Here is a 72089-nt window from a genome sequence, read left to right on the forward strand (position 1 = left end):
TTAACAGCCTTCTGAAATGACCAAAAACCAATGGCAAAGCCATGAATGTCTGCTATTTATGAACAAAGGGGATCCCAGAAAAGCTTTTACAACCATTTGTCTTAGGACTTTTTTTTGTAGAATGTAATGACTCATATTTTAATTTTCTTTGGTAATTGTACAATACATTTTTCTATTCTGTTAATAAATAACTAGCTGAAACTTTCAGCCACTGACAGCTTTTTATGAGAATATATATATAATAAATTGGTAAAAGAACAAACGGAGTGATGGCCAAAGTACTAGAGAATTTCTAGCATTTTTTTTTGCTGTTTTTCTCTGAAATTCCCAGTAGCAAAGGGGTTAACATTAACACTTTACACTAGCTGAATCATAAAATAAAAGGTTTTGGGCTTTATGTCCCTTTTTAATTGGAGAATTGGGAGCAGAATGTCTTGCTTATTCACCTGAGTTTTAATTAATAAAACGCCAGGTCTTAAATTTATGGAGTTAATTGTTTTATATCAATCTTAAAAAATAATCTTAAAAATGTGGAGCCAGGGAAAATGGGCTTTGTGAGTCACTGCGCCAGAGATCACTGCAAATCATTATAGCCAAAGACCAATGTACAAATACTCCACATAAGACCCCAACACAAGGGATAGCTAAACTCAATTTAGCCAAATTCTTGTTCCAGAGCAGTCCGTTGTGGTCTCCAACAGCATTTGAAGCCAATACTTCTTAAATCATGACTACAAATAGTCTACTATCTTGATTAAAGGGATAGGAAAGTAAAAATTAAAGGGACACAACCCAATTTTTTTCTTCCGTGGATTCAGATAGAGCATGCAATTTTAAACAACTTTCTAATTTACTCCTATTATCAATTTTTCTTCGTTCTCTTGCTTTCTTTATTTGAAAAAGAAGGCATCTAAACTATTTTTTGTTTCAGAACCATGGAAAGCACTTTTTTATTCGTAGGTGAATTTACCCACTAATCAGCAAGAACAACACAGTGTGTTCACCAAAAATGGGCCAGCATCTAAACTTACATTCTTGCATTTCAAATAAAAATACCAAGAGAATGAAGAAAATTTGATAATAGGAGTAAATTAGAAAGTTGCTTAAAATTTCATGCTCTATCTGAATCACGATAGAAAAAAATTTGGGTTCAGTGTCCCTTTAAACTTGCATGATTCAGATAGAACATGTCATTTTAAGACACTTTTAAATTCACTTCTATTTTCAAATGTGCTTTGTTCTCTTAGCATCCCTTTTTGAAAAAGAATACATATCCTACACTACTGGGAGTTAGTTGCTGTTGGCACACATTTGTCTCTTTTGATTGGCTAACTAGATGTGTTCAGCTAGCTGACAGTAGTACAATGCTGTGCCTTCAGCAAAAGATAAGATAATGAAGCAAATTTGATAATTGAAGTAAATGGGAAAGTTTTTTTAAAATTGAATGTTCTATCCAAATTATGAAAGAAAATGTTGGGCTTGCCTGTCCCTTTAAAGCCCAGGCCATCAATCTAACACCTGCATCTGTTCCATTACTGGGTAAAATCACATAGAAAATTAATTTTACTCCCAGTATTCTACTTATACATTTGTCTAAGTGCATGTACCTTTTCGCCCCTACGCATTTAAAATTCAATCTTATGTCCCTTTAACCCCTTAACGACCAAGGACGTGCAGGGTACGTCCTCAAAAAAAAGGCAGTTAACGCCTGAGAACGTACCCTGCACGTCCTCGGTGTGGAAAGCAGCTGGAAGCGATCCTGCTCGCTTCCAGCTGCTCTCCGGTTATTGCAGTGATGCCTCGATATGGAGGCATCCTGCAATAACCATTTTAAGCCATCCGGTGCAGAGAGAGCCACTCTGTGGCCCTCTGTGCACCGGAGATCGGTAGCTTACAGCGTTGGTGGGTGGGAGCCGGACCGGGAGGCGGCCATCGATGGCCCTAGTGGTGTGGAGGGGGGTGGGATCGTGGGCGGGGATGCCAGGGGGCGCGCACTGACGCGCGCACGTGCACGGGAGGGTGGGGGCGGGCGCGTGCACGGGGAGGGAGCGGGTGGGAACCGCTACACACAGAAAAAAAAAGTGTAGCAAAAAGGAAAAAATTGTATTAAAAAAATAAACAAATCGGATAAAAAAGAAATCAGTTAGGTGGTGGGGGTTGGTCTGTGGGGAGGGGGAAGCTACACTACAGAAAAACGGGCAAAAAGTAAAAAAAAAACATTTTTTGGCAAACTGGGTACTGGCAGACAGCTGCCAGTACCCAAGATGGCCCCCAATAAGGCAGAGGGGAGGGTTAGAGATCGGTTTTGGGGGGGGGGGGGGATCCTAGACAGTAGCATACGTAAATATGCTAAAAAAAAGTTTATTAATTTTTAAAAACCCTTTTATTTTAGTACTGGCAGACTTTCTGCCAGTACTTAAGATGGCGGGGACAATTGTGGGGTGGGGTAGGGAAGGGAGCCGTTTGGGAGGGATCAGGGGGTGGGATGTGTCAGGTGGGAGGCTGATCTCTACACTAAAGCTAAAATTAACCCTGCAAGCTCCCTACAAACTCCCTAATTAACCCCTTCACTGCTAGCCATAATACACGTGTGAGGCGCAGCAGCATTTAGCGGCCTTCTAATTACCAGAAAGCAACGCCAAAGTCATATATGTCTGCTATTTCTGAACAAAGGGGATCCCAGAGAAGCATTTACAACCATTTGTGCCATAATTGCACAAGCTGTTTGTAAATGATTTCATTGAGAAACCTAAAATTGTGAAACATTTTACGTTTTTTTTAATTTGATCGCATTTGGCGGTGAAATGGCGGCATGAAATATACCAAAATGGGCCTAGATCAATACTTGGGGTTGTCTACTACACTACACTAAAGCTAAAATTAACCCTAAAAGCTCCCTAATTAACCCCTTAACTGCTGGGCATAATACACGTGTGGTGCGCAGTGGCATTTAGTGGCCTTCTAATTACCAAAAAGCAACGCCAAAGCCATGTATTCCTGCTATTTCTGAACAAAGGGGATCCCAGAGAAGAATTTACAAAGATTTATGCCATAATTGCACAAGCTGTTTGTAAATAATTTCAGTGAGAAACTGAAAGTTTGTGAAAAAGTGAACGATTTTTTGTATTTGATCGCATTTGGCGGTGAAATGGTGGTATGAAATATACCAAAATTGACGTAGATCAATACTTTGGGATGTCTACTAAAAACAAATATATACATGTCAAGGGATATTCAGGGATTCCTGAAAGATATTAGTGTTCTAACGTAACTAGCGCAAATTTTGAAAAAAATGGTTTGGAAATAGCAAAGTGCTACTTGTATTTATGGCCCTATAACTTGCAAAAAAAGCAAAGAACATGTAAACATTGGGTATTTCTAAACTCAGGACAAGATTTAGAAACTATTTAGCATGGGTGTTTTTTGGTGGTTGTAGATATGTAACAGATTTTGGGGGTCAAAGTTAGAAAAAGTGTGTTTTTTTTAAATTTTTCCTCATATTTTATAATTTTTTTATAGTAAATTATAAGATATGATGAAAATAATGGTATCTTTAGAAAGTGCATTTAATGGCGAGAAAAACGGTATATAATATGTGTGGGTACAGTAAATGAGCAAGAGGAAAATTACAGCTAAACACAAACACCGCAAAAATGTAAAAATAGCCTTGGTCCCAAACGGACAGAAAATGGAAAAGTGCTGTGGTCATTAAGGGGTTAAAGGAATAGTAATGTCAAGATGAAACTTTCATAATTCAGATAGAGCATGCCATTTTAAACAACTTTACAATTTGCTTCTGTTATCTAAATTTGCTTCTTTTTCTCTTAGTATCCTTTGTTGAAAAGCATACCTAGGTCGATTTAAGAACAGCAATGCACTACTGGGAGGTAGCTGGTGATTGGTTGCTGCACATGTATGCCTCTTGCTATTGGCTCACCCGATGTTCAGCTAGCTCCCAGTAATGCATTGCAGCTCAGTCAACAAAGAATAGACAATGAAGCAAATTTGATAATAGAAGTAAACTGAAAACTTATTTGCTTTATCTCACAGAGAGAAAATGGGTTTCATGTTACTTTAAGTAGTTTACATAGATATATAGCCAATACCACAGTTGAGCTGTTTAAAACCATGTTAATACACAGCAGGTAAAATGGACACATTAATCCCTTGCGCCATATGAAGTACCATGTCACACAGTACTTTGCCCTGCGTACTGTTGACGTAGTACACGTGTCCAATAGAGGCGCATGTTGCGATCCTCACCGTCAGATTAGCTGGGAGTTGCAACCAGGGGGCATGAGGCATGTGCCTTCATATTGTAAGGGAGCAGGATCCATATTGAATCCAGACCGCCGATTGTTACAGACAGGGACACTGTGTCACTCTCTGTAATGATTCTCCGTTGGTGCAGAGTTGGAGCGGTGGAAGGAAAGGAGGGGGGGGGGCGGCCTAGCAGAAGACGAAGGTAATATGGAAAAATATTGGCTGCAGGGGGGACCCTACTCTATAATAAAGAAAATTAAATAAATAATAATATAGAAAAGTGATTTTGGATGGGGGAGGGTGATTGTGACACATACACTAAAATAAAAAACAACAATTTTCTTACTAGCAAACTGGCCGACATTAACAAATATGGCAAGGAGCAGTGGGAGGGTTACAGAGCTATTTCAGGAGGGATCATGGAGGGTAAGGAGGGATCTACCCTACATAAATATTAAAAAAATTATATAAACTGCATACTCACTGACTGCCAGTACCCAAGATGGTGATGACTAATTGGGGGGAAATTGGCAGGTAGGAATTTCAGAAGTGTGGCACCCAGCTGCAATTAGCAGCCTTCTAATTGCCAAAAACCATTGGCCTTCCATGTCTGCAATTTCTGAACAAAGGGGACCCCAGCTTTTACAGCCATTTATAACGAGTGCATGTGAGTAAATTTCAGTGAGAAACCCAAAGTTTGCCAAAAAAAGTTATTTTTATATGATTGTATTTAGCAGCTAAATAGTGGCATTAAATATACCAAAATGGGCCTAGATCAATACTAGACTTGAGCATTCGGCATTTTTGTTCAACCCCAAATACAGAACTTCCAAAGTAGGCAGACTTTGTGATGTTCGGATCTTTTCAGAGCCAAATATCTTCTTGTGAAGAACATAACAAAGTCCACCTACTTCCTCATTGAACAAAAATGCGGAATGCGCAAGTCTAATTAAAGGGACAGTAAACTTACAAAATAATGTTATATAACTCTGCACATAGTGCAGAATTATATAACATCTTAGGGGCAGCTTTATAAATCAAAAGCATTTCTATTTTTTTTTTTTATTCCGAAGTTGGACTCTGCTTCAGGCTCTACTGACCAGGTCTTGTTTTTCAAAAGCGCTTCACAGGCACACGATGTAGTCACAGCGCGCCTGATCGCGCCATTGTACTAAATGTAGCTCGCTCCCGCTGTGGGCATTTAGTTCAATGACGCTTGCTGTGTCTCAAGAGTTTTACCAGTTTCTGCTAAATTATAGATTAACAGTCCCAAATTAGTTTCCACTGTGAACTCCATAACGAAATGTTTATACACACACACTTATCTGTCACAATTTTATCCTTACAGACAAACCATATATATTTGTTGCCTTACCTCTGATCATATGATATCTGTCAAAGTACCCTAAATGTGCACAACCTACCTACCTGGTATACTTACTTTTATTATTATAATAAATAAAAAAAACAATGATTCTGCCTTAATGAGGACAGGAGCATTAGAAGACTGTAGAAGCGACAGGATGTTATTTTAAGCTCAATGCTATTGCATGTGAAAGGCATCAACACACAATCTCACTGTGAGCCTAGCCAGCGCAGATGTTTCACAAAATAAAAAAGTTCCAAAAATGCATTTAGTTACAATTCCTAGCATTCATATCCATTAATGTTTTGTACTGTTTACAAGCTTGCTGGAGTGCTGTGTTTTCTAAGGATTTATATTTGCAGTTTAATATGCCTTTAAGGACCATACATACATATACAAATCCAGATGGTGAAAAGGCCTGTGTGCTTCTCAGAGAAAATATGTAGGAGATTTATGCTTGTAATAGCGAAAATACAGACATCCAATCGTCCCTTTGCCTTGCTGCGTACCATCCCATAACAGTATTTTAAATGACAAAGAATACTTTTAGTTGATTATGTTAAAACCCTGTCCTTCAAAGGGATGAAGCACTAGGAGGAGGAAAGTAACTGGTCTACTTTAAAAAAATAAAAAACAGGAAGAGTTCAGTCTATTTGTAAAAAAGACAACCTTCATATTTACAGGATAGTTTTTCTCCCCAGATCCATTTTCAGTGCTACACCGAGTTACCATAAACCAGTGTTTTCTCAGCTCTCGTCTTCAACCAACACTAACTAAACAGAATGTTCCCCTTTTTACTTTATACCAAATAGGAAGTAGTTATAATGCAGTGTGTGGAAAGATAAGAGCAGATAGCAATATTTAAAGCCCCTGTGATAGTTGAGCAAAAAAAATGCCTCTGGCTAATGAGGCACCCTCATGTTTTTAAAAAGGATTTTCTACATGTTGCTGTGTGCTTTAAAAAGGGACATTAAACACTTTGAGATGGTTATATATATATATATATATATATATATATATATATATATATATATATATATATATATATACACACATACACTCTGCAATCTACTTTATTTTGTCCCCTTTTCCTGTAATTCCATTCTGAAATTGAGAGATTTTTAGTTCCTGTGAGAAATGGAAGTGCAGAACACAGATATATTCCACACGGTCATTGGCTGCACACTCTAGTGATCCATTTATAACTGTCCCTAATTGGCCATGGCAGAGAAAGTAACCTAAGTTACAACATGGCAGCTCCCATTGTTCTATAGACACTAAAACTTTACACTTATTTTGTTAATATTTAAACAGCTAATGAAACTTAAAAAAAAAAAAAAAAATCATCTACATGTTATTCTTTGAATGCATCAGTCCATCTAGCATGTATTTAGTGTTTAATGTCCCCTTAAGGTCTCATTGCAAAATATAGTGTTCTATATAAAGCAAAGAGGTGATCATTTAGTTCTCTTTTAATTACCTGCCTATGGAAATTAGGGACTTAAAGGGCCATGATACCCAAATATTGAAACACTTGAAAGTAATGCAGCATAGCTGTAAAAAGCAGACTAGAAAATATCACCTGAACATCTCTATGTAAAAAAGAAAGATATTTTACCTCAAAAATTCCTCAGTAGCCATATCCCATTGTAAAGGGCTTCTAAGCAGCAAATCAGTATGTTTGTCCCGGGACAGCTAAGGGAGTGAGCTTATGTGCACACTCCTCTTATTTCCCTATCCAGTTTAAGGAAGTTTACTATGAAATCTCATGAGATTACAGTAAGAGAGTTCATGACCTCAGCACTGCTGATGGCCTGCTGTTAATTTCTTCATTTTTTTACCTGCAGCTGGGCAGCAGCTGAGTATAACTTTTACACAGAACTTACTCTGCTGAGGAGGTAAAATCTCTTCCTTTTTTACATAGAGATGCTTAAAGGGACAGTCTACACCAGAATTTTTATTGTTTTAAAAGATAGATAATCCCTTTAGTACCCATTTCCCAGTTTTGCATAACTAACAGTTATAATAATATACTTTTAACCTCTGTGATTATCTTGTATTTAAGCCTCTGCAAACTGCCCCTTTTTTCAGTTCTTTTGACAGACTTGCAGTCTAGCCAATCAGTGCCTGCTCCCAGATAACTTCTCGTGCACGAGCACAGTGTTATCTATATGAAATACGTGAACTAACACCCTCTAGTGGTGAAAAACTGTTAAAATGCAATCTGAAAGAGGTGGGCTTCAAGGTCTAAGAAATTAGCATATGAACCTCCTAGGTTAAGCTTTCAACTAAGAATACCAAGAGAACAAAGCAAAATTGGTGCTAAAAGTAAATTGGAAAATTGTTTAAAATGACATGCTCTATCTGAATCATGAAAGTTTATTTTGGCCTAGACTGTCCCTTTAAGTGATATTTTCCTGTCATCTTTTTACAGTTATACTGCATCCGTTTCAAGAGATTTAGCATGAGTATTCCCTTTAATGGGACACTAAACACATTTCATGAACCTCCCTCTAATGATGGGTACTATTTTATAGAACCTAGGTTACACTGAAGGAATGTGAAGCAGTGTTGCTGCATATGTGCAAACAGGTCAGTTCTAGAATTAAGTGAAATATTTCAACACCCATGACTAGAGGGAGTCTGGTAATAACCTCAATACTATGCTTATAAAATGTAATTAGTGTTCAATGCCCCTTTAAGTCACTGTAATAATTAACCTGTGCAAAGGTAAGGAAACCTGCAGACCAGAAATGAGACACTTATAAAGAGTCCTTAAAAGGACATGAAACCCAAAATTATTATTTCATGATTCAGATAGAGAATACCATTTTAAACATTCCAATTTACTTCTATTTAATTTGCTTCATTCTTCAGATATCCTTTGTTGAATAAATAGCAATACACATGGGTGAGCCACACGAGACATCTATGTGCAGCCACCAATCAGCAGCTACTGAGCCTATTTAGATATGCTTTTCAAAAAAGAAAATCAAAGAATTAAGCAAATTAGATAATAGAAGCAAAGTTGTTCAAAATAGCATGCTCTTTTTAAATCATAAAAGAAAAAAATTTGGGTTTCATGTCCGTTTAAAAGTTGGCTACAATAGTCTAAAGATAGGTTTAGGGGCAATGATGAAGGTCGCAGTCTAATATAATAGAACATGGGTCTAGGTAAGTAAATGTTGCAAAGTGGAGGACACTAAGTAGTGCTGCTTTAGCAGTGGTGAGGAAGTTGGGCACGTGGAGGGATCCTATGGATGTGAGATCTTCTTGTTGGCGCATTCAAACGAGGATGATGCAACTTGTAGAGTTGCAAGGTAACTATAGCTCTTTACAGGTATGTGTAAATTGCCAGTGTGAAAATAATGACTAGCAGCAGTTTGTGGTGTACACTATGTACAGTGCATAGTGTATTAAAGTGAATGTAAATGTTGATAAATGTGTGCCCGATTTTTAAAAATCCTATTAAAAACAGGGGCACTGTCATTCATAAAAGTTTACATTTTAGCCGTTTTGTTAAAATACTTACCTTTTCTTCTTGCAATGCCGGAGCAGCGCTTCCCCTGCCCGTCACTCGTCTCTTCTTACGTCAGCAACTACGTATCCGGCTTCCTCTAATCCCGGCTTCCCCCCCAGAGCAAACATGCTGTGATTGGAGGAAGCCGAAGTCTTCATTTCTGACCTATGAAGAGACGAGCGGCGGGGGAGGTGCTGCTCCGGCTTTGCAAGAAGAAAAGGTAACTATTTTAACAAAACGACTAAAATGTAAACTTTGATGAATGTAAGTGCCCCTGTTTTTAATCGGATTTTTAAAAACCGGGCACACATTCAAAGTTTACATTCACTTTAAAGACAACGTGCTTTATTAAGAAAGAAAAAAAATCATGTAAATAAAAAAAAAGGCCAATATTCTATTCTCTAGAAAGTATGGCGAGATTTAAAGTGAATGTAAAAGTTTAATGAACAAGTGCCCGGTTTTTAAAAATACTCACAGGGGCACTTTCATTCATAAACATTACATTGAAGTGTATTTTTTTAGAATACTGTTTATTTATAAAAACAGACAGGCGATCTTCCGCCCGCAGCTCCTGCTGTAGTTAGCACAGCAATGATGAACCCGACTTCCTCCAATCATTGTGTCCCCCCCCCCCCCAAGGCATCCAACGATTGGAGGAAGCCGTATTTGTCATCGATATACTAAGTACAGCAGAGACACGCTTCAATGTAAAGTTTAATGAATTAAGTTTTTAAGAGTATTTTTAAAAACAGGGCACTTATTCATTAAACTTTACATTCACTTTAACACACTGTATTGTCTAAACTTTAGAGAACACTCTAATTTTAAGGATATTTGCTTCTTTTGTTTCTTCAGATGAGAACATCAGTAATTTTTCCTAATATTCAATGTAAACTAGCAGATATAGGAAAAGTTACCTTGTCATTTAGTGGTCTGGACTGACAATCTAAGATTATGAAAAGAATTCTGTGGTAACCAAACAAAAATGGCAACTTTTTTCTATATGGGTACAATCCAGCTTGTATTCAAAATATCTTTTGTCAGCCCTAATGGGGGCTAATTTCACCATTTAACTATATTTTGTAGCTATTTAATGTAGTTTCTTAATTGTTCTATATTTACTCCTGTAAAGGTAAAGAAAATATGAAAGTGCTTTTACACTCTGAAAGTTCTGTTTTAGTAAGACATTTAGTGTTTTCCTCTGTTTGGGTAACCAAATACTTTTCATTTAAAATTCTGGATGGAAACAGGCGATAGAAAGACCAATTTAGAGTGAAAAAACAAACAAAAAAACAACCACCTTTCCAATTATTTCTGTTCTATTTTCAGATTTACTTAAAGGGACACTGAACCCAATTTTTTTTCTTTCGTGATTCAGACAGAGCATGCAATTTTAAGCAACTTTATAATTTACTCCTATTATCAAATTTTCTTCATTCTCTTGGTATCTTTATTTGAAAAGCAAGAATGTGAGTTTAGATGCCGGCCCATTTTTGGTGAACAACCTGGGTTGTTCTTGCTGATTGGTGGATTAATTTAACTGATCAATAAACAAGCGCTGTCCATCGTACTGAACCAAAAAAATAACTTAGATGCAAATAAAGATAGCAAGAGAACGAAGAAAAATTAATAGGAGTAAATTAGAAAGTTGCTTAAAATTGCATGCTCTATCATAATCACAAAAGAAAAAATTTGGGTTTAGTGTCCCTTTAACCCCTTGAGTACTAACGACGGCTCTGAGCCATCGCAGAGTTTCCCACTCTGGTGCTAACAACGGCTCAGAGCCGTCGCTAGCACTCTCCCACCTTGAGGGAGATCTGGGGGCTCCCACCCGCTCCTACCCCGGCGATCGTGCCTGTATAGTGGCAGGCATCGCCAGGGCTTCCCGTTTTGCGTGATGACGTCACCATGCAACTTTAGTTATACTTAATGTTAAGTATAGGAGCAGGGGGTATGCTGCTTAGAAGCCTGTATCTCAGACATCTACGTAGCTACAGACCCCCAAGACCCACCATTGGAAAGGTTTTTCTAACAGTGTAAGTCTTGGGGGTCTGAAAAACATTAAAAAAAAAAATTACAAAAAAAATTGTTCAAAAAATAAATTAAAAAAAATCTTAGCACCCAGGTGGGAAAGTGCTTAGCACTCAAAGGGTTAAAGGGACAAAATAATCATATGCTAAATCACTTGAAACTGATGCAGTATAACTGTAAAAAGCTGACAGGAAAATGTCACCTGAGCATCTCTATGTAAAAAAAGAGAGATATTTTACCTCACAATTTCCTCAGCTCAGCAGAGTAAGTTCTGTGTAAAAAGTTATACTCAGCTGTTGCTCAGCTGCAGGTAAAAATAAATAAATGAAGAAATGAGCAGCAGCCAATCAGCAGTGCTGAGGTCATGAACTCTTTTACTGTGATCTCATGAGATTTCATAGTAAACTTCCTTACACTGAATAGGGAAATAAGATGAGTTTTCACGAAAGCTCGCTCCTTCCGCTGTCCCGGAACAGACATACTGATTAGAAGTCCTTTACAATGGGATGTGGCTACTGAGAAACTTTTGAGGTAAAATATATCTCTTTTTTACATAGAGATGTTCAGGTGATATTTTCTAGTCAGCTTTTTACAGCTATACTGCATCACTATCAAGTGTTTAAACAATTGGGTATTATGGTTCTTTAAAGGGACAGTCTAGTCCAAAACAAACTTTCATGATTCAGATAGGGCATGTAATTTTAAGCAATTTTCCAATTTACTTCTGTCACCAATTTTGCTTTGCTCTCTTGGTATTCTTAGTTGAAAGATAAAGCTAGGAGGTTCATATGCTAATTTCTTAGACCTTGAAGGCCGCCTCTGCATTTGACAGTTTTTCAGCACTAGAGGGTGTTAGTTCATGTGTTTCATATAGATAACACTGTGCTCAGGCACGTGGAGTTCCTAGGAGCCAGCACTGATTGGCTAAAATGCAAGTCTGTCAAAAGAACTGAAATAAGGGGTAGTTTACAAAGCCTTAGATACAGGATAATCACAGGAGGTAAAATTGTATTATAACTGTTGGTTATGCAAAACTAGGGAATGAGTAATAAAGGAATTATCTTTTGAAACAATAACAATTCTGGTGTAGACTGTCACTTTAAAAGCAAAAGGGTAGGGTTTAGCAGAGTGCATGTGTCTGGAGCACTATATTGCAATAGTTATTAATGTTATACATTTGCACTACGTGACAGCTAGGTATGTGCATAATTATGTTTTTTGCATTAATTATCGTAATTTGCATAGCGCCGCAAGTTAGTGAGACAAATGCTGAAAATGGCTGCAGCATGTGTATTTTGGGTGCTGGATTTATAAGAGAAAACAAATATATCAGTGCAAATCCAGATATTTGTAGGTTGCACTTTTTCTCTAATAAATCCAGCACCAAAAATAGACAAATGCTTCTATTTCCAGAATTTGTTTCACTAAATGAATGTCAAAAACAAAAAATTTTGCACAGACCTAGTGGTAGCAGGTTTTGCTGCCATACCGGGTACCCTACCTACCTAGGCATTCTATTCAACAAATAATGTCATGAGAACAAAGCAAATTGTTTAAAATGTTATGCTTTAAAGGGCCACTAAACCCCAAATCTTTCTTTCATGATTCAGATAGAGAATACAAATTTAAACAACATTACAATTTACTTCTATTATTTATTTTGCTTCATTTTTTAGATATCCTTAGTTGAAGAAAAAGCAATGCACATGGGTGAACCAATCACACGAGGCTTCTATGTGCAGAAACCAATCAGCAGCTACTGAGCATATCTAGATATGCTTTTCAGCAAAGAATATCAAGATAATAAAAAACAAGTTAGATAAATAGAAGTAAATTAGAAAGATGTTTAAATTGATTTCTCTTTCTAAACCATGAAAGAAAAAATGTGGTTTTCATGTCCCTTTAACTGAATCATGAAATACAAAATGTTGGGTCAAAATTAAATTTTTCATAATTCAGATAGTGTACAAAAAAAAGGTCACTTTTAAATTGACTTCTTTCACTTGGCATTTGTTGAAACTTAGCTCTTATCCATGAGAGTATTAAAAGTAGGCTTAGGAGTGTGCATGTGTCTAGAAAATCATGGAAAAGAGTTATGTTTTAACCAAGGATACATATTTATTTATAATATATATATATATATATATTTATAAAATAATATTTATAGCACTAAATTGGAAAGTTTTTACTTCCATGTTTTTAGGGAGATTAAAGGGACAGTCTAGTCAAAACTAAACTTTCATCATTCAGATAGGTTATGCAATTTTAGACAACTTTCCAATTTACTTTCATCAAATTTGTTTTGTTCTCTAGGTATTTTGTTAAAAGTTAAACCTAGGAGGCTCATGTGTTAATTTTTAAGCCCTTGAAGGCCGCCTTTAATCTCAGTGCATTTTGAGCGTTTTCACAGCTAGACGGTGCTAGTTCATGTGTGTCATATAGATAGAATTGTGCTCACTCCCCTGGAGTTACCTAGGAATCAGCATCGATTGGCTAAAATGCAAGTCTGTCAAAAGAACTGAAATAAAGGGGCAGCTTGCTGAGGCTTAGATACAAGATAATCAGAGGAAACAAATAATATAACTGTGTTGGTTATGCAAAACTGGGAAATGGGTAATAAAGGGATTATCTATATTTTTAAACAATAACAATTCTGGAGTAGACTGTCCCATTAAAGACACAAAGAATCCGAAAATGTTTCTTTTATGATTCAGAGCGACCAATTTACTTCTATTATCAAAATTAGCTTTTTTCTCTTGGTATCCTGTGTTGTACACTAACACATTGTGTGAACGAATGACGAGGCATATATGTACAGCCAATCAGCTAGCTCCCAGTAGTGCATTATGGCTTGAGTCTACCTAGCTATGCTTTTCAGCAAAGGATACCAAAAGAACAAAGTCAGTGTTTAATGTCCCTTTAAGCTCAAACTATTGATTGTTATATCCCTTAAGTCGCTTGCATGCCAAACTAGTATCTCTTATGGCTGCTATATATTAATCTCTCCTTAGTTCATAAATTAGATTTTGTAATAGTGCTCCATACTCGCACATTTTTCCCCCCAAGCATAAAAGCTTAGCCTCTGAAGAGAATACAGTGCAAGAAAATTAGGACAAAAGATCAGTAGTTCAGAACTTTTGAGGACTGCTTTTCTGTGCAGTGTTACTGCTTATTTTAAGATATGTATTGGAGTTTAGCAAAAGGCTGCAGCGTCAAATATAGAAGTTAAAAGCAATGTGTGCTCCTAAACAAACTGGTGTATCCTTTGGCTGCAGCGTTCTTCAATTATGTCAATGCTGATTCGAAATAGTTAAGAACTAAAAAGAAGTTTGGTGTGTAGGGACATAGCTATGACATTTCCCTTGATGTGTAGTTCACCTTTTTAAACACCACCTTACCTGTTAAGCAAGAGATTGAAGGGTTTACGGCTTGAAGACAACATATCAGGACAACTTTTGCTGCCAATCACCTCCCTAGCGGCAGCCGTCTCTCATCTGGATGCAGCACAAGCCACAATCTTGCATCGGTTGGAAACAAAATGCAGCAGGCGATTGGCTCATGCATGCTGTTATTGATTCTGACACTGTCACATCCTGACCAAGTACCAGATTAGATTTCAGTAGATAGATGTTGCTTTGAACTTTACTCCTCTTCCCAAGCTGCTCACTGTGCCATGCAATCTCCTGCTGCAACACACTGTGCTCTTGAAACAGCAACTGACTTCCCACATACAGCAACAAAAGAGCACAACCTGGCACAGAAGGATGCTGCAGCAAAATCTGGAAATCATGGCTCCCACAGTATTCATGCTTTGCCTTACAAATGTGGGACAAATACTGCTTTGCGGATGCTACTATAAAAGAGCAGTATGAATGCACATCCAGTGTATCACTGAGCCCCTCTCACATGGTCTCACGGCTGACCAATGAAAGGGAGACTGCACAAGGATAACTCACATAAATGCTTCTCTTGAGATCTAACACCCATCACTGCAAAAAGATCCCCGTAGTAGATGGCTCCTCAAGCTTTTACCAAAGGCCTGCATTTATTTAATATTTTAAAATAAATCACTAAAAGGTGATTTTTTTCATTTTAGATGAAAATCTGTTGCAAACGATAGGTGAAAGATACAAAATGAAACTTCAACTTAAAATCAAATTAGGACCAATCTGGATGAACAAAAACTGTGTGTGGAAACTTTGCTCTTCAAAAGCAGTGGTAAGCCAGCCCTGGATTTAAGATGAGACACTCAGGCTTTTTTTCCTGCTTCTTGTAGCAATTTATACAGATCCCTCCTAAGGTGAATGATCAGCCAGACAATCCGTTCAATGCAATTTAAACGGATTCAGCAGCCAGAACTAGACTCTCCTCAGCTTGCACAAACAAAAACAATTAAAACAAATAAATGTTAAAATTAAATAAAATTAGAAAGTAAACCCATTATAAAAAAGGGAGGTCAATGTTGCACAAGTTGATAACGAATCACGGCTTTTTTTTTTTGTCTACAAACCAAGTTATCTGGGTACACACTCAGCTGAAAACCAAAAAAGGTCAGGTTGTGTTGTCAATTTACTTCCAGGCAGAAAGACAATTTCCTCAAAAAGAAACAATTTATTGAGAATGAAACAATCAGCCCAACTGTGTGTGCACTGTTTGAATGACAGCTATGTTAAGCTTTTTGAGCCAGAAAGACGTACTCCACACTTCCAGAAATCTTGTGTATACAGCACAAAGTAATGAAGTCACGTTTTCACTTTAAAACACGGGAATCGGTGTCACAAAAGCAGTTACACAATATATAGATTTTTTTTTTCTTTTTTTAAATGCTGTCAATTTAGCAAAATGTACTAAACAATAGACTTTCTTCAATTACATTTGCCACTTTTAAACTGACCCTCGAAGAAAATCTTCTCTCCTGCTTGCAAGCTGTACATTCAAAAGGGAAATGGGTTAGATACTAAACATCACATTTTCCTTAGATATATACCTGAAATGGAGTGTTACACACATCTTAGTGTTACTCTGCACCAATTTCACCCAAAAGGTACAAGTTTTCGTAGCTGATCAAACTTTAACAAAGATCTTTCACAAAAGAGTAATTTACCATTGCAATGCATATTTTTACATTTACCAAGTTACCTCACAATGGACTTTACAACAGTTATCCAACCACTGGTTTGTAAATGTTTACATATTTACGTTTAGGCATATCAGATGAAATTTAAATGACATTACCAAAAAGGTACATGAAATGTTGACTCAGAATTTCGTTATTACAAGTCAGTTGATATCATGCAAATAACAGAGATAAAAATGCACCGCAAGCTTCCAAACTAAAAGCTTATGAAATATGAAACAAGAGTTCCAAGTACTATAAAAGTCTGAGCTAAATATATATATATATATATATATATATATATATATATATTTTTATTACTATATTTATTACTATAGTCAGTAAACGGGCTTGTATTTTAGAATAGATGATTACCCACATAGCCAAGTTCTTCAACTTTTAAAACCTAGAAGTTCTGTGGGGACAAAAAATGGTCACAGCTCTATGGACCCTAAATTACTAAGAGTTTACAGAATCTTAGAAATAGTTCATATAATTTCATGGGCATTTAAATGTTATTCTAATTCTACAAATTTTTATATATTTTATTTATTTTAAATAAATGTAATACTTAACTTGATACATTTCTACATTTTTACTACAGCCAATTATTTTTTCACTTTCTTGTAAGCTAAAGTATTACATAGTCAATACAGTGTGTATGTGAATATTATATATATATATATATATATATATATATATATATATATATATATATATATATATATATATATATATATATATATATATATATATATATTACACAAACCTTTTCTTACAAGCATGAGTGCTATACTGCCATGTTTTTTTTCTATTACTCTAATGAATGAGATAACATCTTTAACCTGCAGTGAAATGTCAGGACACATGGATTTCCCTAACTACAAAGTTTAATGGCTTATTCGTACACAACGGTTTATAATAGGACGGCTTAAGCCCTACAGTTGACACTAAGTAGATGAATTGTGGCCCTATTAAAGCAAATTATTTAAACTGCATAGAGTACAACTCTGCTTATTTAAAACTCTAATACAAATACAAGATTGTAGGCTAGAATCAAAATGGTCCTGCAAGACTAAGTATTTACCCTCACAGGAAAAATGGATATTATGCATTAACGGATATAAAAAACAAACAAACAAACAAAAAGGACCTAGTCATTAAAAACAAACAATTTTAGGAAAACCCTGCTTACATATAAACTAATACATAGTGCTAATCACAATCTGAATGTACCATTTTAAGATGGGTGTTCTTGGTGCAGAATAAGCAGGTTTGTATTGCAAACAGAGACTCACAGCTGTTGGAGTACAATAAATTATATATACACATGTATACATATTGTCTGAATGCATGCAGAATGGAAGGACTATAAAATAACATATGCAGAAAGTAAACCTAATTTTCATACAAAAAAAAGATGACTGTAGGATGTCACAATTCTAGCTACTATTGTAGCAAAAAAGATTTGCAAATGTACATAACATGCATTTGTAATGCACTTTTAGAAAAAAACAAAAACAGTTTCCTATTTAAATATTGATGAACAGAGGAAAAAAGAAAAACTTTAGAACATGAATATGTTCAGTAGGACCCATAAACACACTAATATAAAGGCTTAAAGGGATACTAAACCCAATATTTTTTTAATTCAGATAGAGCATGCAATTTTAAGCAACTTTCTCATTTACTTCTATTCATTTTTCTTCGTTCTCTTGCCATCTTTATTTAAAAAGCAGGAATGTAAAGTTTAGGAGCCGGCCCATTTTTGGTTCAGAACCTGGGTTACACTTGCTTATTGGTGGCTTAATGTATCCACCAATAATCAAGCACTATCCAGGATGCCTGTAACAGTATCTGAAATCTTCACATCACATTTTTTATCTCATAAGGAGGATTTTTAAATGTGGTTTAGCAATAAAACTGGACATCTATTGTGCTTAAAAGGGACAGTGTACTCCAAAATGTTTATGGTTTTAAAAGATAATCACTTTACCTATTCCTAAGTTTTCGTATAACCAACATTGTTATATTAATACACATTTTACCTCTGCAATTACCAGGTCTGTAAGACTCTGCAGAATGCCCCCTTATTTCAGTTCTTTTGACAGACATGCATTTTAGCCAATCAGTGCTAACTCTTAAATAACCCAATGGGAGTAAGCACAATGTTATCTATATGACATACATGAAATAGCAGTGTCTGTCAAAATGCACTGAGATAAGAGGCAGTTCAAAAGTTTAGAAATTAGCATATGAGCCTACCTAGGTTTAGCTTTCCAGAAAGAATACCAAGAGAAAAAAGCAAATTTTGACGATAAAAGTAAATTGGAAAGTTGTTTTTAAATTGCATGCCCTATCTGAATCATTAAAGATACATTTTGACTAGACTGTCCCTTTAAAATTGTATCAGTTTCTGATGTTTTCACAAGTTGAAAATCTTGCTGGATACCTGCCAAGGTTACTTCTAGCATTCAAATGTTTTCTAAATTCTGATATTACTTCCTATAGGCTAAAGGGACATGAAACAACATTTTTCTTTCATGATTATGATTGAGAATACAATTTTGGAAAAAAAAAAAAAAAAAAAAATACAATTTACTTCTATTATCTAATTTGCTTCATTTTTTTGTAGATATTCTTTGTTGACTAAATAGCAATGCACATGGGTGAGCCAATCACGAGGCATCTATGTGTAGCTACCAACCAGCGGCTACTAAGCCTACCTATATATGCTTTTCAACAAAGGATATCAAGAGAATGAAGCAAATTAAACAGAAGCAAATTAGAAAAAAAATGTTTAAAATTGTATTCTTTATCTGAATCCTGAAAGAACAAATTTTGGGTTTCATGTCCCATATGGTTTAAAGCTATAAATTATCCTTTGCTATGTGGATAACTTAGTTTGGAACAGTTTCTAACAATGCAAAACATCATTACAGTATACATATTCCAAGACTAAAGTTTCAGTAAAAGGGTCCCAAAGGTAGTCACACTTATGATTTTATGTAATTTTAAAATTACATTTTTATCAAATTTACATTGGTGAAAAGCATTTGCACATAAGCTCAGGAGCAGCAATGCACTACTGGGATCTAGCTGGTGATTGTTGGCTACGCGTCTTTTGTCATAGGCTCACCAGATCAGCTCCCAGTAGTGAATTGCTGCTATGGAGCAGACTGTCTTTCATACCTTTGTAGGGGTTAAGCAGTTATATGCAAGCGACAGTGAAATAGTGTTATATCCAATTTAAGAGCATTTTCTTTCTGCACTGATGACGGACAGCTGACTGTTTTTTTGCAACACAATATGTACGACTGCTTTTAGATAAAATTACAAACAAAAAAAATATTGATTCCAACAGCTTGAATTCTCTGTTTGAAAAAAAAAAAAAAAGCAGACTTTTTTTTTAGAAAAGGAATGTGTAAATTTATAGGGTGGGTGACCTTTTGATGCATCAGTCTTAAAACATGTCGACAAAAAAACATTTAAGTAATCGCTTCATAAAGTGCTACTAACTTGCACTCTTGTGTAAGCTCAATAGACATAGCTTTAACGGTTTTCTTGTTCATTTTCAATTAGTCACAGCTACAAACCCACACTGGATTATGGGATACAGTGAAACAAATATATGACAGAGTAGCTTATACAATGGCTTTTGTATAATTGTGACCAATACAAATCTTCAAAAGGAACTGTCCACTATGAGTTACATCTTGAGGGAGGAGGTAGGAAATAGCCATTTTATAAGCTCATAGATAGTACTGTAGTCATCCTTAGACATATTTTCTAAGCATATTGACTATTCTGGCTAACGCATCACAGCCTCAGAGAACGAAATGCTTTGCAATAAACAATTCTGTGGTTGCTTGCAAGGTTTCAACATAATCAAGTATATAAAAAAAAATGTATATAGCAAACAAAAAAATTAAATAGAGGAAATAATATTCATGCATCAGTTTAGGAATGTGATATTAAAAAGTAGCATTACAATTTATTCTTAAGGAAAACTATTGTACAATTTTAAGCAACTGTAAAATCAAATGTACTGTGTATATATATTTAACTATTTACTTGCAAAAATGGTGTACCTTAATAGGATAGTAACAGGGGTAGATTCCAAATTAGCATAGAATTGATGGGGATTCATTGAGATCAATTATGCTCAACCCATGGCTTATACAAGTTAACTGCACATTTTGTCTGGTAGATGCTGAAAACTTCAGATAGAGCACTGGTTTTCAAACATGTCCTTAGGCCTCCCCAAAAGGGCAGGTTTTCAGGATTACCTTGGATGAGAGCAGGTAAACTAACCGTGTTTACCAATCATGATTATTTCACCTGTGCTCCAGTTCAAATATCCTCAAAATGTGTTAAGAGGCCTGAGGACAGGTTTGAAAACCAGTGACTTAGTGATGGTAAACTCTCCCCTTTATAAAAAAAAAACAGATTTGGGATGTTAGTTTTGATGGAGTTTATTCATCAATTGTAATGAAGATGCATTACAACTTACTTTTTAATATAGATATGAAATTTAAATACCCTGTGCGCTGCCACCTGCTTCAAAAGTCAATATTTCTGTGAGCCAACGGTTTGAATTGTTGCCCAATCAGCACTCTAGCTTCAACAAAAAGCACCCAATGGAAAGAATGCTAATTGAAGAACATTTTTTTTTTGTTGACAACCCTTGAAGTGGGTGGCAGAGAGGGAATTTAAAATGTCACATCTATATTAAAAAGCAAGTTACAGCGCATCTTCATTACAACTGATTAAACAATCTAACATTCCAGATCTGCTTTTTATAAAAGGGGGAGAGTTTACCATCACTTTAAGGGAAAAACAGTCAAACTTATAAAGTACTCTAGTATAATGTAATTGTCATAAACCTGTATTTTGATTTATTCGTACTACAACAGAAAAGCTATACAGCCAATTTCTTCTCTATTTCAAAGGTTTCATTGCAAATAAAGGATAAAAGATCACACACACCAACAAAAAAAAAGTGTATATGGTGCTAAAAACCAGAACATCTAAGATGTAGGGAAAGCTCATACAGGGATGGCAAAATAATGAAAAAATAAACATACAAGGTACTGTGTACAAAAGTCTAATGTGTGTTATGACCTCTGTTACTATTAAGATTTTGAAGAATAATGACCGATTTACTGTTGATGCAAAAAAAAAAAAAAACAACTGTTTTCCTCAAAGTTAAACCCTAGTTTACTCTCAACTACTATTAGAATGACAATTACTAATTGTGTAAGAATCATACTGTAACTGCACGCTCTGCCCTACACTCCCACACAGAAGCTTATCAGTTTGGGAGACAGAGCGAGTGCGCAGTTCTTACATGTTTAAAGTATGCAGGCATGCATCTACCATTAAAAGAAACGGCAAGAGATATGTATAAGCAACATGCCTACTAAAACTATGCTATCGTCTTAGCTGCCTGATAAAGTTCAGAAATAAAGGATGACTGAATCATATGCTTTCAAACTAAGGCTCACCACAATAGTACTTTGATTTTACAGATACAAAATTTTGCATTAAAACATAGTTATTCCATAAATTGTTAATATAAACAAAGCAGGTGGTCAAGCTATAATAAAGTAGCAATGAAAATAAAGTCTACATGAAAAATAATTAAGTAAAGCAACTAGATGCTCTACAATATAGTGTTTGCTTAAGTGTTTAGTCCAGATTAATTTTGGGTATTACTTTACTATGCAGGGTACAAAACTACAGCACAAAGACTGCACTAATAACAAAATTAAATGATTATACTGTATCCCATAATACCTTGTTGACAGTGCTAGTTAACACAAACATGGATTAGGATGCCCCACGTACAATAATCATAACAAGGTAGTCATCTTCTGATTTGGCAAGGGATTTTGCTGTAGAATCCAAAAACTGCTGTGAAAACTCACAGGGTGGAAAAGCATGAAGGACTCCTGTGTGCTCCTTGTCCTTATTCCCACCCACAGGAAGGCTAATGACTCCTGCAGCCTGTTTTTGTTTTAAATAAGACACAAGGTTTCTCAGGGGTCGCTGGGTTGAACTTGCTTGCTCCCCAGAACTTCCCTCAGGGGTACCAGGAACTGCAAGAAGAATAGCATAGCCATTGGGCCCTGCCACTTTGATGCGTCGAGTTACTTCATCTAGCTTGGGCTGGTCAAGACGTAACCGCTGTGTGATCTTCAGTTGTGCTATCTTCCCTCCTGAGGATCCCTTGGTCAGCAAGCTTGTGGCAACTCCAAGATCTCCCTGTAGCAGGTGCATATTTGATGGGAAATTACTGTTTTTCAGAAGAAGCATGCCTTGCCAGGCCATGCATAGCTTTTGAGTCGCATCTTGCTTTTGTGGAGATTTCACTTTACTAGCATTATCAGGACGTTCATCCTTTTTTAATGGACTTTTACTTTCTGCCAGACGATGCTTTCTGTCTCGTTCAACAGAGTTTGAATTTTTACGGTCACGTTTTTCTCCCTGACCACGCTCCATGCTTCCCCTTCTGTCTCTAACAGGCGAAGGGCGGTCAGCACGATTAGTTATACGATCTGTATCATTGTAACGGCTGTCTCGCCCTCCAATACCCTCAGGGCTTCTCTCTGGAGTGGCACAGTGTCTCTTTCTGGAGCGGTCACTTTCTGGAGATCTATCCAAATGTCTATTTTCATCAATTAACCGCCTTTTCCTGGGCTGGTCTCTAGTCCCTACATCTCTATCACGGTCTCTTTCCAAAGACCAACCATCTACCCTGCGTTCCAGAGTTTCAAGTGGTTCATATGCTACTCTGTTTCTATCTCTAACAGGTGGTGGCACCCACTCTGTCTCTGCATACAAGTCTCTTTCTCTATCTCTATATAACAATGGTGGAGTACGGTCTCTGGCTCTAAGTGGATCTGGAGCTCTATGTCCAAAAGTATCCCCCACCAAATCATAATGAGGAAGAGGTAATGGCTGAAGGTACTGTTGTTGATAGCGATTTTCTGTGTCAGCAAAGTCCACACGAAGTCTGCGGTCCTGCCCACCAAGTGGGAAGCCTCTCATCTGTGTGCAGGCAGCTTGGGCAGCATCCAGGCTTTCATACTGTATATAGGCCCAGCTGTCTCCTTTTCTATAGTCAATAGATCGGATAGTACCAAATCTGTCAAATTCACGAGCAAGTGAAGCCATTGGCACCCATGGTCCTAATCCACCCACCCATAGCCGACTAGAGGGTGTGGCCTTGCCATAGCCAATTTTTATAGGGTTTCTCAGGATAATCTTGCCAGACATTGACATCTTTGCTCTATGAGCCATGTCCAGATTTTCAAATTTAAGAAAACCATATGTAGAGGTCTGTCCACGGGCAGCACGCTTAATATCCACCTCAGTTATAACTCCAAAGCGTTCAAATGCCCTGCGAAGCTCATTCTCAGTCACAGTAATGTCTAGATTACCCAAAAACAGTGTGCGATTGGCTCTCTGGTCATCCTCTGGGGAGATGTCATCTTCTCTGAAGTTGAGCCGGGTTTCTAGAGGATAGGTAGGCCGCACTCTACCATCATAAAAGCTGTAGTCTCTGTCCCTTTCCAGTTCTCGGGGCAGTGGTGGAGGTGGCGGGGGAGGTAGGCGGCCCAGCGCTAGTTGCTGCAGTCTATAGTCTCTGTAGCCCAGGCCACCCGGGGACAACCCTCGCGGATGTCTGTGAGAAGGCACCCCTGACACAGCAGCGGCCAGGCCGGAATACGGTTCTTTGTCACCAGGGGAGCGGCTTCTCCGTCTATTATTTCCTCCTCCCCCGGTAGTGTAGACAGCTTCGATTTTTAGTGGTCTGTCGTACAACACAAGCCTACCACGGGCGTGCTTGGCGGCCCGAGCATCCTCAGTCCGCCTGAAGTTTACCAGGGCCACGCGCTCATCACCAGAGCGGGATATTTTCACACTCACATCCCCGAACTTCTTGAATTCGTGGAAGAGGCCATCCTCAACCGCTTCATCACTGAGCGAGGAGCCGAGCTCACTGATTCGCAGAGACTTGTATTCCATTTCTCCGCCTCGGCTCCCTCCCGCTCCTCCTCGGTTATCTGCGCCTTTGTTGCTGCTACCTCCGCTGCTTGCTCCCGGAGAGCCATAGCTATGTATACCAGGGTTTCTCCCTGAAGGCTCATAGTCTCGGCTGCCGGACAGGCCCTTTTCCAAGTGTAGGCCGCGGCGGACCGCGCTGCTCTCTGAGGCCTTGTTAGATGAACCGCTTCCATTACTGCCACCTACAGTGCTCAACTTTTTTCCGCTACGCTCTCGTGCAGACTCTTCAGCCCCTCGGGACCGCTTGGCCTTGGCCGGGGAACGCTCTTTTACTTTCATATTTTAATTTTGTTCCTTCGTGTCCTCACATACGATTACTAGTCGCCATTTTGCAACTACAACTCAATGGTATCCGCCCTACAAAGTAATTGGCCAGAAGCTAGAAATTCCCTGCTGTCATTGGCAAGAATCACTGTCAATCTTCATGGTTCAAGCGTAATTCTCTGCAAAATGCGTCTATTGGTTGATGTCATATCCGTCGCTTCGTGGTTGGGACTGGGAGTAATAAAGCTTTCCCTGTGATTTAGTTAATGTTGCTGCTATGACAAATGTAATATTTGCAATGTTAAAATCTCTTAAAAATACACGCGTATAAGAAGAATAGTTATCGTCTGTGGTTTTACTAACTGTCTGGATAACGGATTACGCCATAATCTGAATTCGGGGGGAGGGAGGTGATTAAAAACATTACTGGGTGTTACATGCAATACACAACATTTCTGTTATATCTGACTCGCATTATATACTATTTTGAGCTATTAAAGGCCTTATAACGCCTGCTTTAAATTTTTCTTCAGTTTTGTCTTGTCACCATGGAAACGAGTTCTTTGCACTATCAATTGTAACGCGCTGGAGTGGATATACAGGAATTGATAGAGAAAATGTGTTAAAGGGATATGAAATCCAAATTTTTCTTTCACGATTCTAATAGAGCATGCAATTTTAAACAACTTTCTATTTCTATTATCACATTTTCTTCATTCTCTTGGTATCTTTATTTGAAAAAAGCAGGAATGTTAGTTTAGGAGCCAGTCCATTTTTGGTTCAGCACTTGGGTAGTGCTTGCTGATTGGTAGCTACATTCAGCCAACAAATCAGCAAGCGCTACCCATGTTCTGAACCAAAAATGGGCCAGCTCCTAAGCTTACATTCCTGCTTTTCAAATAAAGATACTAAGAGGACAAAGAAAAAATGATATTAAGAGTAAATTAGTTGCTTACAATTGCATGCTCTATCTGAATCATTATTGAAACAGTTGGATTTCATATCTCTTTAAATATCTGTTTAACAATTTGAACTGGTTTGAATAAGCAATTAAACTGAGGCTAAAAGTATGTGAAGAAAATGAAAAAACTACAATGAACAGCTGACAGATGTTAACAGATGTACTGAAAAAGAAACTCAACAGCACAATGAATCCGTAAGCGCAAGTCCAAACTGATATTTTTAAAAAGTCCCAACCTCAACCAAACAGAACACAGAGATATCCCTTCTCTTACTACCCATGCTGCAGGGAGATATGGAAACTAAAAGCAGCATTTCCATCACTCTTGCTCAGAATTTTAAAATCCACAGTAGAAATAATGCTCAGGATTTGCAGAGCCCTGCTTGTCCAGAGCTGAAAATCCTGCTGATCCAATCAGTGCTAGTCGCACGCTCATGTGGAACTAGTATTGCTGTTTGGATGATTGGCATTTTCCACCCTATGAGCTCCGAGCGGTATTTCTTCTGTGTGTTTAACCCATTTGCAGGGGTTAAACACTAAGTAGTTTAGGGTAAATAGCCTTAAAATTACATGCGCTAATAGATTAGATACATGTCATTTTTTTACTATAATTGCCCTTTAACCCCTTGCACCAATTAGCCATAGATAATATGTCACAGTACTTTGCCCATCTTACTGTGTCTGGAACATGTGGTTCCTGTTGTCAGCTTTGACAGCAGTTGGGGGAAGAAAGCAATTGCCTTCTTATGTTAAGGGAACACTGAATATGTTCCCTTAACATATGAAGCATAATCGCTGATTAAGATGTGTCACTGTTTGTATCAATGTTGCAGTGGAGCCAGTGGGAGGGAAGGAGATGGGTGGGCGGAGGTGTAGTGAAAGGCGGGTCTCTACAATACAGAAAATGATCTCAGGAGGGGAGAGGAAGGGGAGGGTCCCTACACTACAGAAAACTTGGAGGGGAATGGTGGGTCCCTACATTACAGAAAAAAAGTAAAAAAAAAAAAAGCTTGATCCCTTAGAAGGGAGAGTAAATACATACAGAGAGAAGTGCACTCACAGGAACAAACAACTGGCTCAATACCATTGTTAGCCTGTTCTATGGCGATTTACCACCTGGGTGCAGCTTTTTAGCCCAGTAATGCTTTTCACAGAGTAGAACTTTCCTGTAGTATATCAGTCTGATACCGTCTTAGAGGGGGGAGCGAAATCCCTACACTACAGAATTTTTTTTTTTAAAGAAAAACACCACCAACAAAAAAAACACACCAGGACAGACCACACACTGGCTGACTGTATGCCAGTAACAAATATTGCAATGGGAGGGGGCAGAGAAGAGATCTATTTTTGTCAGGGTACCAGGAATCAGACTGAGACGTGAGGTGCAAAAATAATCACACCTTTATTAATAACAAAAAATAATAAAAAAATTCAAAGCCAAATGACAAGCCAAGAGTCAAAGCCAGAGCTGGTAGTCAGACGAGCCGAGTCAAGAGCCAAAGCGAGTAGTCAGATGAGCCGGGATCAGGAACTAGGAAAACAGCAGAGTCAGGAACAAGCCAGGGATCAGGAACCAGAAGGGACGTCAGACAAGCCAGGTAATACACATGAACTGGAACACAGGAACTAACAAACAAGTCTGAGACAACGCAAGGGCAAAAGCACACTGAACAGAGGCCCTTTAAATAATAAGTGTGACGTCAAAATCCTGGGACTGCAACCTGTCTCACACTGATGATGTTCCCCAGTTTGGCCATAACAGGGCGCCCAGATGAGTCAGCAGCGTTATACACTCAAATTCAGTGAGAGAGGTAAGTACAATGGCAGCTAGCAGCAAATAGCAAACAAAGCAGGGTGAAACTCTGACAGTTAGATCACACTGCGCTGGGAGAATGGATACACTTATAAGCCAATGGGTTAAATGGAGATTCCTCTAACTCCAAAAACAAGTAACTGACACAAACACAGTGTTGTTCAAAAAACAACTCTATTCAGCTCTTGGCGCTGCCGAAACAGCCAAAATAAGTGAAAACCAAAAAATAATAAGTCACTTTAGTAAATTTAGCCAATTTATATTCCCAAGACCAAAAAGGATACGTATTTCTATAGTAAAAAAGACTTACCAGGAGAAATGAGTCATAAAATGGATACAAATTTATTAAACATCACAGACAATTCATAAAATAATCTAACACATCTTGTCCCCCTAATGCGCTGATCAGGCATAAAAATAAAAATAAGTGTAGCAGCAGTAAAAATAAAAATGTCCCTATACAATAAAATCTAAACAGAACAGTGCAAAAAATAAAATGAGAAATGCATTTAAAACTAATGGATCGCTGGGATGAGAGGTCAGAATGGTGATCCCAGGGAGGCAATCAGATTTGGAAACCACGTCAGCTGGAGGTAAGAACCGTCTGGAGCTGCAATGAGATCGAGACCCGGATCAAAAGACAAGAAAAGAGCCACAAAATTATGGTGTTCACTTTTACTTACACCATAATGGTATTCTATACACTCTGGCTCTTTTTCTTTTCCCCTGGTGTTTCAGCAGATATCCCCTCTTTCAAGCAGCACTTTTCAGTGGGTCAATCCGGACCGCTCAGAGAAAATCTTGCAATCTCGGCCAAAAAGAAGTTTTCGTTAGGAACACCTGGTTCACAAGCGTAAGTGGGCGGAGCAACGCATTTCAGCCTGTTCTGGGCCTTTGTCAAGCTCCTGATGATCGGAGTATCCGGTCTTTTAAACCATCTAGGATACCTTTGATTGGCTGTAACTCAGAGTGAAACAGTCACTATATTAGCATAATCGTCTGATGCGAGCATGGAACAACTCTGTAGCCTTCAGATATACATACAAAGAGATTTTTTTGTTATTAACATATAAACAGTGTATTCGTTATATTCTAACCAGTTAACAAGTGCATCATTACAGAAAATGTAACAAGTGCTAACTTTATATACTTGATACAATGTAGTTTGGTCAGATGTTTGAACCAATTTCTTAACCTCAAATATATGGCCGGTTTATATTCTGTTTCTTAAAGGAACAGTACCCACAACTAAATGTGCAGAAACATCAGATTTTGTATCTGATATAGGAATATTTTCAACATGTTTGATTTCATTAAATAAATGAATGAATAATTTAACGATCAAAAGATAAAAATGGAAGTAGATATAGAGAACAATAAAAATAACAATAACAATAAAAATACTTAATATTTTTGTAACCATCTAAGACTCATTTCTCCAATGGGACAAATCTGTAGCCAAAAGATATGTAACCTACAAAAATATAAAATATAAAATAAGGATTTTAATGAGAAAATTAATAAAGACTGTGCATATATTATTGTATATTCCATACGTTATTCCTTGTGGTAGACATATAGCCTCAGAGGTGTGAATTCTTATATATCACCCTACAGTTGTTCGGTTAACATCATTATGAATTTGGGCCATATAAACAGATACAATTTAGTTAGTCTCTAAGGAAACACCCTATGTCAAAATCTAGATTTAAACCATTTGGTTTCAATGTTTTTAAATCGAAAATCCATTTTGTCTCCCTTTTTAACAAATTAGAATGCATATTACCCCCTCTCCAATTTTTTCTTATTTTATCTATACCTATATAGGAGAAGCATTTTAAATCCCCATTATTACAGGCAGCAAAATGTTTGGGGATGGGTAATTCCTTATTCCTCTCTAGGTCATATTTCTCTATGGACCATATGTGCTCTCGAATACGGTCTAGTAGGGGTCTTTCCGATTCCCCCACGTACTGCTTTCCACAAGAACATTGTATGAGATAAATAACAAATTTATCCGCACATCTTATGGTTTCATTTATTTTGAAAGATTTCCCTGATATATTTGATTTAAATTCTTTCTCCTTTTTGAAGTGTTTACATGACTTACAAGTCGGATAAGGGAAAAAACTTTTCAATCTTTTTCCTTCTAGATTCAATTGGGTGTCTCTACTCTTACTCTTCTTTTCAGTTGGTGCCAACATAGATTTTAGATTTCTAGCTTTTTTATAAATAATTTGTGGTCTTTTTGGGAGTAGTGGGCCTATTAATTCGTCATTTTTTAGAATTCCCCAATGTTTATTTAATATCTTCTCTAGAAGAAACTTATTGTTACTATAATTTGTGATAAATGGGAAAAATATATTGTCCTTCTCTAAATTCTTACTTTTCTTATTTACATTTTTATCCTTATTTACTAAATCATTCCTGTTTACACATCTTACCCCATGTCTAATGCTTTCTATTTTTTCATCATCATAGCCTCTTTCTAAGAATTTATGTTTGAGCTTCCCTGACTGATCATCATAATCCTCTAGTTTGGTACAGTTCTTCTTTATACGTAAAAAATTGTCCCTTCGGGATGTTATCTACCCATCTTGGATGGTGGCAACTCGTGTAATGCACATAGCTATTTGCATCCACACTTTTAAAGTGCGTTTTTGAATGCAATTTATTATTAATAGGAAATAATTCAAGATCTAGGAAGTTCACACTTAGTCAACTCTTTTCATAAGTGAAATGCAGATTTAATTCATTGTTATTCATATTCCTAACAAAATCATCAAATTTATCCTCTTCCCCTCTCCAAATAATGAGGATATCGTCTATATATCGTTTATAGGACACCAGGTTTGCTCCAAACTCATTGTTAGTGAGAAAACAGTGTTCCCAAAAACCCATAAATAAGTTTGCATAACTTGGAGCAAACCTGGTGCCCATTGCCGTTCCTCTTTCCTGGTTATAGAATTGTGATTCATAGCTGAAAAAATTATGGGTCAAAATAAATTTTATAGAATCCATAAGGAATCCCTTTTGTTCCTCCTTTAGATTCTCATCTATATCTAAAAAATATTTAACCGCTTGTAGACCATCTTGATGGTTAATACAAGTGTACAAAGATGTTACATCGCACGTGGCAAGGAGAAAATCCTCCTGCCACGTGACGGTCTCTGCCAATGATAGAACATCTGTGGAATCCTTTAAATACGAGGGAAATGATTTTACATATTTCTGCAAAAAGATATCTAAGTATTCCGATAAATTGGCTGTAAGGGAGCCAATTCCCGAAACAATTGGCCTACCAGGTGGATTGATTAGTGTTTTATGAATCTTTGGCAGGCAGTATAGTAAAGGAATTTTTGGAAATTTTGGTAACAAATATCCCCTCTCTTTATCATTAAGTATTCCTTTGTCATGAGCTGCATTTATTAGCTTTGTTAATTCCTCATTATACTTTTTTGTAGGGTCACTTAATAGTTTTTTGTAAGTGACACTATCAACAACAATTTTCTCACACATTAAGTGATAATCCTTTTTGTCTAAGACGACAATTCCCCCGCCCTTATCGGCGGGCTTTATGATTATATCCTCCTCTTCTAACTCCTTAATTGTCATTAATTGTTTTTTGCTCAAATTGCTAAATGATCTTTTTAGATTATTATCCGTCAGATTTTCAATATCCCTCAAAACTAGTTTCTCGAAGGTTTCTATTACAGGTCCTTTGTCCTGTTTAGGATAAAAAGTAGACTTATTTCTAAGATCTGTATGTACATAATTGCTACTATTAGTTAGAGTGTCCCCTGCTATTTTTTCTACCTCAGTCTTTTGAAACCATCTTTTTACAGTCAACTTTCTGACGAACTTATGTGCATCAATATAGGTGCCAAATCTATTCATCTTGCAGCTTGGTGCAAATGACAAACCCTTTCCCAAAATTTCTACATGCTCAGTTTTCAATACCTTTTTACTTAAATTAAAAATACCTAGATTTTTACTTGGTTCCTTTAATATCGAATCTTTTTTGGTTCTTGTCGTCCTCCCCTTTTTCCTCTCTGTCTGATGCCCTTCTTTTTCGTAGGTCCCTTTGCGGTAATGGACTTGCATATATATCTTGGCCTTGTCCTAAAAAAGGGCGAGAGGCAGGGAAAGAAGAGGAGGAAGATGCATGTTCATTTGATAGATTAGTTACTCTTGCGTCTTGTAATGGTGCAAATCTATTTGACGTTCTCCAATTTTCATTATTCTCCCTCTGTGAGCTATCTTGTGTTCTAGTATTATAATTAGGTCTTGGATTCCCATTTCCAGTTCCAGATTTTTCATTACCATAATTATATGATCTATTAGACCCTGAATATGTTTGCTTGTTGTGATATGATTGCTCTCCATACCCATACCCCCTAAATCTTGGACTCTGTCTATTATCAAAGAATCTTGGATTTTGTCTATTATCATTCATGTACATATTACCATTACTATTATTCTTATTGGGATTATAACCTGAATTGTTACCAAAGGCTTGTGGCCTACGTTGAAAATGAGTAGCATTATAATTTCCATATTCTCTATCTCTCAAAAAAGGTTGTTTATATTCCTGTTGGTTTGTTTGATTGGAATGGTAGTAATTTTGTCTACTATTATTGGCCTTTGCCATTTTTCTACTATCCATTTTAACAGTCTCTTTTTCAGTTATTTTTGTATGTCTCCATGTGTGCGAGATATATTTATCCCAATCTGGTTGGTTTATATGGGACAAATAGTCCTCACGGTCCCTTTCAAACTTTTTTATTTTTACTTTTAGGATATCTTCCTTCGTACTTACTAGAAGTTTTTTAATCTCCTTTTCCCTTTTAATGTACTCTGTATTCTCTTCAAAATCTTTTAATTGAATTTCCAATTCCTTTATCTCTATCTCTAGTTTTTTCAAAATCTCACTCCTATAATCTTTAATTAGTCGCAACAGGTTAAAAGAGGCCTGTTCTAATATATCATTCCATCTTTTTTTGAAATCTGTATCATCAACCTTAAAAGAACATTCCTTTTTAATCCGTAAACCCCGTGGGACCCTCTTGTTCTCTAAATATTTTTCAATGAAAATAAATTCTGTCCTATGTTTCATTTCTAACAACAGTTTGTCCTCTAGGTCTTTCATTAATTTGCATAATGTATCTACATTTTCTGGGGTCACAATAATATCTGTTTGAAAAATATTATAAATACCTTTATATACTTCATCTCTATATTTGAAGACATTGGATTCAGTCATATTCCCTGCTGCTGTATGATCAAAAAGAGGAAACCAGATATTGCAAAAAAAAGAGAGAAGTTAGATCACACTGCGCTGGGAGAATGGATACACTTATAAGCCAATGGGTTAAATGGAGATTCCTCTAACTCCAAAAACAAGTAACTGACACAAACACAGTGGTGTTCAAAAAACAACACTATTCAGCCCTTGGCGCTGCCGAAACAGCCAAAATAAGTGAAAACCAAAAAATAATAAGTCACTTTAGTAAATTTAGCCAATTTATATTCCCAAGACCAAAAAGGATACGTATTTCTATAGTAAAAAAGACTTACCGGGAGAAATGAGTCATAAAATGGATACAAATTTATTAAACATCACAGACAATTCATAAAATAATCTAACACATCTTGTCCCCTAATGCGCTGATCAGGCATAAAAATAAAAATAAGTGTAGCAGCAGTAAAAATAAAAATAAAAATGTCCTTATACAATAAAATCTAAACAGAACAGTGCAAAAAATAAAATGAGAAATGCATTTAAAACTAATGGATCGCTGGGATGAGAGGTCAGAATGGTGATCCCAGGGAGGCAATCAGATTTGGAAACCACGTCAGCTGGAGGTAAGAACCGTCTGTTTAGATTTTATTGTATAGGGACATTTTTATTTTTATTTTTACTGCTGCTACACTTATTTTTATTTCTATGCCTGATCAGCAACCCCTCCCCGTGGAAGGACAAAAGGCTTTTGGGGGAAACGGGCATGGAAAGCACGGAGGCGGGTGGGGGCATGAACATGAGAGGAGGGAACCGATGAACGTTCCTCCAGACCGTAACCCCTCCAGTAAACCAAATACTGTACTCGACCCCTGGAAATACGAGAGTCAATAATTCTGCTGACCTCATATTCTTCATGGTTGTCAACTGAGATAGGACGGGGACGAGGCAACACAGTGGTAAACCGATTACAAACCAATGGTTTCAAGAGGGAGACATGAAAAACATTGGAGATGCGCATTGCAGGAGGAAGGTCAAGAGTGTAGTCAACAGGATTGACCCGTCGGAGTATTCGAAAAGGACCAACATAACAGGGAGCCAGTTTATTGGAAGGCACACAAAGGTTCAAGTTGCAGGAGGACAGCCAAACCCTTAGCTATGTCATATGGTACTCAAGATTAGTCTACAGTCATCTTGTTATTCCCATATATTCCACTCTCCTCTTAGGTTTGCCTCCATCATATATACTAGGGTTGCACAGATACCATTTTTTTAAGACCGAGTACAAGTACCGATACTTGTTTTCAAATACTCGCCGATACCAATTACCGATACTTTTTTTTAATGTCATGTGACAGTTTACCAAGCACAATACAGACTAATTATTTAAGATTCCTTCTTTATAATTATGAAGGACTGTAGCTCAAAAGACATTATGAAATAATAAAACAGGTTTTATTTGTCACAAAGTTCACAGAACATGTTTAGAAATAAAAATATTACAATAAAATATATTAACAACAACAATAAATAACAAATATAAAATTGCAACCAACCAAAAGTGCCATAAAGTAAAAAATAGAACAGAATACTGTTTAATCATGGTGAACAACACTATGGGCTAGATTACATTTGACTGGTAAGCTTTACCAATGCTCTCATTACACGTCCTACTCCATTAAAGGCTATGGAGTTTGAAATGTGAACAGAGCATTGGTAAAGCTTACCAATCAAATGTAATCTAAATCTAGTCCTATAATTGCAGGATGAGTGTTTATTGGGATTAACTTAATTTTTCCTATGAGTACTCTTCCTGCAATTATATAAGCTAAGATGTTCCTCAGAGTACAGTATGTTTTGAACATAATTGTGCAAGATGAGAACTAGCAGTATAAAAGGCAATCTAGCAATTAGAATCATTTTTCAAAAGTTAGTGGCAAGTTCTTTTTAAGGAACAGAAGCATCTCTGCATGTTCAGCTATAAGTCTGTTTTTGCTATCAGTAAGGAGGTTCAACTTTCCACACTACTGCATGGGGCAGAAAGATATTTTTGGGCCATTTTAGCCAGAGCTGGAAATCTCAGTTTATTAACTGCCCAGTACTTCAGGGGTTTGTCTGAATGAGGTAAAGTGATCTTTCCTACAATAATACAAATAAGAGCAATTTGTATTGGCAGAACAGTAGTAAACAATTTTTAGTTTAGTCTCCACTCCAGCTTTAAATGAAATGGGAACATGCAGTTTGAAAAAAAACACCAAAAGATAGCATATGGGTAGTAAGTGGATGTATCGGTTTAAGTATCGGTGCATTTGCACGAGTACAAGTACTCATGCAAGTACTTGGTATCGGTACCGATACCGATTCTAGTATCGGTATCGGTGCAATCCTAATATATACTGTATTTTTAAATGGATACAAAAGTTGTCTTTTGGTTGGCAGGTCTAGAAACTCTAAATATAAGCTCCATTTATCAATAAAGCGTGGGATTCTTACAGAAACATCAAACACTGTATTATATTGCTCATAAATTACATACTTCAATGGCATTTGTTTAAAGAAAACGATAGTAGGCGCTTCTCTATGCAGCCTCTTGCAGAATATACATTTCCTGGCTAATTACAATACATTAATCAGCAACTTTTTATGCATGGGAGTTGCTACAAAAAATAGGATATGTGAAAGTGTGAGTGATAATTGTTGACCTAACATTCTGGATAACCATAAGGAAATCTGATTCCAGTACCTTCGAACCTTGGGGCAATACCACTTGTAGTGTAGAAAGTCAGAATCTGGGAAAGAGCATTTGCCACATGCATTAGAGAAGTCTCTTCTCTATTTACTTAGTCTATTAGGGGTAATATAATCCTGGTATATGACTCTGATCTGGGATTCTCTAAGATCTGCTGCTAGAGTCGCCGACCATACTAGTTTCAAGCTATTATAGAGAATGCACAAGACATCCACCAGAGCTCTGCAGTGTTTCCAGGCTGTTTGAGGCAGCCAAGGTCGCTTTGAGGGCCGGTATGGTGGTTTATCTTGGGGACAGGTTCAGGAGCTCTTCTTAACACCGCCATACTTGGTGCCTGCTCACCGGAAGTTTCCTTATAACTTCTTTATGCAATTTTTTAGAATCATTTTATTAGACAGTGACATTATGAGTGTAAATGTACTTTTAAAGATAAATAATCCCTTTATTACCAATTCCCCAGTTTTGCATAACTGTCAAAATGCATTCACATAAGAGGCGGCCTTCAAGCACTAAGAAATTAGCATATGAGCCTCCTAGGCTTAGCTTTTAACTAAGAATACCAAGAGAGCAAAGCAAAATTGATGATAAAAGTACATTGTAAAGTTGAGTCATGAAAGTTTATTTTGGACTTGACTGTCCCTCATAAACATGTAATTTCTATAAACAGTACTGTGCAAAAGTTTAACTCTAAATCAAATCAATATTTGGTGCACACTTACACAAAGTCAGAGATTTTGTAGGATATTGCCAGGTCCATGATTAAAGGGACAGTCTACACCAGAATTCTTATTGTTTAAAAAGATAGATAATCCGTTTATTACCCATTCCCCAGTTTTGCTCTGCCAACATAGTTATATAAATATACTTTTTACGTCTGTGATTACCTTGTATCTAAGCCTTTGCAGATTGCCTACTTATTTCAGTTCTTTTGACAGACTTGCATTTAGCCAATCAGTGCTGACTCCTAGGTAACTCCACAGGCATGAGCACAATGTTATATATATGGCACACATGAACTAAGGCTCTCTAGTTCTGAAAAACTGTCAAAGTGAATTCAGATAAGAGGAGGCCTTCAAGGGCTATTACATTAGCATAGGAGCCTACCTAGGTTTAGCTTTCAACTAAGAATACCAAGAGAACAAAGCAAAATTGATGATAAAAGTAGATTGTAAAGTTGTTTAAAATTACATGCCCTATCTGAATCATGAAAGTTTATTTTTGACTAGACTGTCCCTTTAAACAAGTATGCTAAACAGCTTGATCCCTTAGAAGGGAGAGTAAATATATACAGAGAGAAGTGCACTCACAGGAACAAACAACTGGCTCAATACCATTGTTAGCCTGCTTTATGGCGATTTACCACCTGGGTGCAGCTTTATAGCCCAGTAATGCTTTTCACAGAGTAGAACTTTCCTGTAGTATATCAGTCTGATCCCGTCTTAGAGGGGGGAGCGAAATCCCTACACTACAGAATTTTTTTTTAAAAGAAAAACACCACCAACAAAAATAACCCACCAGGACATACCACACACTGGCTGACTGTCTGCCAGTAACAAATATTGCAATGGGAGGGGGCAGAGAAGAGATCTATTTTTGTCAGGGTACCAGGAATCAGACTGAGACGTGAGGTGCAAAAATAATCACACCTTTATTAATAACAAAAAATAATAAAAAGTTCAAAGCCAAATGACAAGCCAAGAGTCAAAGCTAGAGCTGGTAGTCAGACGAGCCGAGTCAAGAGCCAAAGCGAGTAGTCAGATGAGCCAGGATCAGGAACTAGGAAAACAGCAAAGTCAGGAACAAGCCAGGGATCAGGAACCATAAGGGACGTCAGACAAGCCAGGTAATACACATGAACTGGAACACAGGAACTAACAAACAAGTCTGAGACAACGCAAGGGCAAAAGCACACTGAACAGAGGCCCTTTAAATAATAAGTTTGACGTCATAATCCTGGGACTGCAACCTGTCTCACACTGATGATGTTCCCCAGTTTGGCCATAAGAGTGCGCCCAGATGAGTGAGCAGCGTTATACACTCTGCATCAAATTCAGTGAGAGAGGTAAGTACAATGGCAGCTAGCAGCAAATAGCAAACAAAGCAGGGTGAAACTCTGACAGTACCCTCCCCTCAACAACCCCTCCCCGTGGAAGGACAAAAAGCTTTTGGGGGAAACGGGCATGGAAAGCACGGAGGCGGGTGGGGGCATGAACATGAGAGGAGGGAACCGATGAACGTTCCTCCAGACCGTAACCCCTCCAGTAAACCAAATACTGTACTCGACCCCTGGAAATACGAGAGTCAATAATGCTGCTGACCTCATATTCTTCATGGTTGTCAACTGAGATAGGACGGGGACGAGGCAACACAGTGGTAAACCGATTACAAACCAATGGTTTCAAGAGGGAGACATGAAAAACATTGGAGATGCGCATTGCAGGAGGAAGGTCAAGAGTGTAGTCAACAGGATTGACCCGTCGGAGTATTCGAAAAGGACCAACATAACAGGGAGCCAGTTTATTGGAAGGCACACAAAGGTTCAAGTTGCAGGAGGACAGCCAAACCCTTAGCTATGTCATATGGTACTCAAGATTAGTCTACAGTCATCTTGTTATTCCCATATATTCCACTCTCCTCTTAGGTTTGCCTCCATCATATATACTGTATTTTTAAATGGATACAAAAGTTGTCTTTTGGTTGGCAGGTCTAGAAACTCTAAATATAAGCTCCATTTATCAATAAAGCGTGGGATTCTTACAGAAACATCACACACGGTATTATATTGCTCATAAATTACATACTTCAATGGCATTTGTTTAAAGAAAACGATAGAAGGCGCTTCTCTATGCAGCCTCTTGCAGAATATACATTTCCTGGCTAATAACAATACATTAATCAGCAACTTGGGAGTTGCTACAAAAAATAGGATATGTGAAAGTGTGAGTGATAATTGTTGACCTAACATTCTGGATAACCATAAGGAAATCTGATTCCAGTACCTTCGAACCTTGGGGCAATACCACTTGTAGTGTAGAAAGTCAGAATCTGGGAAAGAGCATTTGCCACATGCATTAGAGAAGTCTCTTCTCTATTTACTTAGTCTATTAGGGGTAATATAATCCTGGTATATGACTCTGATCTGGGATTCTCTAAGATCTGCTGCTAGAGTCGCCGACCATACTAGTTTCAAGCTATTATAGAGAATGCACAAGACAGCCAAGGTCGCTTTGAGGGCCGGTATGGTGGTTTATCTTGGGGACGGGTTCAGGAGCTCTTCTTAACACCGCCATACTTGGTGCCTGCTCACCGGAAGTCTCCTTATAACTTCTTTATGCACTTTTTTAGAATCATTTTATTAGACAGTGACATTATGAGTGTAAATGTACTTTTAAAGATATATAATCCCTTTAGTACCAATTCCCCAGTTTTGCATAACTGTCAAAATGCATTCACATAAGAGGTGGCCTTCAAGCACTAAGAAATTAGCATATGAGCCTCCTAGGCTTAGCTTTTAACTAAGAATACCAAGAGAGCAAAGCAAAATTGATGATAAAAGTACACTGTAAAGTTGTTTAAAATTACATGCCCTATTTGAGTCATGAAAGTTTATTTTGGACTTGACTGTCCCTCATAAACATGTAACTTCTATAAACAGTACTGTGCAAAAGTTTAACTTTAAATCAAATCAATATTTGGTGCACACTTACACAAAGTCAGAGATTTTGTAGGATATTGCCAGATCCATGATTAAAGGGACAGTCTACACCATAATTTTTATTGTTTAAAAAGATAGATAATCCGTTTATTAACCATTCCCCAGTTTTGCTCTGCCAACATAGTTATATAAATATACTTTTTACCTCTGTGATTACCTTGTATCTAAGCCTTTGCAGATTGCCTACTTATTTCAGTTCTTTTGACAGACTTGCATTTAGCCAATCAGTGCTGACTCCTAGGTAACTCCACAGGCATGGGCACAATGTTATATATATGGCACACATGAACTAAGGCTCTCTAGTTCTGAAAAACTGTCAAAGTGCATTCAGATAAGAGGAGGTCTTCAAGGGCTATTACATTAGCATAGGAGCCTACCTAGGTTTAGCTTTCAACTAAGAATACCAAGAGAACAAAGCAAAATTGATGATAAAAGTAGATTGTAAAGTTGTTTAAAATTACATGCCCTATCTGAATCATGAAAGTTTATTTTTGACTAGACTGTCCCTTTAAGCAATTATGCTAAACAGGTGCTAAAGATAATTAATATACTATGATATAACAGAAACATTGAAACAGCTGTGTAGGGGGACTAAAAGTGGGTGAGGAGCAGCCAAATTCTGCTAACAAAGGGAGGTTTAATGTCAAAAGTCATACACAATGGCAAGACTGAGACAAGATAGCTATATTGCATCAGCAAGGTCTCTCCTAGGCAGGAATTTCAAGGCACACAGGGATTTCCAGATGTGCTGTTCAAGCTCTTCTGAACAAGCACAAAAAATGGGCAACTGTAGAGGCAGTGGTTGGAAAAGGAAACTGATGAAGGACACATCATGCTTATTTCCCTTTACAATCAGAAAATGTCCAGAAATGCAATCAGCTCAGAATTGGCAGAAACCAGTGGGACCCTGGTACACCCATGTAGTGTCTGGAGACGTCTGGTAAGAAGTGGTCTTCATGGAACTGCGGAGAAGAAAATGGCAACAGGTGCTCTGGACTGACTAACTATTTGGGTGTTCACAAAAAATACTGATCGGAAGTGGCACCAATTAAGGCTATCTGATTAATTAGTAGACACTATGTGTATCTGAATATGGATATTTATAATAAAGCAAATTACTACAATTGTTAGTTTAAAGCAAAGTCCACAATAATTTATTGATCAGTTATAAAAAATAATATTCAATAATATTTCTCAAGTTCAATCGATTTGAAGGGTTCAATTCATTTAGATGGTTCAATTTAAAACAATGCATTCAATAATAAATCTAAAAAAGCAATCAATCTTTTTCTACAAACACCGGTGTTCACTTCTAAAACCTAAATGGTTAATATCACTCAACTGATACGTATAAAAACAAGCCTTTAAACATATATTGCAGGGATTGGACATTCAATTACCATAACATAAATGTAATTGTTCTAGTAGTTTTTTTAAGCATATACCACAGGGATTAGAAATTCAGTTTCCCTACATAAAGCTAGTGTCTCTTGACGCTTTGTTAGCAGATTCGTTACTTAAATTACTGACACACTTGCTTATGCAGACATGTAGTGTCATACACTGGTAGATAAAGTCTATTGTATTCGGCTCTATTCTAGCAGCCAACTCCTAATGTTCAGGCATAAAGTTCATTCATAAATGTGTTGAAATTTTCTTATGTAAGCCACTAAGCAGCTGTTTCCTGGGCCCTTTTCAGGCTGCTACTACAGCGAGTTCTCTCCCCAATCCTACTGTCCGGAGTTCCGGTGTGGGAGGAGGCAAGGTACAAACACTCGCCTATGTTTCAGCGTTTCCTTTAATCACAATGTATCTCCTAAGTGTGCACACTTACAGTTTTCTTTCTCCTTCTTTCACTCTTCACTCCTACCGTCTGCTCAGCGTTGTCTTTGCAGTTATTCCACCTGAGCTGGTTTAGACGGTCTTGGGAGCCAGATAAGTCTTTTCAAATAGGTTGAGTCTTTCCCAAAAACAAACTCTGGTGTGGTTTTCTACGCATTTCAGCTCTCCAGGGAGCCTTTGTCAAGATAACCCCCACCAGCTGTGATGCCTTTTTATACGATCGCTCCATGTTTAACCCTTTCTTAGGATTTTTCAAATCTTTTCAGAACTTTCTGGTTCAAACTCATATTATTTCAACTCATAATATCTCCCTGTTTTAGAAGTTATGCATTATCCCATATATTAAAAAAAAAAAACGAGATTATAAGATGTACATATATAAACATCATATACATGTTACAGTGCGATTGTAATTTGTGGTACTTTGGACAGACAGGGCGAAAACTAAAAGACCGTATACGCGAACATATACTGGCGATTGAGCATGAGAGAGAGGATACCATCTTGTATAAACATTTTAAAGAGGTCCATAGGGGAAATCTAGAAGCTTTTAAATTCTGGGGAATAAAAAAAGTAACACCAGATGGGAGGAGAGGGAATTTAACAAGGAAATTACTTAAACAGGAGGACGAAATTATTTTTCATTTTGGTACACTACACCCAAAAGGTCTAAATAGTGAAATGGACATAAACTCTTTCATTTAATTGGACAATCTTTCAAATATTTGATGAGTGTCTAATATAAACTTAACTAAATGTTAGGTGTTAATCCACAATTGATATAATGAATGGTAAAATAAACAACCCTAAATCATGTGAAGGTACAAATTAATCGAACAACATATAGAAGGTACAAATTAATCGAACAACATATATACTATAATCCATAATTCTTTAAGGTCTTTTAGCCAAATGAGTTAAGATAAAATAAGGGATTTTTTTTTGATAAGTAACTTTTCACTATCAAAATATATTTTTTGTAATATCTAAAATAATATCTCACACTTAAATTTAGACATGAACATCATGTAGTACTGAGTAGACATCACATCCTCCATAGAAAGAGATGAATATCTAGATTATTTGAAATAAAACTATATAACAGATCGAAGATTGAGACTATTATAGCCACTGTACAAATAGCATAGTGGTTAAGATGTAAACTCTTGACAGGGTAGGAATAGGAGTTTGAATCCAGAGAGGAATTGAAAACATTAGTTTAATTTTTTCCTTAAAAAGATGATCAGACAAGAAGATATGATTCAGACTGTCTAGACAACAAGACATATAACAACCATAGCATAATGGTTTTTTTTCAAGATTTTGTTGTTTTTTCATGAAACGTTGCAAATATATATTTACTTAAGACATGAAATTTGTCTGAATTTTAAAGTATTATCAACTGATGACACAGCCGTATTTGACAATTTTTTGACAATGTTTTATTGAATATATGGGATAATGCATAACTTCTAAAACAGGGAAATATTATGAGTTGAATTAATATGAGTTTGAACCAGAAAGTTCTGAAAAGATTTGAAAAATCCTAAGAAAGGGTTAAACATGGAGCGATCGTATAAAAAGGCATCACAGCTGGTGGGGGTTATCTTGACAAAGGCTCCCTGGAGAGCTGAAACGCGTAGAAAACCACACCAGAGTTTGTTTTTGGGAAAGACTCAACCTATTTGAAAAGACTTATCTGGCTCCCAGGACCGTCTAAACCAGCTCAGGTGGAATAACTGCAAAGACAACGCTGAGCAGACGGTAGGAGTGAAGAGTGAAAGAAGGAGAAAGAAAACTGTAAGTGTGCACACTTAGGAGATACATTGTGATTAAAGGAAACGCTGAAACATAGGCGAGTGTTTGTACCTTGCCTCCTCCCACACCGGAACTCCGGACAGTAGGATTGGGGAGAGAACTCGCTGTAGTAGCAGCCTGAAAAGGGCCCAGGAAACTGCTGCTTAGTGGCTTACATAAGAAAATTTCAACACATTTATGAATGAACTTTATGCCTGAACATTAGGAGTTGGCTGCTAGAATAGAGCCGAATACAATAGACTTTATCTACCAGTGTATGACACTACATGTCTGCATAAGCAAGTGTGTCAGTAATTTAAGTAACGAATCTGCTAACAAAGCGTCAAGAGACACTAGCTTTATGTAGGGAAACTGAATTTCTAATCCCTGTGGTATATGCTTAAAAAAACTACTAGAACAATTACATTTATGTTATGGTAATTGAATGTCCAATCCCTGCAATATATGTTTAAAGGCTTGTTTTTATACGTATCAGTTGAGTGATATTAACCATTTAGGTTTTAGAAGTGAACACCGGTGTTTGTAGAAAAAGATTGATTGCTTTTTTAGATTTATTATTGAATGCATTGTTTTAAATTGAACCATCTAAATGAATTGAACCCTTCAAATCGATTGAACTTGAGAAATATTATTGAATATTATTTTTTATAACTGATCAATAAATTATTGTGGACTTTGCTTTAAACTAACAATTGTAGTAATTTGCTTTATTATAAATATCCATATTCAGATACACATAGTGTCTACTAATTAATCAGATAGCCTTAATTGGCGCCACTTCCAATCAGTATTTTTTGTGAAAGCCTAAATCGATTGCATATGTGGTGATAGATGCAATCAGGAAGTTGGCATATCTGAGATTATCCTATCTCCAGCTCACACCACTTTTGTTTCTAACCTCTATAGATTTTTTCACCAGTGTGAGCTGCATTTAGGAACACGAGAGAATTCATTTATACATTAAATTGTGTTAAAACAAATTTAGGGAGATAAATTTGAAGATTTTTTGAACTGGTGATTAATTAATTATAAAACCAAAGTAATAAAATAAATAAAGGCCAAGCAGTGAGTTCGCATACTCTATCTTTAGGTCTTTAAGGATGGATATTTTTAAACTGAGAGACTCATTGCTATCAGCAATAGATGTCTCTTTGGAGAATAATGATTATACACAAGATTCCCTACTTCCAAATTGTACGTTAGACACTAGTTCCACTTTAAATACACTAGAAGACTTACTTACAAAGGAACTAAAAATAAAAACTGAATGAAAGTTTATGGAGAAATATATAGAAGTAGGAATGATACCTAGGGGTTTACGTCTAAAAAAAGACGGTACTTTCGAACTGAAAACAGATTTAAAAATTGAATGGTTTGAGGTATTAGAGAAGCCCTCGGCAGACCTAATTAAAATTATAATTAAAGCAAGGAATATTGCTCTCAAAGAAATTAATGAAGAATTAACAAAATCCAAAACACTTTTTGATACAAGGAAAAAGGATACTAAATACTTTGAAAAGGAGGGCGAAATTGTTAAAAGATTAGGAGACCTGAACACAGACCTTTTAAATAACAAATGGAAAAAGTTCAATAGGGATAGAGATGATTATAGAACAGATGAAAAAAAGTGAAGAACAGGGGATAGAAAAACAAAAGGCAGTCACAAAAAAGAATACACTATTTAGTAAGAGAAAGGAAAATAGATCACAGAATAGACAAGAGAACCAACAGATAACAGAAATGGTAGAACATAATAATGGAGGTATGAAGAATACCAAAAATATAGACTTTCCAGATAGTGATAGAGGTACTATCCATTATGATAAAAGGGTAAACAGACAACGTGAGGAACATTTTTCGGATAGACAATAAAGAGAGGAAAATAAGGAATGGAGACATTGGGGGGGGGAAATGGTTATACAAACAGGAACACCCACAATCAGCATTACAATAATCATAGATATTCTGATCGACAATACCATAACCCTAATCATTTTAGGAGAGATCAAAGAAGAATAGATAATGAGTACTATAGAAGAGTAGAGTCTTACTATCCAAGAGAGGACAACAGACCATATCGACACTTTAATGAGGAAAGACAATATGAGCGAGGCTGGTATAATAGAGGTAGAGAAAGATTTGATACAAATAGAAGAGGCGAACAAACACAACAAAATTGGAGAGTTCCGGTCCATAATAGATTTAATGTATTGAAAACAACAGACCAATCGCACGTTAGGGCTAGCACATCAGCTGATTTTTTAGAAGTGGGCCAGAACAGGAATCACGACCCACCAAGAGGGAAAAGAAGAAGAGAGGGGGAAGAGGAGGGAGAGGAAAGAGAGATCTATTGATTAATGGAATTGGTGACCCAATTAGAGTTGATACACCTAAAAGTACAGAGAGCAATGGAATCTTCAATCTCAGTAAACTAGAATTAACTAGGACGCAAGAAAATGTTTTAAAAAAGGGACTATCATTTGCTCCATCTTCAGTGATGAACAAATTTGAACATTACATTAATATTAACCAATTTGTAAGAAAACTAACTCTTAAAAAACATTTTTTGAAAAATCCAATTGTAAATACTGATGCAGTGAAGAAAAGAGAATACATCCATACAAATTTTAGACCCAAATCACAATTTTTTCCAACACAAGAAAAAGGTAATTATATAGAGTCTTTCGAAAAGTTGGTGAAACAAGAATTAGAGGAGATTGACACCAAAAAAACTAAGAATCTTAAATGGAATCTGAGTTTGAAAGAAAAAACAATCCTAAAGGAATTACAATCTAGAGACGATATAGTCATAAAGCAGGCGGATAAAGGAGGGGGTCTGGTGATTATGAACAGTATATACTATAAAACTGAGGCCTATAGACTACTGAATGATACATCTACCTATAAAAAACTTTTAAATGATCCAGGTGATAATTATTATTGCAAATTGAAAGAAATGCTAGATGAAACTAAACTAGTGAATTTGTTAACTGAACAGGAATTTAATTTCCTCTTAATTAAAAATTTTAGAACCCCCATATTCTACTTCTTGCCCAAGATCCATAAGAATCTTAAAGAACCACCTGGACGACCGATAATATCGGGTATTGACTCAATTACATCTAATATCTCACAATATATTGACTTCTTCTTACAAAACTATGTGAAAGAACTTCCCTCTTACATTTCAGACTCAGCGCATTTTTTAAGAATCTTAAGAGATATAAAATGGGAAAAGAATTTTGTACTGGTCACATGCGATGTGAGCTCCCTTTATACGAACATAGAACACGAACTGGGAATGCAGGCTATAGATTATTTCTTTAGACAAGATCCTAACATGACAGAGACTCAAAGAGTCTTTTTACTAAAATGTATCAAATACATTCTGGGAAACAACTACTTCAAATTTGAAAGTAGCTATTTCCTACAGGTTAAAGGTACGGCTATGGGCACAAGGTTCGCACCCAGTTACGCTAATTTATTCATGGGGATATTTGAAAGAGAGGTCATTGACCAGTCCCCATGGGGTGCGAACCTTGTGCTCTATAGACGCTACATTGATGACCTGTTTTTTATCTGGAGGGGTGACACAGAGCTATTAGATATGTTCATTGATGATCTGAACACCAATAGATTCGGCCTAAGATTCACTTATGAGTTTAGTAATTTAAAAATTAATTATTTGGATATAGAGATAGAGATAAAAAACGGTGAAATGAAAACAAAGACTTTTTTTTAAAAAAGTTGACTCCAACAATTACATTGATGCGGCAAGTTGCCATCACATCAAATGGAAAAAGAATATACCAAAAGGACAGATAATGAGAGTTAGAAGGAATTGTACGGATATAAGAGACTTTGATGAACAATCAGAAGTTCTATTACAAAGATTTGGGCAGAAGGGTTATAATACCGATAAAATCCAAGGACATAAAAAATATAGATCGGGAAAAATTACTACTTAAAAAAGAAAAATTACACAAAGAAGGGTATAAAGAAACACTTGATATACCGGTAATCACAACATATTCTGCACACCACAAATTATTCCAAAATATAGTACAAAAACACTGGCATCTTCTATTGAAAGATCCCCTAATAGGGCCGAATCTAGGAAGGAAACCAAGATTCCTCTATAGAAAGGCAAAGAACTTGAAATCAATGCTAGCCCCAAGTGAGTTTAGAGGAGATATAAAAATGTGCAATAGGGGGTATAAGACCTTAGAAGGAGACAAAATTGAGGTTTTTTTTCCCTGCCATCAATGTAAGGCATGCAAGAATAGCACCAAACTTAAACAGATTACATCTGAAAAAGATGGAAGGATTATAAAGATTACCGAGATTATAAAATGTACAGATATAAACATCATATACATGTTACAGTGCGATTGTAATTTGAGGTACTTTGGACAGACAGGGCGAAAACTAAAAGACCGTATACGCGAACATATACTGGCGATTGAGCATGAGAGAGAGGATACCATTTTGTATAAACATTTTAAAGAGGTCCATAGGGGAAATAATCTAGAAGCTTTTAAATTCTGGGGAATAAAAAAAGTAACACCAGATGGGAGGAGAGGGAATTTAACAAGGAAATTACTTAAACAGGAGGCCGAATTTATTTTTAATTTTGGTACACTACACCCAAAAGGTCTAAATAGTGAAATGGACATAAACTCTTTCATTTAATTGGACAATCTTTCAAATATTTGATAAGTGTCTAATATAAACTTAACTAAATGTTAGGTGTTAATCCACAATTGATATAATGAATGGTAAAATAAACAACCCTAAATCATGTGAAGGTACAAATTAATCGAACAACATATATACTATAATCCATAATTCTTTAAGGTCTTTTAGCCAAATGAGTTAAGATAAAATAAGAGATTTTTTTGATAAGTAACTTTTCACTATCAAAATATATTTTTTGTAATATCTAAAATAATATCTCACACTTAAATTTAGACATCTACATCATGTAGTACTGAGTAGACATCTCATCCTCCATAGAAAGAGATGAATATCTAGATTATTTGAAATAAAACTATATAACAGATCGAAGATTGAGACTATTATAGCCACTGTACAAATAGCATAGTGGTTAAGACGTAAACCCTTGACAGGGTAGGAATAGGAGTTTGAATCCAGAGAGGTGTTGAAAACATTAGTTTAAATTTTTTCCTTAAAAAGATGATCAGACAAGGAGATATGATTCAGACTGTCTAGACAACAAGACGTATAACAACCATAGCATAATGGTTAGGGATATGGACTCTAGACCACTAAGTCACCAGTTTGAATCTGACCATGATTTATATAAATGTCATAAGAATTTTTTTTTTTTTTCAAGATTTTTTTTTTTTTTCATGAAACGTTGCAAATATATATTTACTTAAGACCAGTGCAAAATTCTTAGTTTTTTACTAAATTTAGATTTGAGATGGGTTTAAAAGCAAATTGCTAAATGAAATTTGTCTGAATTTTAAAGTATTATCAACTGATGACACAGCCGTATTTGACAATTTTTTGACAATGTTTTATTGAATATATGGGATAATGCATAATTTCTAAAACAGGGAAATATTATGAGTTGAATTAATATGAGTTTGAACCAGAAAGTTCTGAAAAGATTTGAAAAATCCTAAGAAAGGGTTAAACATGGAGCGATCGTATAAAAAGGCATCACAGCTGGTGGGGGTTATCTTGACAAAGGCTCCCTGGAGAGCTGAAACGCGTAGAAAACCACACCAGAGTTTGTTTTTGGGAAAGACTCAACCTATTTGAAAAGACTTATCTAGCTCCCAGGACCGTCTAAACCAGCTCAGGTGGAATAACTGCAAAGACAACGCTGAGCAGACGGTAGGAGTGAAGAGTGAAAGAAGGAGAAAGAAAACTGTAAGTGTGCACACTTAGGAGATACATTGTGATTAAAGGAAACGCTGAAACATAGGCGAGTGTTTGTACCTTGCCTCCTCCCACACCGGAACTCCGGACAGTAGGATTGGGGAGAGAACTCGCTGTAGTAGCAGCCTGAAAAGGGCCCAGGAAACAGCTGCTTAGTGGCTTACATAAGAAAATTTCAACACATTTATGAATGAACTTTATGCCTGAACATTAGGAGTTGGCTGCTAGAATAGAGCCGAATACAATAGACTTTATCTACCAGTGTATGACACTACATGTCTGCATAAGCAAGTGTGTCAGTAATTTAAGTAACGAATCTGCTAACAAAGCGTCAAGAGACACTAGCTTTATGTAGGGAAACTGAATTTCTAATCCCTGTGGTATATGCTTAAAAAAACTACTAGAACAATTACATTTATGTTATGGTAATTGAATGTCCAATCCCTGCAATATATGTTTAAAGGCTTGTTTTTATACGTATCAGTTGAGTGATATTAACCATATAGGTTTTAGAAGTGAACACCGGTGTTTGTAGAAAAAGATTGATTGCTTTTTTAGATTTATTATTGAATGCATTGTTTTAAATTGAACCATCTAAATGAATTGAACCCTTCAAATCGATTGAACTTGAGAAATATTATTGAATATTATTTTTTATAACTGATCAATAAATTATTGTGGACTTTGCTTTAAACTAACAATTGTAGTAATTTGCTTTATTATAAATATCCATATTCAGATACACATAGTGTCTACTAATTAATCAGATAGCCTTAATTGGCGCCACTTCCAATCAGTATTTTTTGTGAAAGCCTAAATCGATTGCATATGTGGTGATAGATGCAATCAGGAAGTTGGCATATCTGAGATTATCCTATCTCCAGCTCACACCACTTTTGTTTCTAACTATTTGGGTGTAGCAGAAGGAAGTTTGTTTCCCGAAGGGCTGGAAAGCGGTGCAAGAATCAGTGTCTGCAGGCAACAGTGAAGCATGGTAGAGGTTCCTTGCAAGTTTGAGGCTTAATTTCTGCAACTGGAGTTAGGGTTGTGGTCAGAATTAATGGTCTTCTCAATGCTAAAAAGTACAAGCAAATACTTATCTACTATACAATACCATCAGGGAGGCATCTGATTTGCCCCGAATGTATTCTGCAGCATGACAACAGCCCAAAACATAAAGTCATTAAGAACTATCTTCATCGTAAATAAGAACAAAGAGTACTGGAAGTGATGGTATGGCCCCCACAGAGTCCTGATCTTAAATGGAGAGTCAACACCAGAATTTTTGTTGTTTAAAAATATTCGGCTAGATTACGAGTTTTGCGGTAAGGTGAAAAAGCAGCGTTAACAGGTGCTAACGCTGCTTTTTTACGCCCGCTGGTATTACGAGTCTTGCAGGTATAGGGTCACTGCACACTTTTTTGGCCTTATCGCAAACCCACTTACGTAAATTTCGTAAAGTCTTTTTTCTATGGGACTCTGATAGCGCTGGTATTACAAGCCTGCCTGGGAGGCCAAAAAGTGAGCGGTACACCCTCTACCGCCAAGATTTTTAATGCATTCTAAAGTCAGTAGTTATGAGTTTTACACTACAGAGCCGTAGCATAAAACTCATAACTAAAGTGCTAAAAAGTACACTAACACCCATAAACTACCTATTAACCCCTAAACCGAGGCCCTCCCGCATAGCAAACACTAAAATAAAATTATTAACCACTAATCTGCCGCTCCAGACATCGCCACCACTATAATAAACATATTAACCCCTAAACCGCCGCACTCCCGCCTCACAAACACTAGTTAAATATTATTAACACTTAATCTGCCGCTCCTAACATCGCCGCCACCTACATTATACTTATTAACCCCTAATCTGCCGCTCGGACATCGCCGACACCTACATTATATTTATTAACCCCTAATCTCCCTCCCCCAATGTCGCTGCAACCTACCTACATTTATTAACCTCTAATCTGCCGCCCCCAACGTCGCCGCCACTATATTAAATGTATTAACTCCTAAATCTAAGTCTAACCCTAACACCCCCTAACTTAAATATCATTTAAATAAAATTACTATCATTAACTAAATTATTCCTATTTAAAACGAAATACTTACCTATAAAATAAACCCTAAGTTAGCTACAATATAACTAATAGTTACATTGTATCTAGCTTAGGGTTTATTTTTATTTTACAGGCAAGTTTGTATTTATTTTAACTAGGTAGAATAGTTACTAAATAGTTATTAACTATTTACTAACTACCTAGCTAAAATAAATACAAATTGACCTGTAAAATAAAACCTAACCTATGTTACAATAACACCTAACACTACACTACAATAAAATAAATTCCCTACATTAAATAAAACTAAATAAATTAAATTAAATTAGCTAAATCACAAACCCCCCCCACTAAATTACAGAAAATAAAAAACAAATTACAGTTCTTAAAACTAATTACACCTAATCTAATAGCCCTATCAAAATAAAAAAAAACCTATTCTAAATTAAACTACCAATAGCCCATAAAAGGGCCTTTTGCGGGGGATTGCCCCAAATAAATCAGCTCTTTTACCTGTAAAAAAAAATACAAACCCACCACCCACACAACCAACCCCCCAAAAAAACCCTAACTAAAAAAACCTAAGCTCCCCATTGCCCTGAAAAGGGCATTTGGATGGGCATTGCCCTTAAAAGGGCATTTAGCTCTATTGCTGCCCAAAGCCCTTACCTAAAAAATAAACCCACCCAATAAACCCTTAAAAAATCCTAACACTAACCCCCTGAAGATTCACTTACCGGGAGAAGTCTTCATCCAAGCGGCAAGATGTCCTCAACGAAGCCAACAGAAGTGGTCCTCCAGACGGGCAGAAGTGGTCCTCCAGACGGGCAGAAGTCTTCATCCAAACGGCATCTTCTATCTTCATCCTTCTGATTTGGAGCGGCTCCATCTTCAAGACATCCGGCGCGGAGTATCATCTTTAAACAACTTCTTCTTCGGAATGAATATCACTTTAAGTGACGTCATCCAAGATGGCGTCCCTTATATTCCGATTGGCTGATAGAATTCTATCAGCCAATCGGAATTAAGGTAGAAAAAATCCTATTGGCTGATGCAATCAGCCAATAGGATTGAGCTGGCATTCTATTGGCTCTTCCAATCAGCCAATAGAATGCAAGCTCAATCCTATTGGCTGATTGCATCAGCCAATAGGATTTTTTCTACCTTAATTCCGATTGGCTGATAGAATTCTATCAGCCAATCGGAATCTAAGGGACGCCATCTTGGATGACGTCACTTAAAGTGATATTCATTCTGAAGAAGACGTCGTTTGAAGAGGATGCTCTGCGCCGGATGTCTTGAAGATGGACCCGCTCCGCGTCGGAAGGATGAATATAGAAGATGCCGTCTGGATGGACCACTTCTGCCCGTCTGGAGGATCACTTCTGTCGGCTTCGTTGAGGACATCTTGCCGCTTGGATGAAGACTTCTCCCGGTAAGTGAATCTTCTTTAGTGTTAGGATTTTTTAAGGGTGTATTGGGTGGGTTTATTTTTTAGGTTAGGGCTTTGGGCAGCAATAGAGCTAAATGCCCTTTTAAGGGCAACACCCATCCAAATGCCCTTTTCAGGGCAATGGGGAGCTTAGGTTTTTTTTAGTTAGGAATTTATTTGGGGGGTTGGTTGTGTGGGTGGTGGATTTTACTGTTTGGGGGGGGGGGGGTTGTATTTTTTTTTACAGGTAAAATAGCTGATTTCTTTGGGGCAATGTCCTGCAAAAGGCCCTTTTAAGGGCTATTGGTAGTTTAGTTTAGGCTAGGGTTTTTTTTTATTTTGAGGGGATTTTTTTATTTTGATAGGGCTATTAGATTAGGTGTAATTAGTTTAAAGATCTGTAATTTGTTTTTTATTTTCTGTAATTTAGTGTTTTTTTGTGATTTAGCTAATTTAATTTAATGTATTTAATTGTATTTACTGTAGGGAATTTATTTAATTGTAGTGTAGTGTTAGGTGTTATTGTAACTTAGGTTAGGTTTTATTTTACAGGTAAATTTGTATTTATTTTAGCTAGGTAGTTAGTAAATAGTTAATTAGTATTTAGTTTTAAATAGGAATAATTTGGTTATTAATAGTAATTTTTATTTAGATTTATTTAAATTATATTTAAGTTAGGGGGTGTTAGGGATAGATTTAGATTTAGGGGTTAATACATTTAATATAGTGGCGGCAACGTTGGGAGCGGCAGATTAGGGGTTAATAAATGTAGGTAGGTTGTGGCGACATTGGGGGAGGGAGATTAGGGGTTAATAAATATAATGTAGGTGTTGGTGATGTTGGGGGCAGCAGATTAGGGGTTAATAAGTATAATGTAGGTGGCGGCGATGTCTTGAGTGGCAGATTAGGGGTTAATAAGTATAATGTAGGTGTCGGCGATGTTGAGGGCGGCAGATTGGGGGTTAATAAGTGTAAGATTAGGGGTGTTCAGACTCTGGGTTCATGTTAGGGTGTTAGGTGTAAACATAACTTTGGTTTCCCCATAGGAATCAATGGGGCTGCATTACTGAGCTAAACGCTGCTTTTTTGCAGGTGTTAGACTTATTCTCAGCCAGCTCTCCCCATTGATGTCTATGGGGAAATCGTGCATGAGCACGTTACACCAGCTCACCCGCTGGTATTGGAGTGAAGTGTGGAGCACAATTTTGCTCTACGCTCACTTCTTGCCTGTTAACGCTGGGTTTATGAAAACCTCTAATACCAGCACTGCAGGGAAGTGAGCGGTGAGAATAACGTGCAAATTACCACCACACCCCTGTTACCGCAAAACTCGTAATCTAGCCGATAGATAATCCCTTTATTACCCATTCCCCAGTTTTGCATTACCAACACAGTTATAATAATACATGTTTTACCTCTGTAATTACCTTGTATCTATGCATCTGCAAACTGACCCCTTATTTCAGTTCTTTTGACAGACCTGCATTTTAGCCAATCAGTGCTGACTCCTAGGTAACTTGACGTGCGTGAGCTCAATGTTATCTATATGACACATATGAACTAATGCCCAGGGCCTCCATCAGTGGGTGAATAGGGTGACTCCCTTCAGGGGCCCAGTGGCAAGCACAAATTTATTTAAAAAAATAAATAAATAAATATATATATATATATATATATATATATATATATATATTTTTTTTTTTTCTTTTACATTTTGGCAGCCACCAGAGGGCGCTACAGCAGGGTGCTATTGAGCATGGGAAATGTCATTACAAGGAGTAAAGCATTAGCATTTAAGAGGATTTCTGAGTGTGCACTAAACCACTATGCACAGTGTGAGACAGACTTGGCATTTAAGTTTGTGCAGTGTGTGCCAGAGTCAGGCAGCAGATCACTTTCATTTGCAGAGTAGGTAGGACTTACTTACTAAATGCTTTTTATTTATTTGTGCAATTTTGGATTGTAACTTCAGTGTGGTATTTGTGTGGTGGGGTCAGGGGTCCAAAAAAACACATTTTTTTTAGCAATATGCAGCAGTGTATTTATGATTATTTGACAATGCTGTAGAAATTCTATATTTAAAACCATGCAGAAATGTTTCCTCCTCAACACAAATGGTAGGTGCCCTTTTGGCAGATATCATTTTTTTTATTTATATATATATATTTTAATTACATTCCCGTTTACTGCCTCTTTATGCAAGGACTTTCCAGATGCCAGGAGGCATTTATCTAAGATTGTTACATCTGCATAAAATGTTATTCTCTCAGGCTAAGATTGCTAAGTGTTTGAAATGAGACAGGTTAACTTAACACTGTTTAGTTTACACTACAGCTGACTTGATTGTGAAATACATACACACAAGCCTAAATCCTGCATTTAACCAGATTTAATGGCATGAGACCTAGTGCCACAGCTTACGGTTCCACCAAGACCATATAGAGTACAGCATTTTTAAAATCCATAAGTATAGCTGACAGATGGGAACATTTGTGCACCAGATTTGAAGTGGTGCTCTTGGTTGGGGAAAATGGTGGGGGAGACGGACCCCAAACATATGTCAACCTTTCAAAAGTACTTTTCTTCATTTACCCATTCTGAGAGATCAATAATGTTCAATTTTGAATTCCCAGAAGTTTTTTTGTTTGCACATTTATATAATATAATATGATTCTTTAAAAAGTGATCTCTTAATTTCTGCTTTTTTTTTTATCATGGATGTCACACACTGTTGATTTAGGGGATGGCAATGTACAGACATTTTACCTCCTGTGAGGGTTTGTGTGGGTGTCTGTGTTTATGTCTTTGTGCTTTTGTTGGTGTCTCTATGAGTGTGTATGTATTTTTTTTCTGTGGATCTCTCTGTGAGGGTTTGTGTGTCTGTCTTTGTGCATTTTCTGTGGATGTCTCTGTGAGGGTGTGTGTGTATGTATGTCTTTGTGTGTTTTCTGTGGGTGTCTCTGTGTGTGTGTGTATGTCTTTGTATGTTTTCTGTGGGTGTCTCTGTGGGTGTTTCCTTGGGTGTATGTGCAAGTTTGTGTTTGAGTTTGTGCGTGTGTGTGTCCATTGTCTGTTCCTTTTTAGGACATTTTGACCTTACTACTGATTATTCACATCTTTCTACAGATTTTGAAACTAATGAGACCTTCCTGGAAGTCACCAATCCACCACTTCTACCTCATTACTTGTCAGGTCAATGTAAACAAGTGCTGAGTGTCTGAGATTGTTTGTGTGTTTCTTTGCGTGTCTCTCTAGAGTGTCTATATGTGAATCCTTATGTGTGTCTGTGTGTTTATGTGTTTGTGTGTTACTACCTTTACAACATATCCAAGTTTGACTACACTTAAAGGGACACTGAACCCAATTTTTTTCTTTCATGATTCAGATAGAGCATGAAATTTTAAGCAACTTTCTAATTTTCTCCTATTATCAATTTTCTTCGTTCTCTTGCTATCTTTATTTTAAAAGCAGGAATGTAAATCTTAGCAGCCAGCCCATTTTAGGTTCAGCACCATGGATAGTGCGTGTTTATTGGAGGCTTACATTTACCCACTAATAAACAAGCATAACTCAGGTTCTCAACCAAAAATGTGCCAGCTCCTATGCATCATATTCCAGCTTTTTAAATAAAGATAGCAAGAGAATGAAGAAAATTTGATAATAGGAGTAAATAGAAAGTTGCATAAAATTACATGCTCTATCTGAATCATAAAAAAAAAATGGGTTTAGTGTCCCTTTAAGAATAAAGTGCATATACGTTTTAGTCACTTGGTCAAAAATTGCACATGTGAAAGGGGGGGGGCTGATTAATGGTTAAGTAAGGGGCCCCAAAATTTCTAGTGGCGGCCCTGCTTATTCCCTCTAGTGGTGAAAAACTGTCAAAATGTATTCATATTAATGGGTGCCTTCAAGGTCTAAGAAATTAGCAGGTTTAGGTTTCAAAATTAAGAATTCCAAGAGAACAAAGCTAAATTGGTGATAAAAGTAAATTGGAAATTTGTTTAAAATTATGAGTTATGCGCGCTATAGGGAAATTAACGGACGCAAGAAAAGTTGTGTTATTTACCCCCTATAGAGCAGCCATTAAAAGTTTTTCAAAATCCTGCTTGTGCGTGCGATATGGGGGTTTTAAGCTCCATACAGCACCAAAATCAAGCGCTGTTTTGACGTGCTCGTGCATGCTTTCCCCATAGACATCAATGGGGAGAAGGTGTCAGAAAAAAGTCTAACACCTGCGATTGCGGAAAGAAAAGCTTCGTAACGCAGCCCCATTGAAGTCTATGGGGAAAGAAAACTAACGTTTAAACCTAACACGCTAACATAAAGCCAGAGTATAAACACCCCTAATCTGCCCCCCACGACATTGCCGCCACCTACATAATGTTATTAACCCATAATCTGCCGCCCCCGATATCGCCACCACCTAAATAAAGCTATTAACCCCTAATCTGCCGCTCCTGATATAGCCACCACTGTACTAAAGTTATTAACCCCTATTCCCCTGCACCCCAACATCGCCCACATCATAATACATCTATTAATCTCTATTCCGCCACTCCCCGACATCGCTGCAACTAAATAAAGCTATTAACCACTAAACCTCTGGCCTCCCACATCACTACCACTAAATAAATCTATTAACCCCTAAACCACCAGCCCCCCACAGTGCAACAACCTAAATTAAACTATTAACCCCTACCCCTAAACCTAACCCTAAATCTATCCCTAACACCCCCTAACATTAACATAATTACAATAGAGCTAAATTAAAGTTACAATTATTAACTAAATAATTCCTATTTAAAACTAAATACATACTTACCTGTGATATAAAACCTAAGCTAGCTACAATATAACTAATAGTTAGATTATAGCTATTTTAGGTTTTATTTTTATTTTACAGGTAAGTTTGTATTTATTTTAACTAGGTAGACTAGTGGTTGACTAGTTAGTAAATAGTTATTAACTATTTACTAACTACCTAGTAAAAATAAATACAAAATTACCTGTGAAATAAAACCTAAGCTACCTTACACTAAAACCTAAAATTACAAAAGATAAAAAAAACTACCATTACAAAAAATAACAAACAAAATTATCAAAAATAAAAAAGAATTGCACCTAATCTAATAGCCCTATCAAAATAAAAAAAAACACCCAAAATAAAAAAAAACCTAGCCTACAATAAACTACCAATAGCCCTTAAAAGGGCTTTTTGTGGGGCATTGCCCCAAAGATATCAGATCTTTTACCAGGTGGCCTCTTCAATCTTCATCCATGCGACATCTTCTATCTTGATCCCAGCAGCGCAGAGCGGTTCCATCCTGAAGACATCCAGCGTGGAGCATCCTCTTCATAAGGTCGCCGCCGTAAACTGAATCTTCAATGCAAGGTATGCAATTCAAGATGGCGTCCCTTGCATTCCTATTGGCTGAAAAATTTGAATCAGGGCTGCTAAAATCCTATTGGCTGTTCAAATTAGCCAATAGGATTTAAGCCAATAGGATCGAATCAGCCAATAGAATGAGAGCTGCTTAAATCCTATTGGCTGATATGAACAGCCAATAGGATTTTAGCAGCTCTAATTCCTATTGGCTGATTCAAATTTTTCAGCCAATAGGAAAGCAAGGGACGGCATCTTGAATCACGTACCTTGCATTGAAGATTCAGTGTACAGCGGCAACCGTATGAAGAGGATGCTCCGCGCCGGATGTCTTCAGGATGGACCAGCTCCATGCCGCCATAATCAAGATAGAAGATGCTGCCTGGATGAAGATTGAAGAGGCCGCCTGGATGAAGACTTCTCACCACCTGGATGAAGATCGTTCAAGCGGGACTTTAAAAACTGTAAGTCAATCTTCGGGGGTTAGTTTTTTTTTAAGGGTTTTTTTGGGTGTTTTTTTTTTAGTTTAGGGTTTGGGCATGTAAAAGAGCTAAATGCCCTTTTGAGGGTAATGCCCATCCAAGTGCCCTGGGTAGCTTAGGTTTTTTATTTTGGGGGGTTGATTGGGTGGTGGGTTTTACTGTTGGGGGTTCTTTGTATTTTTTTACAGGTAAAAGAGCTGATATCTTTGGGGCAATGCCCCACAAAAAGCCCTTTTATTGTAGGCTATTTTTTTTTTTATTTTGGGTGGGCTTTTTTATTTTTATAGGGCTATTAGATTAGGTGTAATTCTTTTTTATTTTTGATAATTTTGTTTGTTATTTTCCGTAATTTAGTGTTTGTTATTTTTTGCAATTTAGTATTTTTTTTTCTTTGTAATTAGATAGTTTGTAATTATTAGAGTAGTGTTAGGATTTTTTAAATGTGTAGTTTAGTTTAATTTAATTGGTAGTTAGTTTAATTTTAGTTTTATAATTATATTAGTTTAATTGTTAGTTTAAACTTATTTTTTTTAATTTGACAGGTAAGTTTTAATTTAATTTAAGATAGGGAAATTTTAATTTTAATATAAAGTTAGGGGGGGGCGTTAGGTTTAGGGGTTACTAGTTTAAAAGTGCATATACAGCGCCAACATCCAAACAGATACAAGCTCCCAAAGTGAGACCACTAAAAACTCAAAAACTCACTTTTTATACTTAATATACTTTCATTTTTTATACTTCTACTCAGTAAAAATCATCAATATGTTTTTACATCTCATCGTTTTTTACTGTTTTCTAATGTTTTTTTAATGTTTTTAAATGATATTTATAAAACTATTTTGTTTTTAATGTCATTTCTATAATGTTTTAGAAAATGTCTTCTTTTTAGTGAGATTTTCTGTCTATTAAATATATGTGGTTTTATCATTACCATTCATCCAATTGTATAAACTCTTAATTGTACTGTATCCTATTGTTCTTATTTATAAATGTATTGTATTCACATTCACCTAGATTGCGAGTTTTGCGTTAGAGGCTGTGCAGTGCTAACGAGCAGTTTTCCCTCACCGCTCACTTACCTGGTATTACGAGTTTTCAGAAACCCGTCGTTAAAAGGCAAGAAGTGAGCGTTGAGCAAAATTTTGCTAATTACCGCACTCCAATACCAGCGCTGCTTAAGTCAGCGGTGAGCTGGTGTAACGTGCTCGTGCACGATTTCCCCATAGGAATCAATGGGGAGAGCCGGCTAAAGAAAAGTCTAACACCTACAAAAAAGCAGCGTAAAACTCCTTAAAAACTCCTTAACGCAACCCCATTGATTCCTATGGGGAAATAAAAGTTATGTCTACACCTAACACCCTAACATGAACCCCGAGTCTAAACACCCCTAATCTTACACTTATTAACCCCTAATCTGCTGCCCCCTACATCGCCGACACCTGCATTGTATTATTAACCCCTAATCTGCCTCTCTGGACACCGCCGCCACCTACATTATATTTATGAACCCCTAATCTGCTGCCCCCAACATCGCAGACTCCTACATTATATTTATGAACCCCTAATCTGCTGCCCCCAACATTGCCGACACATACATTATATCTATTAACCCCTAACATGCCTTCCCCAATGTCGCCTACACCTACATTATATGTATTAACCCCTAATCTGCTGCCCCCAACATCGCCAACACCTACATACTATTTATTAACCCCTAATATGCCTTCCCCAATGTCGCCTACACCTACATTATATGTATTAACCCCTAATCTGCTGCCCCCAACATCGCCAACACCTACATACTATTTATTAACACCTAATTTGCCTTCCCCAATGTCGCCGCCACCTACATTATATTTATTAACCCCTAATCTGCTGCCCAACGTCGCTGCCACTATATTAAACTTATTAACCCCTAAACCTAAGTCTAACACTAAATCTAACACCTACTAACTTAAATATAATTTAAATAAATCTAAATAAATATTCCTATCATTGACTAAATTATTCTTATTTAAAACTAAATACTTACCTATAAAATAAACCCTAAGCTAGCTACAATATAACTAATAGTTACATTGTAGCTAGCTTAGGGTTTATTTTTATTTTACAGGAAAGTTTGTATTTATTTTAACTAGGTAGAATAGTTATTAAATAGTTATTAATTATTTAATAACTACCTAGCTAAAATAAATACAAATTTTCCTGTAAAATAAAACCTAACCTAAGTTACACTAACACCTAACACTACACTACAATTAAATAAATTACCTAAATTAAATACAATTACCTAAATTAAATTAAATTAGCTAAAGAACAAAAAAAACAAAACACTAAATTGCAGAAAATAATAAACAAATTACAAGATATTTAAACTAATTACACCTAATCTAATAGCCCTACTAAAATAAAAAAAGCCCCCCAAATAACCCCTCCCCTAGCCTAAACTAAACTACCAATAGCCCGTAAAAGGGCCTTTTGCGGGACATTGCCCCAAAGTAATCAGATCTTTTACCTGTAAAAAAAAATACAAACAACCCCCCAAACAGTAAAACCCACCACCCACACAACCAACCCCCCAAATAAAATACTATCTAAAAAAACCTAAGCTTCCCATTGCCCTGAAAAGGGCAATTGGATGGGCATTGCCCTTAAAAGGGCAGTTAGCTCTTTTGCCACCCAAAGTCCCTAACCTAAAAATATAACCCAGAATTTGACTTTTATATTGTGTTGGCCACTTCTATGTGGGAGTTTGTTAGTTAAATGCAATAACAGTTGCACAGTTTGTTTGTCAAAGGGTTCCGATATTCTGTACTTTGATTTAATTACTCATTTTAGAATTAGTGTTCTGCTTAGTTTTAATGATCTTTTGTATATGTATGTTGTTCAGAAAGAATTTGTATTATCTTTAGAGATAGTTAAAACTATAATGTTTATAGAGTGTTGAGTCATAGGTGAGATCTCTGTATGCTGATTGGCTACTCACCTTTGTTACCTGTGATTTAACATCTGTCTGTAACACCTTTTCTCCCAGCTCTGATGAACCGCTTGTGAAGCGGGAAACGCGTCAGCGGGGTCTGTTTGCTGTGCCTGCTATGACCTGTACGTTTTGATATGTAATAAATACTATTTTACCTGCGAATCTCTCCCGGTCCTTCTTTACACCACTGTTGCAGGATTTTTTGCTTTTCTGTGACTTTGTAATTAAGGGTTTGGAGAGCCCGAGCAGCAGTGGGAGTATACGCCTGCAAAACCGGTATTACGCTGGCATTTAGGAAGGCCCTGGATTGTAGCTCTCTGAGCATATTGCTGCTCGGTGTTGGAATGTGAAAACAGGACTGCTATAAATTCAGCAACTGGAGATTGAGGGATCACTCTACACTGAGAGGGCACTATCTGGGTGAGTCCTTACCTTTACGTTACTTATACAGGGAGTGCAGAATTATTAGGCAAGTTGTATTTTTGAGGATTAATTTTATTATTGAACAACAACCATGTTCTCAATGAACCCAAAAAACTCAATAATATCAAAGCTGAATAGTTTTGGAAGTAGTTTTAAGTTTGTTTTTAGTTTTAGCTATTTTAGGGGGATATCTGTGTGTGCAGGTGACTATTACTGTGCATAATTATTAGGCAACTTAACAAAAAACAAATATATACCCATTTCAATTATTTATTTTTACCAGTGAAACCAATATAACATCTCAACATTCACAAATATACATTTCTGACATTCAAAAACAAAACAAAAACAAATCAGTGACCAATATAGCCACCTTTCTTTGCAAGGACACTCAAAAGCCTGCCATCCATGGATTCTGTCAGTGTTTTGATCTGTTCACCATCAACATTGCATGCAGCAGCAACCACAGCCTCCCAGACACTGTTCAGAGAGGTGTACTGTTTTCCCTCCTTGTAAATCTCACATTTGATGATGGACCACAGGTTCTCAATGGGGTTCAGATCAGGTGAACAAGGAGGCCATGTCATTAGATTTTCTTCTTTTATACCCTTTCTTGCCAGCCACGCTGTGGAGTACTTGGACGCGTGTGATGGAGCATTGTCCTGCATGAAAATCATGTTTTTCTTGAAGGATGCAGACTTCTTCCTGTACCACTGCTTGAAGAAGGTGTCTTCCAGAAACTGGCAGTAGGACTGGGAGTTGAGCTTGACTCCATCCTCAACCCGAAAAGGCCCCACAAGCTCATCTTTGATGATACCAGCCCAAACCAGTACTCCACCTCCACCTTGCTGGCGTCTGAGTCGGACTGGAGCTCTCTGCCCTTTACCAATCCAGCCACGGGCCCATCCATCTGGCCCATCAAGACTCACTCTCATTTCATCAGTCCATAAAACCTTAGAAAAATCAGTCTTGAGATATTTCTTGGCCCAGTCTTGACGTTTCAGCTTGTGTGTCTTGTTCAGTGGTGGTCGTCTTTCAGCCTTTCTTACCTTGGCCATGTCTCTGAGTATTGCACACCTTGTGCTTTTGGGCACTCCAGTGATGTTGCAGCTCTGAAATATGGCCAAACTGGTGGCAAGTGGCATCTTGGCAGATGCACGCTTGACTTTTCTCAGTTCATGGGCAGTTATTTTGCGCCTTGGTTTTTCCACACGCTTCTTGCGACCCTGTTGACTATTTTGAATGAAACGCTTGATTGTTAGATGATCACGCTTCAGAAGCTTTGCAATTTTAAGAGTGCTGCATCCCTCTGCAAGATATCTCACTATTTTTTACTTTTCTGAGCCTGTCAAGTCCTTCTTTTGACCCATTTTGCCAAAGGAAAGGAAGTTGCCTAATAATTATGCACACCTGATATAGGGTGTTGATGTCATTAGACCACACCCCTTCTCATTACAGAGATGCAAATCACCTAATATGCTTAATTGGTAGTAGGCTTTCGAGCCTATACAGCTTGGAGTAAGACAACATGCATAAAGAGGATGATGTGGTCAAAATACTCATTTGCCTAATAATTCTGCACTCCCTGTACTTGGAAATTCTATTGTATTAAACAGGTGACATCCGCATTAGTGGGACTCATTGATAGAGTCGGTTTCACCTTATGTACTCTACGTATATCATGAATAAGTTTTGTATACTGCATCAATGCTGAGAAGTCTTTTCGTGTGACAAATATTAAAAATAAAACCCACCCAATAAACCCTTAAAAAAACCTAACACTAACCCCCTGAAGATCGACTTACCGGGAGACATCTTCATCCAAGCCGGGCCGAAGTCCTCAACGAAGCCGGGAGAAGTCTTCATCCAAGTCGGGCGAAGTGGTCCTCCAGACTGGCAGAAGTCTTCATCCAGACGGCATCTTCTATCTTCATCCATCTGGCGCGGAGCGGGTCCATCTTCAAGACATCCGACGCGGAGCATCCTCTTCTGCTGATGGACTAACGACGAATGAAGGTACCTTTAAGTGACTTTATCCAAGATGGCGTCCCTTAGATTCCGATTGGCTGATAGAATTCTATCAGCCAATCGGAATTAAGGTAGAAAAAATCCTATTGGCTGATGCAATCAGCCAATAGGATTGAAGTTCAATCCTATTGGCTGATCCAATCAGCCAATAGGATTGAGCTCGCATTCTATTGGCTGTTCCAATCAGCCAATAGAATGTGAGCTCAATCCTATTGGCTGATTGCAATTACAGGAAGTAAAAGAGCCAGTGGCCACCATCTTTATTAAGTGCATTAGAGGGTTGTCATGATACATGTAATGGCAATTTAAGGCGGGAAATTACACCCATCTTGATTGGTCCCTATAGGCTATTTAAGCCATACTTTCACCAGCAGTAGACATCTTGAGAAAGGCCCAGCTTTGGGGCCGAAACGCATTGATGTACATGTTATAAGTAGTCACTGCTTGAGTTTACATATAGGGTAAGCCTATTTTCAATTAAGTTTATATTCATATTAGCATTATTGAACTATGTGATTTTTGTTTTTCACAGGTACTGCAATTTTTGGATCCTATTGGATTTCTTATTCACTTTTTTCACTTGATTCACTTCTCTCCAATTTTTTTATTTTTTTTATTTTTATCATATATTTTTGACAACCATTTTGATTTTTGATTTCTTGCATACCCCATCATACACAAAGGATTAATTGGATTCACAAGGGCACCGGATCTGTTACACAGGACATTTGTTAAAGATATCATCACTTATTAAGACTTTTTATATCATTTGGGACTTTTAATACACATTTTTTTTGTGTTTATATGTTTTGGTATTCCCCTCTCTCCTGAGGGGTCCTTACTCTATTGTTTTTAACTATTTTTTAATTGTTTTCAATCGAATTGTTATATGTACATAGGGTACCCTAGTTTATGTGAATGTAATAAATGTATTTTAATATTTTTCTGTTAATCGGGTTACTAGTTTAAATTAGTTTATTGCGATGCGGGGGGCTTTCGGTTTAGGGGTTAATAGTTTAGTATATTTCGTTGTGGAGGGCTTGCGGTTTAGGGGTTAATAGGTTTATTATAGTGCGCAGCGGTGTAGGGCTTAATAACTTTAGTATAGTGGGGGCGATGTGGGCGGATGGCAGATTAGGGGTTAATAATATTTAAATAGTGTTTGCGATGTGGGAGGGCGGCGGTTTAGGGGTTAATAACTTTATTATAGTGGTGACGATGTCGGGGATCAGCAGAATAGGGGTTAATAAATTTTATTAGTGGCGGCAATATCGGGGAGCGGCAGATTAGGGGTTAATACATTTAATATAGTATTTGCAATGCAGGAGGGCCTTGGTTTAGGCGTTAATAGGTAGCTTATGGGTGTTTAGTGTACTTTGTAGCAGTTTAGTTATGAGTTTTATGTTACAGACTTGTAGCGTAAAACTCATAACTACTGTTTTTAGATGGCGGTACGGATCTTGTCATTTTAGGCTGTAACGCCGTTTTTTTACCCAGAACACAAAACTGGTAATGGCAGCGCTATGGGAATCCCATTTAAAAAACATAATTTTTAAGAGTGCAGTACTGACGTTGCATTACAGGCTAAAAGGCTTGCGGTACAGCTAAACTGGCAAGATTTGTAATGGCTGCGTTGCTGTTTTAACACTGAAAATAGCATAGCAGGGGGTGTCAATCAACCCAATCGTATTCTATCAGGCTGATATTTGTCCGCCGCCTCAGAGCAGACGGACAGGTTATGGAGCAGCGGAGCTTGATAATTTGACCCCTATAACTCTAGTAAATCAAACACAACATTGCTTGGTAGAAAAGACCGGTCACAGTCACATTCAATCAATAAACAGATTTTAACTATGGCTAATATTATTCAATATTAGGCAATCTTTAATCAATACATAACTGAAATTTGTATCAAGTTCATTCATAACTAGTGGCGGCATCTAACACTGTTCTAACCCCTACTGACAGACGGACAAGGCCCCTCCGGTGTTTGCAGCGTGACACCCGGCTGTTCACGCTTAATGGCATAGATAGAGAGCCGTGTTGAGTAGAGATCTTCGGCCTGCAAGTCATAAGGGAGAGGACCCCTACGTCGGCACCTAGTGGCTGTAACCCCTCCCTGTTTCTAGACCGTCACTCTTTTCTCTCAATGCCCGCTCCCAGGGCCTTGCGCGACCGCCAGCTAGGGCATATCCCACCCAGCCCAGTAAGGCGACCCCCCCCACTGGTGAGTCATACAACCCTCCTGTAAGGGGTGGAAGGTTATATAAAGACCCGGGCTTACAGGGCTAGCTCAATTAAACCTACCCCAACCCGGGAGACATCTATTACCCTCACCATGCCGCATCGTTGCCGCAACCTTCTGCATCCCAGGGACGGGTGGGCGGGGAAAATGTCTCCTTGAAGTCTGGAACAGGAAGAGGCTGGAATCACTGCTGCAAGACCCTATAAAGGTAAGCAAAAACACCCGCCCCCAAACTTGGAACAATGTAGCAAACACAACTTAGAACACTCCAGACTTCAAGTTAGTTATTTCTTAATGTTGCTACAGGCCCACTAGAGGGCCCTCCACTGTCATAAGAGGTAAACCTTCTATTACGTCATATGTTCTCTAATACTATAACTCTAGTAAATCAAACACAACAACTTGCTTGGGAGAAAAGACCGGTCACAGTCACGTTTATTCAATAAACGGATTTTAACTATGGCTAATATTATTCAATATTAGGCACTCTTTAATCAATACATAACTGAAACTTGTATCAAGTTTGTTAATAACAGGTGGTGGCATCTACCACTATCCTAACCCCTACTGACAGACAGACAGACAAGGCCCCTCCGGTGTTTGCAGCATGAGACCCAGCTGTTCACGCTCAATGGCATAGAGAGAGAGCCGTGATGGGTAGAGATCTTCAGCCTGCAAGTCTGAAGGGAGAGAACCCCTAGGCCGGCACCTAGTGGGCGTCACCCCTCCCTGTTTCTAAACCATCACTCTTCTCTCTCAATGCCCGCTCCCAGGGCCTTGCCCGACCGCCACAAGAGGAAAAGATCTAAAATTACTGGAATTTCTTCCTTTTCCAGGATGATTGGTACATACAAGTAAGGGGGACAGCCATGGGCTCCAATGTTGCTCCATCATACGCCAACCTCTACATGAATGAGTTTGAGGAGCGCCAAGTATATGAAAATCATCTATTTAGACAGTACGGAACAGTATGGTGGCGCTACATAGATGACGTGTTTGGCGTGTGGTGGGGCAGCATTGGAGAACTAGAAGATTTCACAAGAGAACTCAATAGTATGGTAAGAGGCTTACAATTTTCCTTGACATATAGTGAAGAGAGTATAACATTTCTTGACACTAAGATTACTAAAGGACAGAATAAACTCGACATAGATATATTTTCTAAAGAGACTGATAGGAACACCTTATTGGAATATAACAGCTTCCATCCAAAAGGCCTTATTAACTCATTACCCAAGAGTCAATTATTAAGGGTACAGAGAATAGTAAACACACCAGAGGTTAAGAATAAAAGGCTGTTGGAAATGTCAAATAAATTTAAACAAAGAGGATACCCTACACAACTGTTGAGTAAAACAATTAAGGATATCACTACACCTAGGGCATTCAAAGAAAAAACCAAAAAACAAGACAGACTAGTATTTGTGTCACAACATAGCTCACATAGCCAAGCTGTAGCAAAAGCTATAAAAAAGCATTGGCATATACTTAAGGATTGTAACCCCAGTATTGAACAGTTCAGGGATTACCCTTTAATGGCATATAGGAGGGTAAAAAACATCCGAGACCACCTTATAAGAAGTGATGTGGGATCAGAGAGAAGGGATACACAAACATACATACAAGCTAAAAGAAATGGCTGTTACCCCTGCCTGGGATGTGTTAGTTGTAATTCAGTCATAAAAGGTCCAAACTTCTATCATCCACACAATGGCAGACGTTATGACATTAGGGGATTTCACACTTGTGATACTAGCTATGTAGTCTATCTCATAAAATGCCCATGTTCCATGTATTACTTAGGAGAGACCACACAGAAAGTAAAAGACAGACTGAGTCAACACAGGTCAAACATAAGGAAAAAGAATTTGGAGGCACCTCTATCCAAACATTTTTTAGAAAAAGGCCATAGTGTAAGCCAGCTACGCTGGCAGATTATACAACACATCCCTGTTCAGCGCAATGGGACTAATAGAGAAAAAATCCTTCAACAACAAGAGATGAGATGGATATACCAATTGGATACTCTTATTCCCAGAGGGTTGAACAGGGATTTTGACCTTAATTGTTTCTCTTAAAGTATAAAAATTCTCTAAAGTATAAGTTAAAAACTTTAAACTTATTATCACTCAAAGTAACACTGTATGCGAAAAAAAGTTTACTAGAAAAAAAGTTTACTAGAAAAAGTTTCAATATGATAAGTTGCAAATAACAAGGGTACTTTACCTATGTGTTTACATTATTGAGATTGCATTATAATAAGACATTGAAAACTGGAAAGTTAGCATAATTATGTTAAATATCAGTGACAATATAAGTATGTACAATAATGGTAAAACTATTTATACATTAATCATTGCCATATGTAATCTGTTTAGTCAGGTACATTTGTTTTTAACATTTTGTATACACATTGCATTGGATAACCACTAGGGGGTGTAAAACTACCAAAATTGAAGCCGGTTGGCGCCAAAGGAAGATATAAATTGTTTGAAACAATGTGATACAATTAGCATGACTAAGTGGGTTCACCACGAAACGTTGCTGCTTTTAATGTAACCTCTAATAAAAAGTTTTGATATTCAAGATACTGGTGCTGGTGTTACTACGAGTGCATAATTATCACAGAGGCTATTGCAGCTACCTCCCACACCGTGCACCACCTTTACACAAAGTGCTGTATTCATCTACCATTGCAACCTTCAAACAACCAGGTACCTCTTAACCATATAACATATAAATTTAACCATACGATAACTCTGCAAAAACTTTTTTTTTATTTTTTAAATTCAAACCAGTGACTATATAACAGTCATTTAACAACCGTTTAAAAAGCATTTTTTTTTCGTGTGTACTTGACTTATTTTTTGTTTTAGATTATCGTAATAGTGCTTTCCTGATAATTTATGAATAAGTCTAACCCAACGTCCGTTAGGTGCACTCCATCAGGGCCATAAAGGTCCTTTTTTTCAGATGTTATAAGCTGCCCTCTGGGTTGCTATGTATTGCCAATGCAGTCGTGCGACCACATTGGACCACCCTATCCTCACTTCATGGAGCCAAGCATGTACCCATTTTATATCGGCAACCATCCTCCCAATGAGGTCTAGTGCTGGCACTGACCCCATGTCATTCCTCCCTACATGCAACACAATAATGTAAGGCTGCCCCCACCTCCTGTCTACGTGTTGAAGAAGGGCTGGTAAGCCCCTTCGACCTAACCACCAAAAGTTGACCCTGGACGTTGCAAATCCGAGCTGCTGACCGTCTGGGGAGTGAAGTACCCTGATGGACGCCCAGTGGATAAATGAGTGCCCTATTATCCACACCCAAACCGGAGGTGAATTCTCACCTAAAATACTTGGTAACAACATGAGTAAAACTGCATTATCATCTTTAACTGAACTACCCCATTTTTTTTCCAATTCCTCATCGGCAGTACCCTACTGCTCTCCCTTACAGTACAAACTTTTTTTTTTAACACTTGGGTAAAGGCCTGATGTACATTTTGTAGCTCCCTGACTTCCAGCGCCCCTTTACCCTCCTGATCTGTCTTGGACTGAGGGACTAGCAGAAAGAGCCCATCTTCAGATGTCCTTATATGCTCAAGTTGGATACCCCCCGAGCCCTTAACTCTGGAAGAAGCCACTAATTCCCCTAAATGCAATGCGCCCGCGAAGGCTAAGAAGAATGCTGTTTGGGAAAGCAGAACCTCTTACTCAGAGGAACATACTGTCCTCAGTTACGACACCAACTGCCTCAGGCGTAGCGGTGTGATAGGCTCTCTCTAAACCTTAGGGTCCAGCCTACCCTAACCCTTCAAGACCTGGTGAACCAGAAATGATTTAGAGTGATTCGTATTCCCTAACGCTTTGTTAAAGAATGCTGTCGCTGATAGCCTACCCACCACCGCCAATCTAGAAATCCTCTCCTGCCTCAAGCATTCCAACCAATCAAGCAATCAACCTGAGAGGCGCGATGCACCGCAAACCCCTTCTGGTGGCAGAATGTCTCCCATCCTTTCCAATGGTTCTTGTATGTTTTCCAAGTCTTAGGCGCAAATGATACCTGCACTAAGGGTAGAACGGCTTCCCATCCTGTGCCAGCTGCCAAAGAAATGAGGGGCACGTTAGTGAAGTTGCAGCTGCCTTGGGCGCTACCTTTCTAAACTGCCCCCAATTAAATTGAGACAGTGCATCAGCAATCACATTATGCACCCCTGGGATGTGCCTTGCAGTAAAGCAAATGTTAAGCTGCAAGCAGTGTAGCACTAGCTGTCTTAAGTATGTCACAACTACCAGAGAGGATCTGGATAATCTGTTTATGGTGTACACCACACTCATATTATCCATTCAGAAAACTACTGACCTGTTTTCCAGCCTATGACCCCAAATCTCTATGGCTACAACTATTGGGAATAACTCTAACAGTGTCAGGTTCTTTGTAAGGCCCAAGGTAGCCCATTCCCCAGGCCATGGAGCCACGCTCCAGTCTCCGTTCAGGTATGCCCCATAATTAAAACCGCCCACTGCATCTGTGAACAGGTGCAACGACTGGTTTGATATGGGATCTGATCTCCAAATACAGATTCCATTAAAGTGTACCAGACATCTTTCCCACACTCTTAAGTCTTCCCTCATCTCTGCAGTGACCTTGAAACTTTTTTGCATGACCCATGGCCCCTTTAACTTATCCTCTGTTTGGTAAAGACTCTCCCCATCGGGATGGCCCTCCCCATGAAATTAAGAAGGCCTAACAAAGAATGAAGTTCCTTAAGTGAGACTAAATCAGATCTAGACACCTTTTTAACCACCTGTAAGAGGCGGTCGACCTTGTCCTGTGGTGGCCTGCACATTGACGTTAATGTGTCTATCTCAATACCCAAAAAGGTAAGACAAGTGTATGGACCTTGTGTTTTGTTGTCTGCTAACAACACTCAAAAATCAGCCATGATGTCCTGCATTACCATCATTAAACTGTTACACTCAGTGGAACCAGCAACACCCACCAGCAAGAAGTCATACAGGTAGTGAGCTACAGCCCCCTCCCCTGACTCCTTCTGCACCAATCAGTGTAGAAATGAGCTAAAACACTCAAACAGTGAACATGATAAGGAGCACCCCATCAGTAAACATCTATCCACGTAGTAAGCCCCTTCAAACTTCAAACCCATCAGCCGAAACGAAGATGGATGAAGGGGTAGAAGCTGAAAAGCAGATTCTATATCCAACTTTGCCATCAACGCCCCTATTCCCTTCACTGTTACCAGCTCCAAAGCATTGTCAAATGATTGGTAGTGTACAGTGCTTCGTTCCGTGTTGATCCTATCAACCTAAACTTTCCTAACTCATTTTTTGGTACTACCCCCAAGGGTGATACTACCAAGCCATGGAATGGTGAGTTCTGAAATGGGCCTGCCACCCAGCCCAATTACATTTATTTTGCCAATTTGTCCCTAACTACCTGTGGGAACTCGTTTGCTGATTTCAGGTTTTGGTGGACGGTAGACCTTTTTACCAGACCTCTCACCGGAATCCTGAAGCCCCCCTGTTAGCCCTGATCTAAGTAACTCTGCAGCTTCCTGATCAGGGTAATGTGCCAGCCAGGGTGCCATTGCAGCTGGCTTAAGTGGAGCTCTTGCCTCCAACACCCCCTCTGGAGATGGGCTTCGCCACCCCTTGCTCCCTCTTTTTACTGCATTCAATCCCCGGGTGGAGACCGCTACAGTACTTGCATATGTGATAAAAGGAACAATTAGTTCCTCTATCACACTGCCTATCCTGGTATTTCCAACATTCCCTGCCCCGCCTCTTTGGGCGTGGCACAGAACGGGGAAGTCCAGGCCACGTACTTGTGGGTAGAGATGTTGCACCATCCACCCCCAACTTTGACCACAAGTGTATATTTTTTGTCCCAAAGTGTAGCAATGGGTTTCCCACCATCTTCATGCAGAAGGCCATGTCATAATCCCGCCATGCCCCTTCCTTGAATCTAGTATGGATATCATCAATGGTATCCTGATATTTAAATAAATTGTGGCCTTGCAGAGACCATCTGTCTACATAGCAAGTGGCTAGCACTCGAAAGCACTGCTGTCACTACTCGTATGTCTCTGGCCTTTTTGAGACCAGTGCCATCGGCTGCCCTTTCCTTAGCCCTAAAAGCATCTAGCGACAGCTCAAAGATATTCACATAGCGACCTTCATGAATCTTCTTCACTATTTTGGACTTGAGGTGAACATATAATGAATGCACCAGGCAGGGGTAGGTATCCTCTTGGGTTGCTACCTTCCTGGTTACCACCTGACCCTGCACCTGCCCGCTTATCCCTTCTGTCAGGGCCCCTGGAAGTACTTCTGCTACACCCATG

The 72089-nt window shown here is 37.6% G+C and overlaps 1 protein-coding gene across 1 annotated transcript; it reads right to left on the reverse strand.

Annotated features, from left to right (window-relative positions):
- Window positions 1–20265: 20265 nt before the first annotated feature.
- Window positions 20266–24699, reverse strand: RBM15 (RNA binding motif protein 15). The gene has a single exon (XM_053706839.1). The coding sequence runs from the start codon at window positions 24646–24648 to the stop codon at window positions 22129–22131; it is 2520 nt and encodes an 839-aa protein (XP_053562814.1). The 5' UTR covers window positions 24649–24699; the 3' UTR covers window positions 20266–22128.
- Window positions 24700–72089: the final 47390 nt, after the last annotated feature.

This window comes from Bombina bombina, chromosome 3, assembly GCF_027579735.1.
Source record: "Bombina bombina isolate aBomBom1 chromosome 3, aBomBom1.pri, whole genome shotgun sequence".
NCBI classification, from domain to species: Eukaryota; Metazoa; Chordata; class Amphibia; order Anura; family Bombinatoridae; genus Bombina; species Bombina bombina.

Coding starts and splice junctions, on each gene's coding strand:
- RBM15 (XM_053706839.1), bottom strand. CDS start 24,648: ATGAAAGTAAAAGAGCGTTCCCCGGCCAAGGCCAAGCGGTCCCGAGGG.